Source organism: Salvelinus namaycush, chromosome 14 (assembly GCF_016432855.1).
Source record: "Salvelinus namaycush isolate Seneca chromosome 14, SaNama_1.0, whole genome shotgun sequence".
In the NCBI taxonomy this organism is placed as follows: domain Eukaryota; kingdom Metazoa; phylum Chordata; class Actinopteri; order Salmoniformes; family Salmonidae; genus Salvelinus; species Salvelinus namaycush.
This window is the reverse complement of record NC_052320.1, coordinates 9,615,905-9,687,625: the sequence shown is the minus strand read 5'-3', so window position 1 is coordinate 9,687,625 and position 71,721 is coordinate 9,615,905. Positions and strand designations below refer to the sequence as shown.

Genomic DNA, 71,721 nt, shown 5'->3' with positions numbered 1-71,721 from the left:
CCCAGGACAGTGGTGGACTCTCCAGGTGTGAGGAGCAGGGCCATGAAGGACAGTGGTGGACTCTCCAGGTGTGAGGAGCAGGGCTCTGAAGGACAGTGGTGGACTCTCCAAGTGTGAGGAGCAGGGCTATGAAGGAGAGTGGTGGACTCTCCAGGTGTGAGGAGCAGGGCTATGAAGGAGAGTGGTGGACTCTCCAGGTGTGAGGAGCAGGGCTCTGAAGGACAGTGGTGGACAGTCCAGGTGTGAGGAGCAGGGCCATGAAGGACAGTGGTGGACTCTCCAGGTGTGAGGAGCAGGGCTATGAAGGAGAGTGGTGGACTCTCCAGGTTTGAGGAGCAGGGCTCTGAAGGACAGTGGTGGACTCTCCAGGTGTGAGGAGCAGGGCTCTGAAGGACAGTGGTGGACTCTCCAGGTGTGAGGAGCAGGGCTCTGAAGGACAGTGGTGGACTCTCCCGTTGTGAGGACCAAGGCCATGAAGGACAGTGGTGGACTCTCCAGGTGTGAGGACCAGGGCCTTGAAGGACAGTCAGGGCCAACAGAGAGGAGGTGGGACTGGGCCGGGACTCGTAGGTCAGGGAGGGGGCAGGAATCACTTCATCCACAATGGACTTAGATTCCTGGATAGAAAATCCAAAATACATTGGTACACACACAGATAGAGAGAGAGTGAAAAAAGCATCTGCCCTATATGGGGCTGTCATGCCAAATAATGTCCCCAAGCCAAAATATGCCCCCCCCCCCCCCCCCCCCCCCCCCCCCCCGCGTCACAATGGGATTCGATAAACCATTACGCTTTTGAGCAGGGGGACACTATTTGGCATGACAGGCCTAGTGGTTGAAGAGTGAACTGGCTAGTGAAGTCAAACCTCTGGTAAGGCTAGTGGTAAGTCCCATAGAGAAGGATAGAGGACTCTTTTTTGTATTTGTCCCATTATGGCATCTGTGAGCGTACGGGCAGCGCCATTGAGGCCATCTCCACTTTGAAGTTGTCCATTTTCTTCTTCTACTACTTCTATGAGTTGGTAAACAAACTGAAAGGGTGCACACTGCCACCTGGAGTGTGTTGTTTAAACAGGGATAAGCCAAGGTTGGTGATTTACTGCCCCCTGCAGTTATGGAATATTTTCTCACAATTATAATTAGTTGACTGATGACCTGGATGGAATTATGTGATTCGTCCTTAACCCATAGCAAGTCCCTCCCAGTTGACGACTTCAAAATGGTAAAAGTCCTCAATAGCGATGCCCATGGTAAAACAAGCTTTTGGGCAGTAGAGTCCTCTATCATTCTCTATGATAAGTCTCACTCATTTGTGAAGTGTGACCCCTTGTGGACTACTAGAGGCTGCCATTTGATGATGCTTATTTATCCTTATTGATTTACAGTTGTTCCTATTTCATTATTGTCTTATTCCAGGCAGATTTTTTTGGTGTGCAGGGTTGCAATTTTTTCGTCATTGCATGTAATTCCGATCATGTCTGTCCTGCTCTCAAAGACATTACCAATATGAGCTTTACGTTTTTTTTAAATGTTATTGAAAGGCTAATATGAGTGTAATATTAAAACCTTACAGTTTTGGACTATTCAGAATGTTTTCATTCAGAGTGAATATATTAATAGACCATTTTACAGTTCTACAAGTTCACACTAGTGGGCTGAAGGTAAGCAGCGGTGGAATTCAAATCAAATCAAATTGTGTGGAAATTGCGTAAGGAAGGAGTTTCCAAAATAACAGGGGGAACATTTTTGGCATGCAAAATGTTTTGAGCTGCGTGCCCGGTGGTCCGATGGTGGTTAATTCCCGGAGTGATATTTTTTCACCAATTCCACCCCTGATTGTAAATGGAGTATTGAGACAGAAAGAAATTTCCCTGGTTCTACACATTCAATTAGCATAATGTGTAATAACAATGTAATTGTGACACAATTTTGCACCACATGTTTACACAGGGGGAAAGGTTTTTCCCTGTGTTTCAAGAGGACGCTTTGATGTAAGTCAAAATCACAGGACTATAAAAACTCCACTACGTCAGTCAGAACAGAAGTAAGGTTATCTCATGTAGATCACTCTCAAAAATTGCTGGATAAGAAAGTCAGTTTCTGGGGAGGAGTTTATGAAAACCAGTGCTTCAAGTTATCTGCGAGGGGAGATCTCATTAACATACTCACAAGCTGTAAACACATTTTTTTAATGAGCGCGCATCACTTCAGGTAAGCTACAACTTTTCATTCATTCTTTGATTTTTGATTATTCATTTTTTTGTTGAAGTTCATTGGTGGTTTAATGTGATTGACTTTTTTTAAAACCTTTTTTGACTTAACTTATTTCATGGAGAAAATATTGATTTGTTTTTCAACATTATTTGAACCTGATTGTTGACTTGGATTTGCATTGAACTTGGGGGGAAAAAATTGTACAAGAACTTATAGGTCCAATGCAGCCATTTTGATCTCACCATAAAATCATTTCTGGGTAACAACTAAGTATCTAACTTTGATTGTTTTGAATTAAAATTGTCAAAAAGAAACAAAAATAGCTTCTACCATTCTATCATTTTTATCTCATAGTTCCTCTATGAATTTGAGAGTGGTGACATTTCTCCAGCCCCATCTCTCAGCTGTTTAGCTCAAAAAGTGGCAATCCCAGATTGCACCTTTATTCATTGATATAATACAAACAGGCCTGGGGAAGCCTTGTTACACCAGACTAGAGCAAGGCTGTGTACTCAGCACACACATAAAGTAGGGGATTTCCATTAGCAGGCTGGGACAGAACCAGTGGACTATGGACCTTTAAGTGCAAACAGACAGTTAAACAAACTCCCTCGCCAAGGATGTCTCATCTGAAGGGGATACCCCAAGACTGAAATATCTATCCAATTAATGTATGTATGGTAGCCCTGTAATGACATAAACATCATTTTAATTCTATTTAAATCATTTGCATTATATTCTACTTTTGTGCAAGGGGGATGATGAGGAACCGTATACTGCTGGTTATCTTTGGAGTCTACCTGCAAGTGGTGAAATGCACCCCAAGATGTCCACTATATGGTTCTATAGCAGTTTGCACCAACCTGTCTCTATATCAGGTCCCTGCACTGCCTCCATACATTACCCATGTGTATATGAGGGATAACTACATCAGTGAGATAAACAAGACATCTTTCTCTGGGCTTGAAGGGCTAAAGGAACTGGACCTCAGTTGGCAACGAGTCAATGGGCTTATTATAAGAACTAACGCCTTTCAAAGACTGGCAAACTTGGCAGTGCTCTATTTAGGTCATAATAGAGGTTTACAAATTGAGCCAGATGCATTTGTGGGACTGTCCAACCTGAGAACACTCTCTCTGTATGTGTGTGACCTGACTGAGTCCATATTACAGGGCGACTATCTCAGGCCCCTGGTCTCTTTGAAAACGCTAGATCTGTATGGTAACCAAGTGAAAAGAATCCAACCTGCACCATTCTTTGTGAACATGACAGATTTCCAAGAGTTAAACATTACCCTAAATCAGATGGAAAGCATATGTGAGGAAGATTTGCTTGGCTTTCGTGGCAAACACTTTCGGTTGCTCAACTTGAACAGCGTCTATCTATATGGTATGACTCAAAATGGTTTTGACTGGAAACGATGTGGAAATCCCTTTAGGAACATGTCTATAGAGACACTTGACTTATCTTCCAACGGATTCAACGTGGACAAGGCAAAATTGTTTTTCAATGCAATCCAAGGAACGAAAATTCACCATATTATTCTGGAACACAGCACCATGGGAAAATCATTTGGTTTCAGCAATGTCAAAGACCCAAACAAGAAAACATTCAATGGCCTCAAGAATAGTGGCATCAAGATTCTAGATTTGTCCAAATGCTTTATATTTGCTTTGCAATATGCAGTATTCAGTCCACTAAGAGAGGTAGAGGACATAACATTAGCCCAAAACAAAATTAACCAGATTGACAGGGGGGCGTTTTGGGGTCTTGAAAATTTACAAAGGCTCAACCTGTCACACAATCTTATAGGGGAAATCTATTCTTACACATTTGACAATCTACCCAATATTTTAGAATTAGATTTATCTTACAATCATATTGGTGCATTGGGATATCAGGCATTTACAGGACTTCCAAACCTACAAATCCTGGATCTTACAGGAAACTCTATTCGGCAACTAGGTACATATGGTTACCTTGCACCACTACCAAACCTGCAACTTCTTCATTTGGCTGATAATAAGATCACATCCTTAGAGGGCCTCTTGGGCTTTGCTAACAGTACTATCATACTGAATGTTCAAAACAACAGGTTAACTAATTTAGAGGATGTATACATTGTGTTAGCTAAATTCATGCGCATTGAGCGTATCTGGTATGGTAACAACAACATAAAGTGGTGCATCTTTAGCAGTAATATTTCAGTGCCCGCTGTAAACTCTCTAAAGCTGCTGGAGCTAAGGAACATCGCCCTGCAGATTTTATGGGGACATGGAGTGTGTTTGGATGTATTTGAAAATCTTATCAAGCTTTTTAGTCTGGATTTAAGCTTTAACTCACTGAGGGCTCTCCCAGATGGCATATTCAAAGGTCTCGTCTCTCTGGAAGAGATGGATCTCAGCTTCAACTCTCTCACATACCTCCAACCAGATATTTTCCCAGAGAGTCTCAAAACAGTTGACCTCTCTTACAATTTCCTCTCCTCTCCTGACCCAGCGGCTTTCAGTTCTCTCAGCTGGATCAATTTATATAGGAATCGCTTCCACTGTGACGGCGGCCTGAAGGACTTTCTGACGTGGATGAACATGACTAATGTGACTTTTCCAGACCCTGGCGTGGCTGAATTCAGCTGTGAGTTCCCCTCGGATCTCCATGGTGTCAGCCTGTTGAATTACAGCAAAGTCATAACGGAAAAGTACCCAAAACCATCTTTGACAAAAATGTAAAACAAGACAATTAGAGTTTGGTATTATGTGTGTAATTTTCCATGCTATCTACTCTGTTTACACGTTTGCTATTGGGAATCACATTTTATTTTGTTGCCTACAATATCCTGACTGTCATATGGCATAACGTATGATATAAATACCTCAACACATCTTTAGGTTGTCACACAGCGTAAAACAAATTAGCCAAAAGACAGTAAAAAGGTGTCTTCCAAAAGCATTATTTTCAAATGTTTGTATAAAGGAAAATACATATATATATATTGTCATTCTGTGCGTTTTTCCGTTATCTCACCACAAGACCCAATCCTTTGTGAAGTGTGAGCCCCTGTGGACTATTAAAGAGGCTGCTATTTGATGCTTATTTAAGCAATAAGGCCCAGGGGGTTGTGGTATATGGCCAATATACCACGACAAAGGGCTGTTCTTACACACAACGCAACGCGGAGTGCCTGGATACAGCCATTAGCCGTGGTATATTGGCCATATACCACAAACCCAGAGGTGCCTTATTGCTATTATAAACTGGTTACCAACGTAATAAGAGCAGTAAAAATAAATGTTTTGTCATGCCCGTGTTATATGGTCTGATATACCACCGCTGACAGCCAATCAGCATTCAGGGCTCGAACCACCCAGGTTATAACTATCCTTATATAGCCATTCATTTTTCATGAATTCAATATATTGTCTTATCCCAGACAGATTTCATTTTGCGTGCAGGGTTGCGAATTTATCAACATTACATGTAATTTCAGATCATGTCTGTCCTTCTCCCAAAGACATTACCAATACGAACTTAATTTATTTTTTAATTAAGATAAATGTTATTGTATTCTGAGAGGCTAATATGATTGTAATAACAATGACATTTTGAACTATTCAGAATGTTTTAATTCAGAGTGAATGTATGATTATTATTTTTTTTTTTCAGTTCTACAATTTCACACTAGTGGGCTACAGGTAAGGGCATAGTGGGGAAATTGGGTTAGATAGGAGTGACCAGTGAATTATACAATAATGGGGAATTTCCTGAGTGATATTTCTATTTCTATCTCTATCTCTACCCCCACCCCACCTCACAAGCTCTGACCTTGCTGGATAGCTATTTGTTGAGTAAAAAATGACCGTGAAGTGGTAACTGTAAATCGCTCTGGATAAGAGCGTCTGCTAAATGACTAAAATGTTAATTCCACGCCTGATAGCAGCTAGATAGGTTTAATATCCCACGCCTGGTAGCAGCTAGATAGGTTTAATATCCCACGCCTGGTAGCAGCTAGATAGGTTTAATATCCCACGCCTGGTAGCAGCTAGATAGGTTTAATACCCCACGCCTGGTAGCAGCTAGATAGGTTTAATATCCCACGCCTGGTAGCAGCTAGATAGGTTTAATATCCTACGCCTGGTAGCAGCTAGATAGGTTTAATATCCCACGCCTGGTAGCAGCTAGATAGGTTTAATACCCCACGCCTGGTAGCAGCTAGATAGGTTTAATATTCCTCGTCAAATAGCAGCTAGATAGGTTTAATACCCCACGCCTGGTAGCAGCTAGATAGGTTTAATATCCCTCGTCAAATAGCAGCTAGATAGGTTTAATATCCCACGCCTGATAGCAGCTAGATAGGTTTAATATCCCACGCCTGATAGCAGCTAGATAGGTTTAATATCCCACGCCTGGTAGCAGCTAGATAGGTTTAATATCCCTCGCCTGGTAGCAGCTAGATAGGTTTAATATCCCACGCCTGGTAGCAGCTAGATAGGTTTAATATCCCACGCCTGATAGCAGCTAGATAGGTTTAATATCCCACGCCTGATAGCAGCTAGATAGGTTTAATATCCCACGCCTGATAGCAGCTAGATAGGTTTAATATCCCACGCCTGATAGCAGCTCGATAGGTTTAATACCCCACGCCTGGTAGCAGCTAGATAGGTTTAATATCCCACGCCTGATAGCAGCTAGATAGGTTTAATATCCCACGCCTGGTAGCAGCTAGATAGGTTTAATATCCCACGCCTGGTAGCAGCTAGATAGGTTTAATACCCCACGCCTGGTAGCAGCTAGATAGGTTTAATATCCCTCGTCAAATAGCAGCTAGATAGGTTTAATATCCCACGCCTGGTAGCAGCTAGATAGGTTTAATATCCCTCGTCAAATAGCAGCTAGATAGGTTTAATACCCCACGCCTGATAGCAGCTAGATAGGTTTAATATCCCACGCCTGGTAGCAGCTAGATAGGTTTAATATCCAACGCCTGGTAGCAGCTAGATAGGTTTAATATCCCACGCCTGATAGCAGCTAGATAGGTTTAATATCCAACGCCTGGTAGCAGCTAGATAGGTTTAATATCCCACGCCTGGTAGCAGCTAGATAGGTTTAATATCCCTCGTCAAATAGCAGCTAGATAGGTTTAATACCCCACTCCTGGTAGCAGCTAGATAGGTTTAATATCCAACGCCTGGTAGCAGCTAGATAGGTTTAATATCCCACGCCTGATAGCAGCTAGATAGGTTTAATATCCCACGCCTGATAGCAGCTAGATAGGTTTAATATCCCACGCCTGGTAGCAGCTAGATAGGTTTAATATCCCACGCCTGGTAGCAGCTAGATAGGTTTAATATCCCTCGTCAAATAGCAGCTAGATAGGTTTAATATCCCACGCCTGGTAGCAGCTAGATAGGTTTAATATCCCTCGTCAAATAGCAGCTAGATAGGTTTAATATCCCTCGTCAAATAGCAGCTAGATAGGTTTAATATCCCTCGTCAAATAGCAGCTAGATAGGTTTAATATCCCTCGTCAAATAGCAGCTAGATAGGTTTAATATCCCACGCCTGGTAGCAGCTAGATAGGTTTAATATCCCTCGTCAAATAGCAGCTAGATAGGTTTAATACCCCACTCCTGGTAGCAGCTAGATAGGTTTAATATCCAACGCCTGGTAGCAGCTAGATAGGTTTAATATCCCACGCCTGATAGCAGCTAGATAGGTTTAATATCCCACGCCTGATAGCAGCTAGATAGGTTTAATATCCCACGCCTGGTAGCAGCTAGATAGGTTTAATATCCCACGCCTGGTAGCAGCTAGATAGGTTTAATATCCCTCGTCAAATAGCAGCTAGATAGGTTTAATATCCCATGCCTGGTAGCAGCTAGATAGGTTTAATATCCCTCGTCAAATAGCAGCTAGATAGGTTTAATATCCCTCGTCAAATAGCAGCTAGATAGGTTTAATATCCCTCGTCAAATAGCAGCTAGATAGGTTTAATATCCCTCGTCAAATAGCAGCTAGATAGGTTTAATATCCCTCGTCAAATAGCAGCTAGATAGGTTTAATATCCCTCGTCAAATAGCAGCTAGATAGGTTTAATATCCCTCGTCAAATAGCAGCTAGATAGGTTTAATATCCCTCGTCAAATAGCAGCTAGATAGGTTTAATATCCCACGCCTGGTAGCAGCTAGATAGGTTTAATATCCCACGTCAAATAGCAGCTAGATAGGTTTAATATCCCACGCCTGGTAGCAGCTAGATAGGTTTAATATCCCACGCCTGGTAGCAGCTAGATAGGTTTAATATCCCACGCCTGGTAGCAGCTAGATAGGTTTAATATCCCACGCCTGGTAGCAGCTAGATAGGTTTAATATCCCACGCCTGGTAGCAGCTAGATAGGTTTAATATCCCACGCCTGGTAGCAGCTAGATAGGTTTAATATCCCACGCCTGGTAGCAGCTAGATAGGTTTAATATCCCACGCCTGGTAGCAGCTAGATAGGTTTAATATCCCACGCCTGGTAGCAGCTAGATAGGTTTAATATCCCACGCCTGGTAGCAGCTAGATAGGTTTAATATCCCACGCCTGGTAGCAGCTAGATAGGTTTAATATCCCACGCCTGGTAGCAGCTAGATAGGTTTAATATCCCACGCCTGGTAGCAGCTAGATAGGTTTAATATCCCACGCCTGGTAGCAGCTAGATAGGTTTAATATCCCACGCCTGGTAGCAGCTAGATAGGTTTAATATCCCTCGTCAAATAGCAGCTAGATAGGTTTAATATCCCACGCATGTTCGTTCAATCTTCCAGTACGCCACATTTATTTGTCCCCTCCCTCCTTCATACAGAACACAACCTGCTTCGTCTGTTCATTAGGTTTGGCCTAATCCAGGTGCTATGCAGGGTCCCCAATCAATTTATTAATTACTGCAAACAGCAAAATAACATTATTTTGAAAATAGAGTGTACTCAATCTAGTGTCACGACGCACCCTTTTCTGGGTGAAGATCATAGCCCTCTCTCTCTCTCTCTCCCACCACAGGTTTATGACGGTCATAAATACCTGAAACTCTTTGCCCCACTCGGCCAAAATGAAGGTTCAGAATCCCTTTGTTACCACAGAGAAAGATTGTGCAGTACGGTAACCAGATTGTGCAGTACGGTAACCAGATTGTGCAGTACGGTAACCAGATTGTGCAGTACGGTAACCTCAAAAGACTGAATAATGTAACTATTTCTGTATTCCAACCAGTTGAAATTGTCCGTGGGTACTCAAAGAACAATCATGTTGAATTCCTTACTAATTTGTAATGTAACTACCACAGCTGAACAACATAACTGTTTCTCTGAATGTGTATATTTCCCAGTTACCAGATTTACATTTGAATGTTGTATAAAATCAATGATGGAGTATGGGACTACTTTTGAAAAGATGAAATGTGATGCTAGCCTTCTAAATGAGAGTATAGTTTTTCATGTAAAGTATCAAAGTCAGTGACCACAGAGCACATTTACAAAATGTACATTTAGTCAAGATAACGCCAGGACAGGGTCCCCACGCTGAAATGGCTAAAACTCTAGACCAAAACACGCAGGGTGATGCTGGTGTGTGAAGTGGTTCAAACTACAACTCTACCAAAGGACAAGCCCAGAGAATGTGGAGATCATCCCCACGCTGAAATGGTGAAGAAATCTACAAACTAAAGACCAATTATTCAGGCTGTAGCTTTTTAAGTACTTTAGTCTAGTAAACGCAACCAGTCGAATGACCGAATAGTACTCTGACGTATCTATTATAACAAGCTACAACTGCCAAAGACTTTGATCTATGGTGGACAAACCAGAGACTTTCTGTCGACAATCTATCCAGCAGACAGACTGGCGATCGCAGAGAGGGACAACAAAGGCCCTCTCTGCGAAGGGGTGGGGCCAGCCTTTCCTTTTTCTACCAAGCCGTCATATCAACTTAGCCCACTAGGGACTTTTCAGTGTATCATGTCAGTAACCAATGTACAACTATTGTGTGTGTGTGTTTATGTAATTCTGTGATTGATTAGTTGGTAAATAAATAATTAAGCCAATTTGTATATCGCTGATTCATGATTTGTTAGGATTCGTGTAGATATCCAAAGGTTTGCGATGTTTAGGAATGAGACTGACGAGGTAACAACACATTGATAGAAGACTGTAATCGATAAGATAATAAAATATCTGAAGAGTTATAGTCGGGAAATTGAAACTCTATGAAACATTTTCCCGTGGAACCCCGACTTCCTAGCTAATTACTATTCCGTGATTTGTTTAATTACAGAATAATTACACAGAGAATTGATTTGATAAATATAACAGTCTTCACATTTAATGATTGAATAGACTTGTGTCATAGTTAACGCTATGTGTGTGGCCCACAGACTGCTGCCTTCATTTAATTGAGTGGTGGAGTTCGTTTTGCATGGCTGGTGCCTCGGTTGGATGAGGATTTCACTTAAGGACCAATGGAATGGTCTAAAATGAGAAATCTGCCCACCTGGGGTACCTGGCCATGCAAAACAAACTTCACCATTAATACACTAATCATAATACACATTTCCACACAACTGCTCTGACCCAAACACAACTGTGATGGCTCTGATATCTTTTCACATCGTCTTTCACTGCTTGGTTAGTGGATGCACAATCCGGCTTGATATGGCTCAGTAGTGTGAAAAGCTGTTATACGCTACAGAGATAAGCATTGCCACTTCCTTTGCAAACCTTGGAAGACTTCTAGCACATGTAGGTTATGGACTTGAAGCCACAAAGCACAAAACAGACTATAGACTTAAAAATAACTGTCTTTATTTCTTTATAAACAAAGGCATTATTTATAGTAATAGTTACTCTGCTGTAAAGACTGTTAGATGTCAGTCTTCTATGGGGATTGGCTGAAATAAACAACAGTATCTCTCTCCAGTTGAAATACCACCTCAACAAAGTATAAATATAACTACGCAATTTCCTCATTTCTTTTTGACATCGATTTACATTTTTCTATTTTGCGGCTTTAAGCATGACACGTCAAGCTCCTGTTAAGACATATATTCAAAACACACACGCACAAATGATGAACATGCTGACAATGAAGATTGTTTAAATTCAACAAACCAAAAAAGAAGTCATGAAGATTAAAAAATAAAATATAGAACAGATATTTACATACATTTGAGTTTATTTTGTACCCAAAAATACATATTATTCCTAGTTTACTTAATGCCACGTTGATTGGCACATTCATTGAAAACCCACAGTGGCTCATATCAACTCCATCTGGTTTTAAAGTGTCAATATGGAGTGCAGCATGGTTCAACTAGGCTAGAGTCCTGGGGCTATTCAATGGAGTGCAGCATGGTTCAACTAGGCTAGAGTCCTGGGGCTATTCAATGGAGTGCAGCATGGTTCAACTAGGCTAGAGTCCTGGGGCTATTCAATGGAGCGCAGCATGGTTCAACTAGGCTAGAGTCCTGGGGCTATTCAATGGAGCGCAGCATGGTTCAACTAGGCTAGAGTCCTGGGGCTATCACGGTTATTTATTCTGACTCTGTATTTATTCTGGCTGTATCTCAATATTCTAGTGGCTTCCTTCCATTGTGTCCTTCATCTGCACAGTTCTGTTTTGAAAACAGCAATATGGTTGACCCCTACCAGGCCTTCGCTTTCTCCTGTCCAGTTCCTTTACCTCAGTGCAGATCAATGAGATGAGGACGAGAGGAAGCCACAAAAATTGTCTGAATCTGACAGAATTACATCAGTTGGGTATTCAATTAGCTGAATAATGATTTTACGGTTTGTGAGCACTAAATGTGCGGCAGGTAGCGTAGCGGTTAAAACCGTTGGGCCAGTAACCGAAAGGTTGATAGTTCGAATCCCTGAGCGGTCTAGGTGAAAAATCTGTCGATGTGCCCTTGAGCAAGGCACTTAATCCTAATTGCTCTTGTAAGTCGCTCTGGATAAGAGCGTCTGCTAAATGACTAAAACGTAAAAGGTATGAAACATCCTATGGTCTGGCGCTGGTATTTTAAGTTTAATAGTAGTTTAATACTTGGGGGAGGGGGAATTAATCTGCAACGTGGTATATTGAAACATTTCTCACAGCTAAAACATTTCCACAAAGTTTATAAGCTCATAACAATGTTGAAGAATAGAATGAATCCCTATGTGCATCCCAAATGGCCCCCAATTCACTATATAGTGCACTACTGTTGACCATAACCCTATGGGCCCTGTTCAAAGGAAAGGAACATACCTAGTCAGTTGCACAACTGAATGCATTCAACTGAAATATAGTCTTCCACATTTAGTACTGCAGTATATAGGTAGTAGAGTTCCATTTGGGACACATCCTATGTCATATACCAGATCCATTAAAGCAGATCATCAACGGTTTCTGAAGCGCCTGGGAGTCTTGACACCAGTGCTGTGATTGACAGGAAAACGAAGCTAGGGGAGTCTGACACGAACGCTGTGATTGGTAGATTGGCAGAGCGCGAGTGACAGACAAGCATTATTGCACATTTCAGATGATTCACACCATGAAATGATTCCAATCAGAACACATTTCAGATGATTCACACCGTGAAATGATTCCAATCAGAACACATTTCAGATGATTCACACCATGAAATGATTCCAATCAGAACACATTTCAGATGATTCACACCATGAAATGATTCCAATCAGAACACATTTCAGATGATACAGACCATGAAATGATTCAATCAGAACACATTTTCCGGATGTTTCAATTCAGCATCTAATTTCTTTCGGATATCACAGTGGTGAGCAATAGAATACAGTGGTGAGCAATAGAATACAGTGGTGAGCAATAGAATACAGTGGTGAGCAATAGAATACAGTGGTGAGCAATATTTTCATAATAATAAAACTTCTGAAGGAGGAATACAAAACTAGTTTAAATATAGATTTTATTCCAAATGGCACCCTATTCCCTATATAGTGCCCTGGTCAAAAGTAGAGCACTAAATAGGGAATAGGGTGCCATTTGTGACACAAATATAGACAGAATAATAAAAGAAGCATGACATTTTTCAGAAATGGACCAATAATGGTATTAGTGGTTTTTTTCTGCTTGCCTGTTTCTCCCTTGAAAATACACGGTAGTAGACACAATCAGTATTTGTTAACACCGATTTAACAGCCCTTAAAATGTCGCTCTCCTATCCTCCATTGTAGTTCTAGCCTGGTCCCATATCTGTTTGGGTTGTACAGCCAACTCCCATGGCCATTGTCATGCCACAGCACCAACAAATCTGTGACCAAGCTATTTTTGTAACGTTTCAACGTTGCAACACCTTACGGAGTCAAAATGGTGGGAGAGAGAGCGCGAGCTTAAGAAATATAACTAACAATAGACAAACGTTTGTAGGCACTCTGATAATATTATTCCAAAAGGTCGTCTGATAAGAGGGAACCTCAGTGATAGAGATGTGTGGTGTTGACGGGAGAGGGGCTTGTAGAAGTCACATCGCCCAATCACGATTCCATGTCGTTTCCATCGAAGATGGGTGGCTCAAAATCACATACCGCCTCAAAGGTCAGCCCTGTGAGGAAGGGAGGGAGATAGAAATGTGTTTCGCAGGTGTTTCAGAGCTGTCTGAGGGGTTGTGAGCAGCGCAGAGCAAAATACAATTATTTTGCAAGATGGACAAAAGGTTTGGTCCCACTTTACTTAAAAGCATTCAGGTATAATGGCCCTGTCTATAAATGATCTCATAATGGCACCGTCTATAAATGATCTCATAATGGCGCCGTCTATAAATGATCTCATAATGGCCCCAGTCTATAAATGATCTCATAATGGCCCCAGTCTATAAATGATCTCATAATGGCCCCAGTCTATAAATGATCTCATAATGGCCCCATCTATAAATGATCTCATAATGGCCCCATCTATAAATGATCTCATAATGGCCCCATCTATAAATGATCTCATAATGGCCCCATCTATAAATGATCTCATAATGGCCCCATCTATAAATGATCTCATAATGGCCCCATCTATAAATGATCTCATAAAGGCCCCAGTCTATAAATGATCTCATAAAGGCCCCAGTCTATAAATGATCTCATAAAGGCCCCAGTCTATAAATGATCTCATAAAGGCCCCAGTCTATAAATGATCTCATAAAGGCCCCGTCTATAAATGATCTCATAAAGGCCCCGTCTATAAATGATCTCATAATGGCCCCGTCTATAAATGATCTCATAATGGCCCCGTCTATAAATGATCTCATAATGGCCCCGTCTATAAATGATCTCATAATGGCCCCGTCTATAAATGATCTCATAATGGCCCCGTCTATAAATGATCTCATAATGGCCCCGTCTATAAATGATCTCATAATGGCCCCGTCTATAAATGATCTCATAATGGCCCCGTCTATAAATGATCTCATAATGGCCCCGTCTATAAATGATCTCATAATGGCACCGTCTATAAATGATCTCATAATGGCCCTGTCTATTCCATTCTACATACGTTTCCATTCTTCGATGTCCAGATCGCGGCTCTCAAAGCTCTGGTCGTAGGGGTCAGCCTCAGGCTCATCGTCTGGGTCGTGGTACTGGGAGAAGTAGGGGTGGGCCAGAGCCTGGGCAGCCGTGATCCTCTTATCTGTGTCCAGAACCAACATCTTCTCCAGCAGGTCCACAGCTACAAGCAGATAAACATAATCTATACCAACAGGGTCCATATTCAAAGACTCTCAGTGTAGGAGTGCTGTTATAGGATCAGTTGAGCATTTTTCCATCATAAATTGATAAAGATTGTATGGACAGGGGGAACCTAAATAAGCACCTACTCTAAGATGCTTTTTGAAAATGGCTGTAGCAGGCCATCTTATGACTCCTTCCTCTCATTAGCATCACAAATTATAACATCTTGGGGTCTGATTTTGAGTATAAAATGATTCCAACACTACCTTGTGGGTTGGCTCCAATGAACACGTCAGAAAAATTCCTCTTGGGCATCTGAGGCAAGGAGTTGATGTAGTTCCTTGCCTGTAAACCAATGGGAGTACAGAGATCAGAGGTCAAAGGCCAATAGAACACAAACAAGGCTGGCATCCAAAACAGCACCGTATTATCTACATAATGCCCTGTTTGACCAGGTCCCATAGGGCTCTGTATAGGCACTATGTAGAAAATAGGGTGCCATTTGGAATACACTTCAAAGCCACAAGATGACCACTTTTGGGGTCATAGGGTTGGTTTCCCCGACCCAGATTAAGGCTACTTATTCTGGGCAACAACAACAAAAAAATTCTTTATCTGGGGCTGGGAAAGCGGCCACTAACTTTGTATTCAGAGAGTAAAGATTATGATTAGCACTAATTAGTCCCATATTAGACAAGGACTTGTCCCAAACCACACCATATTCCCCATGTCCCCAATTGTGACTGTGCACTATAAAGGGAATAGGGTGCCATTTGGGATCCCTCATCAGGAGAAATGTGACTAGATTTACTCGTAACCATATTGTCCCAGTCACTTGATCATATGCAGCATTGGCAAGAATTGGATTAATTATCAGCACTGCTAAGAGAGGGTTTCATTGCAGATTTTGTGAATGTGCAAAGAGAGAGAGAAAGCAGAAGGAGAAGAAACAGTATTATAACTGAGTATTGTTTATTTATTTGGTTGCAGTACTTATAATCTAGCACCATGTAATAGAGCTACCATCTACTCAATCAGTTCACACTTCAAGAAGAGGAACTGCAATACTGTGAATTTCAGTTCCTACTTTCCTTAACACACTGTTGTCAGAGGAGGAAGTGTTTCAATTCAAACAAATTCTGGGTTCAGGCAATGTGCCATAGTTTGTTAGTGTGCAATTCTAGACATATTAATACTTTATCCGGCTTCATAATGCTTTACAACACTGCTATGGCAAACCAAACATTAGAAGGCAAGAGAGTAGTTGCTGCTTGACTTGCATTGACGTACAGCAAGCATCAGACGCCACTCAGTGGTTATAGTAGAGCGCTGTGGGTAGTAGAACATAGAAACCTACAGTCGAAAAAAGCAGCAACGTCAAAATGCTACATGTATGTTCGTCTACTTCCTCTTTATGTGGGAGCAAATATCCTCTAAAGAGGTTGTAATAGTGTAGCACTGGGTATGTGGCAGTGCTCTGGGCTAGATGTGACGGCGGTGGCAGTGCTCTGGGCTAGATGTAACGGCGGTGGCACCGCTCTGGGCTAGATGTAACGGCGGTGGCACCGCTCTGGGCTAGATGTAACGGCGGTGGCACCGCTCTGGGCTAGATGTAACGGCGGTGGCACCGCTCTGGGCTAGATGTAACGGCGGTGGCACTGCTCTGGGCTAGATGTAACGGCGGTGGCACTGCTCTGGGCTAGGTGTAACGGCGGTGGCACTGCTCTGGGCTAGGTGTAACGGCGGTGGCACTGCTCTGGGCTAGATGTAACGGCGGTGGCACTGCTCTGGGCTAGATGTAACGGCGGTGGCACTGCTCTGGGCTAGATGTAACGGCGGTGGCACTGCTCTGGGCTAGATGTAACGGCGGTGGCACTGCTCTGGGCTAGATGTAACGGCGGTGGCACTGCTCTGGGCTAGATGTAACGGCAGTGGCAGTGCTCTGGGCTAGATGTGACGGCAGTGGCAGTGCTCTGGGCTAGATGTGACGGCGGTGGCAGTGCTCTGGGCTAGGTGTAACGGCGGTGGCACTGCTCTGGGCTAGGTGTAACGGCGGTGGTTTGGGCTAACCAGGGTTGGGGTCAATTTGGTCAACTCAGGAAGTAAAAATGCAATTTTCAGTTTACTTCCTGAATTGACTTGGAATTTACCCCAACCCTGGGGCTAACAGTCTTGTGGCACGCAGGTTCGAGGACTTGGGTTCAAATCCTTGCTTGGCGCCATATAGAATGCATTGAATTGAGTAATTTGGTCCTGCTCACCTCGTGGCTTGGCATCCTGCTTATTAGAGAGGCTGGGGGCGTTCCTGTCAGACGCATTATCTGTTGAAGCTGGTTTATATCTATCAGGTAAGGGTCAAGGGGTATCAGCAGACAGCAGTATAGCAGAGACGGTAAGTTGACAAGCAGCTAGTCAGTGGGAGACCTGATGACTCGCGTTAGCTCCTCGAGCTTATACCTGGCTTTCTGGCCTTGGCTTTAGCTCAGCGGACTAACAGTCTTCTTTATGAATTTTATGGTAAGGCTCAACTCCTAAGACGCTCTGCAAAAAAAGGGAATAGTCCCATCTTTGGAGGGAAAGGTAAGAAAAGAGAGGGTGAGATTGTAAGGTGTGTGTAAGGCAGACTGGTAGCATGCTTGAGGTAATGGTAGAGAAGAGAAAGTCCAATTAGTCAGGAGAAAGTCAAGTTAATAAATCACAGCAGTGAAACCCAAGCTTTGAACATAGATAGAAGCATGGCTCTATGCTGACCCTTTTTAGTAAAAAGAAAAATGTAGGCACACAGAAATTTAGGAGCACACAGAAAAATATTTTAGGTAATAAAGCTAGAATTTGTAATTTTTCTAGGAGCACTGGTGCTCCTAAATTTAAATTCCAGGTCGCACAGCAAAATATTTAGCAAAATATATGCAAGTAAAATGGTCACACTGTAGAGCCCTGAGAAATGTATGTTAATTTATCCAAGTGAAGAATTAGTTTTCAAATCAAAACAGGTATTGCATTTGACCCCATCTCACAAACAGAGATTTAAGAGGATGCATTTGACCCCATCTCACAAACAGAGATTTAAAAGGATGTAAACATGTAAAATAGTTGTTGCTGAAGAGTATAACACACTTCACAAATTGATGCAAAAACAAATAATTACCGGCCCCTTTAGCAATTTAAGCAAGCAGAGACCTTGCAGCATAATAACTATGTGTACAACTCACAGACAAAGAGGAGATTTTCATCAAGAGCTCAGGCCCTGGCGTCCCAACGAGCATCATTATTAGCTTCAACTGATCAATGTCTAACAGGTACCGTGTGTAAAGGAACAACAGGAGCTGGCAGGGAGAGGAACCAGCAAGAACAGTATTTGTTGTCTTTAAAATAACTGAGCTGTACTTGATTGAGCTTGCCTGGCACAATGGAACCAAGAACAATGACAAATGCAGTCCGGGACATTGATTTGTCAGAGTTTCACACTGACTATAACATATATTATAAACTGGGTGGTGCAAGCCCTAAATGCTGATTGTCTGACAGCCATGGTATATCAGACCGTATACCACGGGTATGACAAAACATTTATTTTTACTGCTCAAATTAGGTTGGTAACAGGTTTATAATAGCAATAAGGCACCTCGGGGGGGGTTGTGATATGTGGACAATATACCACGGCTAAGGGCTGTGTCCAGGCACTCCGCGTTGCATCGTGCCTAAGAACATCCTTTAGCCGTGGTATATTGGCCATATACCACACCCCCTCGGGCCTTATTGCTATTATAAATGAAGTGTAACATACTTGTACAAACTATATCAGAATAGCTACTCTGAATGGTTGAAAATCAACATGACCTCCTATATTGTATCTATGTTTTGCGCAATCATGTGACATACTTGGATTTGAACCTTTATTCAAATCTTGCTATGATGACACATGATTGCGCAAAACACAGGGTCCCAATTGGAATTGCTAGGTGTCATCATTCTGGATAAGAACTATGGAATGTAATGGGTAAACACACTGCAGAGGATGCATCTTTAAATGCCTCGTTAGCATCTCTGAAAACACTGACAGGCAAGGAAATACAAAGATTAGTGCCAGAGTCATTCAGCAGATCCATAGATTAAAACATTCTCATTCAGTCCAGCAGACTATTAGACACGTGTTACAGAAGAGGAGGCACTGTGCATGTGACAGACAAAGGAAGAAGGCTAGGAAACCTGATAAAACAGAGTTTTAGAGACCACGTGTGGAGAGGTAGAAATTAGTGTGGCTACAGAAACTGACAAAGTATGACATCTTCTACAGTGTAATTCAGCCTCATGGCATGCTGTAGAGAGAGACAACAGAGCTGATCGCAAGAGAACAAACATAGATGGCACCATAGCGGGGTTAGTTGAAAAAACCCACCAGTGGGGTTAGTTGAAAAAACCCACCAGTGGGGTTAGTTGAAAAAACCCACCATAGCGGGGTTAGTTGAAAAAACCCACCATAGCGGCGTTAGTTGAAAAAACCCACCATAGCGGGGTTAGTTGAAAAAACCCACCATAGCGGGGTTAGTTGAAAAAACCCACCATAGCGGGGTTAGTTGAAAAAACCCACCATAGCGGGGTTAGTTGAAAAAACCCACCATAGCGGGGTTAGTTGAAAAAAACCACCAGTGGGGTTAGTTGAAAAAAACCACCAGTGGGGTTAGTTGAAAAAAAAACACCAGTGGGGTTAGTTGAAAAAAAACACCAGTGGGGGTTAGTTGAAAAAAAACACCAGTGGGGGTTAGTTGAAAAAAAACACCAGTGGGGTTAGTTGAAAAAAAAACACCAGTGGGGTTAGTTGAAAAAAAACACCAGTGGGGTTAGTTGAAAAAAAAAACACCATAGTGGGATTAGTTGAGAGAAAAAGAAACCCACCATAGTGGGGTTAGTTTGAGAAAAAGAAACCCACCATAGTGGGGTTAGTTTGAGAAAAAAAAGTTGAAGTAGTTGAAGGAAAAAAAACACCATAGTGGGGTTAGTTGAAGAAAGGCACCATAGTGGGGTTAGTTGGGAAAAAAACACCATTGTGGGGTTAGTTGGGGAAAAAACACCATTGTGGGGTTAGTTGGGGAAAAACACCATAGTGGGGTTAGTTGGGAAAAAACACCATAGTGGGGTTAGTTGGGAAAAAAACACCATAGTGGGGTTAGTTGAAGAAAAAAACCACCATAGTGGGGTTAGTTGAAGAAAAAAACCACCATAGTGGGGTTAGTTGAAGAAAAAAACCACCATAGTGGGGTTAGTTGAAGAAAAAAACCACCATAGTGGGGTTAGTTGAAGAAAAAAACCACCATAGTGGGGTTAGTTGAAGAAAAAAACCACCATAGCGGGGTTAGTTGAAGAAAAAAACCACCATAGCGGGGTTAGTTGAAGAAAAAAACCACCATAGCGGGGTTAGTTGAAGAAAAAAACCACCATAGCGGGGTTAGTTGAAGAAAAAAACCACCATAGCGGGGTTAGTTGAAGAAAAAAACCACCATAGCGGGGTTAGTTGAAGAAAAAAACCACCATAGTGGGGTTAGTTGAAGAAAAAAACCACCATAGTGGGGTTAGTTGAAGAAAAAACCACCATAGCGGGGTTAGTTGAAGAAAACACCACCATAGCGGGGTTAGTTGAAGAAAACACCACCATAGTGGGGTTAGTTGAAGAAAAAAACACCATAGCGGGGTTAGTTGAAGAAAAAAACACCATAGCGGGGTTAGTTGAGAGAAAAAGAAACCCACCATAGTGGGGTTAGTTTGAGAAAAAGAAACCCACCATAGTGGGGTTAGTTTGAGAAAAAGAAACCCACTATAGTGGGGCTAGTTTGAGAAAAAGAAACCCACCATAGTGGGGTTAGTTTGAGAAAAAAAAGTTGAAGTAGTTGAAGGAAAAAAAACACCATAGTGGGGTTAGTTGAAGAAAGGCACCATAGTGGGGTTAGTTGGGAAAAAAACACCATTGTGGGGTTAGTTGGGAAAAAAACACCATTGTGGGGTTAGTTGGGAAAAAAACACCATAGTGGGGTTAGTTGGGAAAAAAACACCATAGTGGGGTTAGTTGGGAGAAAAAAACCATAGTGGGGTTAGTTGGGAGAAAAAAACACCATAGTGGGGTTAGTTGAAAAAAAAACATTATAGTGGGGTTAGTTGAAAAAACCACCATAGTGGGGTTAGTTGAAGAAAAAAAACACCATAGTGGGGTTAGTTGAAGAAAAAAAACACCATAGCGGGGTTAGTTGAAGAAACAAACACCATAGCGGGGTTAGTTGAAGAAAAAAACACCATAGCGGGGTTAGTTGAAGAAACAAACACCATAGCAGGGTTAGTTGAAGAAAAAAACACCATAGCGGGGTTAGTTGAAGAAACAAACACCATAGCGGGGTTAGTTGAAGAAAAAAACACCATAGCGGGGTTAGTTGAAGAAAACACCATAGCGGGGTTAGTTAAAGAAAACACCATAGCGGGGTTAGTTGAAGAAAACACCATAGCGGGGTTAGTTGAAGAAAACACCATAGCGGGTTAGTTGAAGAGGTTCGTTTTGCAGAGCAGCAGGTTAGGAACATAGAAGAACATTACCTTAGAACACATTATTTTAGGTCACATGGTCTGGACCTGCAAAAAGCTGTTACCATCACATCAATCAATCACCAGCCGTAGGATTCTGTATGTACACCGGTCTTATCCAATAAGGACATATTGTGTGGGAATCTCACCACCAACCACTCGAAGGTTAGTCACGGAAACAGAGTGGTTTAATGGGTAGGCCAGGCATACTCACAAAGTAGAGGGCATTTCAGCTCCGGTACTCATATCAGACCAATAGTAGGTTAGGGCAATGAAAGGATACGGTCAGTACCGGGAAACAGCGTTCTGCCAGTGAGGAGTTCAGCCATGATACATCCCACAGACCAAATGTCCACTGTAACAAAGAGGAAATCATTATGGCTGTCTGTGTAACACAGAGGAACAACAAATGTCTACCGTAACATAGAGGAACAACAAATGTCTACCGTAACATAGAGGAACAACAAATGTCTACAGTTACATATAGAGGAATAACAAATGTCTACTGTAACAAAGGGATAACAAATGTCTACTGTAAGAGGAATAACAAATGTATACTGCTACATAGTGGAATAACACATGTATACTCTTACATAGTGGAATAACACATATATACTGTTACATCGAGGAATAACACATCTGTTACATATAGAGGAATAACAAATATATACTGTTACATATAGTGGAATAACAAATATATACTGTTAGATATAGAGGAATAACACATCTACTGTTAGATATAGAGGAATAACACATCTACTGTTAGATATAGAGGAATAACACATCTACTGTTAGATATAGAGGAATAACACATCTACTGTTAGATATAGAGGAATAACACATCTACTGTTAGATATAGCGGAATAACACATGTAGACTGTTACATATAGTGGAATAACAAATATCTACTGTTACATATAGAGGAATAACACATCTGTTACATATAGAGGAATAACACATCTACTGTTACATATAGAGGAATAACACATCTACTGTTACATAGAGGAATAACACATCTACTGTTACATAGAGGAATAACACATATACTGTTACATAGAGGAATAACACATCTACTGTTACATAGAGGAATAACACATCTACTGTTACATAGAGGAATAACAAATATCTACTGTTACATAGAGGAATAACAAATATCTACTGTTACAGAGAGTGGAATAACACATATATACTGTTACAGATAGTGGAATAACAAATATATACTGTTACATAGAGGAATAACACATGTATACTGTTACATAGTGGAATAACACATGTATACTGTTACATAGTGGAATAACACATATATACTATTACATATAGTGGAATAACAAATATATACTGTTACATATAGAGGAATAACACATCTGTTACATATAGTGGAATAACAAATGTATACTGTTACATATAGTGGAATAACACATATATACTGTTACATATAGTGGAATAACAAATATCTACTGTTACATATAGTGGAATAACAAATATCTACTGTTACATGTAGAGGAATAACACATGTATACTGTTACATAGTGGAATAACACATGTATACTGTTACATAGTGGAATAACACATATATACTATTACATAGAGGAATAACACATCTGTTACATATAGTGGAATAACAAATGTATACTGTTACATATAGTGGAATAACACATATATACTGTTACATATAGTGGAATAACAAATATCTACTGTTACATATAGTGGAATAACAAATATCTACTGTTACATATAGAGGAATAACAAATATCTACTGTTACATATAGAGGAATAACACATCTGTTACATATAGTGGAATAACAAATATCTACTGTTACATATAGAGGAATAACAAATATCTACTGTTACATAGAGGAATAACACATCTACTGTTACATATAGAGGAATAACACATCTACTGTTACATATAGAGGAATAACACATCTACTGTTACATAGAGGAATAACACATCTACTGTTACATATAGAGGAATAACACATCTACTGTTACATATAGAGGAATAACACATCTACTGTTACATATAGTGGAATAACAAATATCTGTTACATATAGTGGAATATCAAATATCTACTGTTACATATAGAGGAATAACAAATATCTACTGTTACATATAGAGGAATAACACATCTGTTACATATAGTGGAATAACAAATATATACTGTTACATAGAGGAATAACACATGTATACTGTTACATATAGTGGAATAACACATGTATACTGTTACATATAGTGGAATAACATGTATACTGTTACATATAGTGGAATAACACATCTACTGTTACATAGAGGAATAACACATATACTGTTACATATAGAGGAATAACAAATATCTACTGTAACATATAGAGGAATAACAAATATCTACTGTAACATATAGAGGAATAACAAATATCTACTGTTACATAGTGGAATAACAAATATATACTGTTACAGATAGTGGAATAACAAATATCTACTGTTACAGATAGTGGAATAACACATATCTACTGTTACATATAGTGGAATAACACATATCTACTGTTACATATAGTGGAATAACAAACATATACTGTTACATATAGAGGAATAACACATATACTGTTACATAGTGGAATAACACATATATACTGTTACATAGTGGAATAGCACATATATACTGTTACATAGTGGAATAACAAATATCTACTGTGACATATAGAGGAATAACATGTAAACTGTTACATATAGTGGAATAACACATGTCTACTGTTACATATAGTGGAATAACACATGTCTACTGTTACATATAGTGGAATAACAAATACCTACTGTTACATATAGAGGAATAACACATATACTGTTACATATAGTGGAATAACAAATATCTACTGTTACATATAGTGGAATAACAAATATCTACTGTTACATATAGAGGAATAACACATCTACTGTTACACATAGAGGAATAACACATCTACTGTTACACATAGAGGAATAACACATCTACTGTTACACATAGAGGAATAACACATCTACTGTTACACATAGGGTGGAAAACATTGTTCAGCATGTCCATTCAGTGCCCTGCTATTATGACATCCACATGGCAAGAACATCGCCCCAAGATCACAAGTACATCAACAATGTGTAGCCTAAATGTATAGCTCGTATACATGTCTACAGTGAGCAGATGCAGGCTGTCTAAACCACTCAGAGCTCCAACTACTGTCTCTGTCATGATGTAATACATCAGATCTCTAGCTACTGTCTCTGTCATGTTGTAATACATCAGTTCTCTAGCTACTGTCTCTGTCATGATGTAATACATCACATCTCTAGCTACTGTCTCTGTGATGATGTAATACATCAGATCTCTAGCTACTGTCTCTGTCATGATGTAATGCATCAGATCTCTAGCTACTGTCTCTGTCATGATGTAATGCATCAGATCTCTAGCTACTGTACCTGTCATGTTGTAATGCATCCAGTTTAGCATGATCTCTGGGGCCCTGTACCAGCGAGTGGCAACGTAACCAGTCATCTCATCGTCTGTGTGCCGCGCCAGCCCAAAGTCCAGAATCTGAGGAGGACAGACAGAACCAAACAATGTGGTACTTCAAGATAGTCAGATAGTGAACAGAAAAGTCACACCCTGTTCTCTCCTTGCAGTGAACTTTTAATAGCACCATTTCATAAAGGTGTGCTTGGTTTCCCCCTCAGGCAGACTGTCTGATATTCTTGTCCAGACTGTTCAGGATGAACAAAGTTTGAATGAGTGGGCCAATAATAAACACCTTACCTTCAGCTCACAGTCCTCATTCACAGCCACGTTGCTGGGTTTCAGGTCCTGAAGAGCGATGGGAGACAAGACATTATTAGCATTATCATTTCTATATTATTACAGACTACCTACATGAGGCCAGATCTGAATGTGCTTTCTCAATTGGGTCTAGATTCTCTCAAACCAAACCCCCACTATCTGTAGAAGTGCTCCTACAAAACTTCTACAGTACTTCTGCAAGACTAACTCAATCTCGAACCAATCAGATCAGTTCTTTCAAAACAGCAGAACTGAATCATTGACTCGGTCACAGTACAAAACAGGGGTACTGTTTATGGTTTCACTTCCTCTGTGGTTTATAGTGTTTGAATAAGGAGCGAGCCTGGGCCTGAACCTGCCATGTGGAAGTGAACCAAAGAGTCATAAACTAAGACAAGAAACAGGGTTGTCATCTGGGAAGGGCTTTTTCACTGTGGGCTGAGTCAAACAGGAGAGGAAACTTACTCTGTGAATGATATCTGCTGAGTGGATATACTGAGGAGAGAGAGGTGAAGGAGAGCAAAGGCATTACATTAAATCAACATCATGAATCATAAGTTTGTAGTTTTTAGGTACATCACAGATGGCAAAAATTACAAAAATATGACTTCCTTTCTATCAGTTTTGCCTGCGGGGAATGTACACAACACTGGTCAACAACTGCGAATGGCAGTTAGTTGAAGAATGTTTAAAATCTCCACGCATGTTGTTTCACCTTTAACCCCCAGAGTATCTGGTAGATGAGGAACTGTCTGTCTGTGTGTGTGTATGTGTGTTTCACCTTTAACCCCTGGGGGATGTGGTATATGAGGAACTGTCTGTCTGTCCGTATGGGTATGTGTGTTTCACCTTTAACCCCCGGGGGATCTGGTATATGAGGAACTGTCTGTCTGTCTGTGTATGTGTGTTTCACCTTTAACCCCCGGAGGATCTGGTATATGAGGAACTGTCTGTCTGTGTGTGTGTGTGTGTTTCACCTTTAACCCCCGGAGGATTTGGTATATGAGGAAATGTCTGTCTGTGTGTGTGTATGTGTGTTTCACCTTTAACCCCCGGAGGATCTGGTATATGAGGAACTGCACATGGTCATCTGTCAGCTTCTGACACTTGATTATGTTGTTGAGGTCTGCCCCCATCAGGTGGGTCACCAGGTACCTGCCAATCACAACCAGACATAGGCTCAAACTAAACACCTCCCCTGTATTAACAAAGATGGTTTAGTATGAAGATATGTAGAAATTGCTTCTCCAATTGAGGATTTCTATCACGTGTGTCGGCGATGTCATGGCGACGTTGGCCAACTAAGCTCATGCGCAAAACCACGTCATCTGGCCTAACAGTCGACTGGCCCCGAACGGCGCAGGCCTTCAAAATAAAAGGCACTTCTTCGATTTAAAGTTGTTTCTGACGAAAATGAAAACACGTCAGTTTGTCACTTTCACGAGGTTGGAGTTATAACACGTTGGGCTACTGAAGACATTATAACACGTTGAGCTACTGAAGACATTATAACATGATGAGCTACTGAAGACATTATAACATGTTGAGCTACTGAAGACATTATAACATGTTGAGCTACTGAAGACATTATAACATGTTGGGCTACTGAAGACATTATAGCATGTTGAGCTACTGAAGACATGATAGCATGTTGGGCTACTGAAGACATGATAGCATGTTGGGCTACTGAAGACATGATAGCATGTTGGGCTACTGAAGACATGATAGCATGTTGAGCTACTGAAGACATGATAGCATGTTGAGCTACTGAAGACATGATAGCATGTTGAGCTACTGAAGACATGATAGCATGTTGAGCTACTGAAGACATGATAGCATGTTGAGCTACTGAAGACATGATAGCATGTTGAGCTACTGAAGACATGATAGCATGTTGAGCTACTGAAGACATGATAGCATGTTGAGCTACTGAAGACATGATAGCATGTTGAGCTACTGAAGACATGATAGCATGTTGAGCTACTGAAGACATGATAGCATGTTGAGCTACTGAAGACATGATAGCATGTTGAGCTACTGAAGACATGATAGCATGTTGGGCTACTGAAGACATGATAACATGTTGAGCTACTGAAGACATGATAACATGTTGGGCTACTGAAGACATGATAGCATGTTGGGCTACTGAAGACATGATAGCATGTTGGGCTACTGAAGACATGATAGCATGTTGGGCTACTGAAGACATGATAGCATGTTGAGCTACTGAAGACATGATAGCATGTTGAGCTACTGAAGACATGATAGCATGTTGAGCTACTGAAGACATGATAGCATGTTGGGCTACTGAAGACATGATAGCATGTTGAGCTACTGAAGACATGATAGCATGTTGAGCTACTGAAGACATGATAGCATGTTGAGCTACTGAAGACATGATAACATGTTGAGCTACTGAAGACATGATAACATGTTGAGCTACTGAAGACATGATAACATGTTGAGCTACTGAAGACATGATAACATGTTCAGCTACTGAAGACATTATAACATGTTCAGCTACTGAAGACATTATAGCATGTTCAACTACTAAATACATGATAACATGTTGAGCTACTGAAGACATTGGCTCCAATCTATGTTGTGCATTCAGATTTCGGAAAACTATTGGGAAAAAATTGCAAGCATCCCCGGTAGTCTGGCGTTGTTGCGCCTCTGGGTTTAGAAACTCTGTGGTATTAAGACATGGACAACCATCTGTTTCTCACTGTTACATAGTCCACTAGTGTGATATATGTTTAGGTTATCGGCTTTAAAAATATATATTTTACCTTTATTTAATTAGGCAAGTCAGTTAAGAACAAATTCTTATTTTCAATGACGGCCTAGGAACAGTGGGTTAACTGCCTTGTTCAGGGGCAGAACGACAGATTTTTACCTTGTCAGCTCGGGGATTCGATCTTGCAACCTTCCGGTTACTAGTCCAATGTTCTAACCACTAGGCTACCTGCCGCCATTTCGGCTAATGGTTTATTATCTGGTTAATGTAACCAGTGAACCCATAATGCTCACCAACGCCACAGTATTACAATGTGCCATCTGTTTCCCACCCGCCTCTAAAAACATCCTTGGATAGACCAAAATATATATATTTTCCCAAAAACTCATTATATTTATTTTCCCCACAGACACATACATTCAGGTGTTTCTATAGACGGGTGGGTTGACGATGTCACCATAATAACACGTGTGCAAAGAGTTAAAAGGCTGTATGTTGCCTGAACGGTCAGATAGATGGCAACAATGACAAGAAAGTGCTGTGCTGGGAATTGTAGATGTCTCGTTTCAGCTAGTTCTATCTTGTTCTTGATACCATCTCTTGTTTTGACTGATGTCATGTCTATGCTAATATGGCTCAAATTTGCTAGCTGGCTAACCTACAAACTTAACAATGTATTTGAGACAACACGTGCTTGTGGACAAATGCATTTAAGTTTTCACAATAAATATTTGTTACTGAAATATAGCTCACAAGTTCTCAATAACCCTTTGATTGTAAACCAACTGTGTCCGTTTTTTGCCAGCTGAAACCGGTTGAGCGGCTGCTCCCCAGACACACATTCCTCCTCCTCTCTAGAAGCCACAGCAAGGCGAGCCCTCCACCAATAGAATGGCATTAAACAAAATACAGGTCCATTAAACCCACTTATTTTTGCAATTCAAATCTAATCCCATAGTGTATTAAAACAGCCCCAAACAGTGGTGAAGCACTTCTGGAGGGAAGGAGGAAGACGAGCCAAAACATACAGGAGGAGCACATGGAGGTTTCACTCAGAGTGAGGGAGGGCGAGAGAGAGATGGCATGAGAGAGAGAGACAGGGGGGTATAAATAAGGTATATAAATACTGAGCCCTCGTCTGTGTTGATCCATTCCCTCCCTCTCAGGGGTAGAGGAGGCGATATGGACAGTCTTGTGAGTCACATGTTTTAGAAGCTGTTTGGGCGAACCACTGATACAGCACCTCTGCATAACATATCCCATCTTTTTCCTGGACAGCAGTTTGTGCTCCTCCGTCCTGCTGCTCCTCCGTGTATGTTGAACACAGATTATAAGCATGAGCTGAAAATAGCCTCGACTCCCTTTTGATCATTCTGTGTGCAGCAGATTCTCCCACTGCAGCCGTTTCACATCTCACTCTCTCTCCACCCTCCCGCTCTCCCTAGACCCCTCTCTCTCTCTCTCTCCACCCTCCCGCTCTCCCTAGACCCCTCTCTCTCTCTCTCTCTCTACCCTCCCGCTCTCCCTAGTCCCCTCTCTCTCTCTCTCTCTCCACCCTCCCTAGACCCCTCTCGCTCTCCACCCTCCCGCTCTCCCTAGACCCCTCTCTCTCTCCACCCTCCCACTCTCCCTAGACCCCTCTCTCTCCACCCTCCCGCTCTCCCTAGACCCCTCTCTCTCCACCCTCCCGCTCTCCCTAGACCCCTCTCTCACTCTCTCTCCACCCTCCCTAGACCCCTCTCTCCACCCTCCCGCTCTCCCTAGACCCCTCTCTCACCACCCTCCTGCTCTCCCTAGACCCCTCTCTCACCACCCTCCCGCTCTCCCTAGACCCCTCTCTCACTCTCTCTCCACCCTCCCGCTCTCCCTAGATCCCTCTCTCACTCTCTCTCCACCCTCCCGCTCTCCCTAGACCCCTCTCTCTCTCTCCACCCTCCCGCTCTCCCTAGTCCCCTCTCTCTCTCTCTCTCCACCCTCCCTAGACCCCTCTCGCTCTCCACCCTCCCGCTCTCCCTAGACCCCTCTCTCTCTCCACCCTCCCGCTCTCCCTAGACCCCTCTCTCACTCTCTCTCCACCCTCCCGCTCTCCCTAGACCCCTCTCTCACTCTCTCTCCACCCTCCCGCTCTCCCTAGACCCCTCTCTCCACCCTCCCGCTCTCCCTAGACCCCTCTCTCACTCTCTCTCCACCCTCCCGCTCTCCCTAGACCCCTCTCTCTCCACCCTCCCGCTCTCCCTAGACCCCTCTCTCACTCTCTCTCCAACCTCCCGCTCTCCCTAGACCCCTCTCTCCACCCTCCCGCTCTCCCTAGACCCCTCTCTCCACCCTCCCGCTCTCCCTAGACCCCTCTCTCACCACCCTCCTGCTCTCCCTAGACCCCTCTCTCACCACCCTCCCGCTCTCCCTAGACCCCTCTCTCACTCTCTCTCCACCCTCCCGCTCTCCCTAGACCCCTCTCTCACTCTCTCTCCGCCCTCCCGCTCTCCCTAGACCCCTCTCTTGCTCCTTCTCTACCCTCCCTCTCTTCCCTCTCTTATCCTCTACCCTCTCTTATCCTCTACCCTCTCTCCTCCCTGTGTGACCTATGCCCCCCCCCCCCCCCCCCAATTCCTCTGTGGTACAGGGTGTTCATATATCTGGGACAAGGGGGCAGCTGAGAGTCTGAGAGAATACCCCTGCCCATCTGCCTGCGGGTGGTGGAGCTGCCAGAGAGCTAGCCTGGTACCAGATCAGTTCGTGCTCTTCATTGCTGTCATTGTCAAGACAAACATGGCAAATAGCACTAACAGACACACACCCACCAGAGGGAGAAGGCAGTCTGCAGCACAGCACTGACTCACTAGCTGAACAATGTCCTTTTCTCACTGACTTTCAACATCAACAAACCATAACTGCCTGAAGCCAAGGCAGTCAATGCGGAACTATTAGCAAGGTAAGGGAGATAGTCACCAGGCAGTACTACCGACAATAGTCACCAGGCAGTACTACCGACAATAGTCGAGGGGCAATGTTCCTTCAAATAAATGTCAGCACTGAGCAAATTTCAGGCCTTGTTAAGCACAAAATTCTGTGCAACTTCCAGCACCTGTTTACTGTGAACACTGAGGCTGTACCCGCTTTAAGTTTCAGTTTTAACAATGTAGGCTACTGTGGCTATTTTATCATAATGTAGGCCTACCATCAAAAACAACAGAGAAAATGCATCCCATCACATTTTAACATGGAAATAGGTGTTCTATCATTCAGCCTACAGTAGAAGCCAATGTGAGGTGTTCAATGTAGGACTACATTCCATGAGACTTTAGAGAAAAACACACGCAGGGCTGGACATGAACCTGTTCATCTACATGAACCTGTTTATAAAGACAAGGATGTGGCTGAAAATGTGTTTGTGTTGAACGATGCAAGAAACCACTTTACAAAATCAAATGCATTATTATTCCCATACCATTATTACAGAGAATTAGACAAATGATGCTACACTCTGCCTATTGGCTACTTAGCTTAATCAAGCCTGTCTCAAAATACAACACTGCCCCTTTAAGGGCTCCCAAGTGACGCAGCAGTCTAAGGCCCTGCATCTCAGCGATAGAGGCGTCACTACAGACGCTGGTTCGATTCCAGGCTGTATCACAACCGGCCGTGATTGGGAGTCCCATAGGGCGGAGCACAATTTGCCCAGCGTCATCCGCCGTAGGCCATCATTGTAAATAAGAATTTGTTATTTTAACTGACTTGCCTATTTAAATCAAGTTAAAATAAAAACATATGGCAATGGTCTATTTGCATATAGTCCAACTGCAGCTCTGATTGTTTATGCCGCACTGATCTGTGCAGAGTACGGGCCGAGTAGCGCAGTCTGTGTAGAGCACGGGCCGAGTAGAGCAGTCTGTGTAGAGCATGGGCTGAGTAGAGCAGTCTGTGTAGAGCACGGGCTGAGTGGTGCAGTCTGTGTAGAGTACAGTCTGTGTAGAGTACAGGCTGAGTAGTGCAGTCTGTGTAGAGTACGGGCTGAGTAATGCAGTCTGTGTAGAGTACAGTCTGTGTAGAGTACAGGCTGAGTAGTGCAGTCTGTGTAGAGTACGGGCTGAGTAGTGCAGTCTGTGTAGAGTACGGGCTGAGTAGAGCAGTCTGTGTAGAGTACGGGCTGAGTAGTGCAGTCTGTGTAGAGTACAGTCTGTGTAGAGCTGTCTGTGCAGAGCACGGGCCGAGTAGAGTAGTCTGTGCAGAGCACGGGCCAAGTAGAGCAGTCTGTATAGAGTACAGGCCGAGTAGAGCAGTCTGTGCAGAGTGCAGGCACTCACGCAGCTTAGAAGGAACATTGGTAACAGGTAGTACTACTGATAATAGTCACAGGCAGTACTACTGATAATAGTCACAGGTAGTACTACTGATAATAGTCACAGGCAGTACTACTGATAATAGTCACAGGCAGTACTACTGATAATAGTCACAGGTAGTACTACTGATAATAGTCACAGGCAGTACTACTGATAATAGTCACAGGCAGTACTACTGATAATAGTCACAGGTAGTACTACTGATAATAGTCACAGGCAGTACTACTGATAATAGTCACAGGCAGTACTACTGATAATAGTCACAGGCAGTACTACTGATAATAGTCACAGGTAGTACTACTGATAATAGTCACAGGCAGTACTACTGATAATAGTCACAGGTAGTACTACTGATAATAGTCACAGGCAGTACTACTGATAATAGTCACAGGTAGTACTACTGATAATAGTCACAGGCAGTACTACTGATAATAGTCACAGGTAGTACTACTGATAATAGTCACAGGCAGTACTACTGATAATAGTCACAGGCAGTACTACTGATAATAGTCACAGGCAGTACTACTGATAATAGTCACAGGCAGTACTACTGATAATAGTCACAGGCAGTACTACTGATAATAGTCACAGGTAGTACTACTGATAATAGTCACAGGCAGTACTACTGATAATAGTCACAGGCAGTACTACTGATAATAGTCACATTGATCCACTGTCAATAGGCATTGGCTGAGAGAACGATCCACTGCCAATAGGCATTGGCTGAGAGAACGATCCACTGCCAATAGGCATTGGCTGAGAGAACGATCCACTGCCAATAGGCATTGGCTGAGAGAACGATCCACTGCCAATAGGCATTGGCTGAGAGAACGATCCACTGCCAATAGGCATTGGCTGAGAGAACGATCCACTGTCAATAGGCATTGGCTGAGAGAACGATCCACTGTCAATAGGCATTGGCTGAGAGAACGATCCACTGTCAATAGGCATTGGCTGAGAGAACGATCCACTGCCAATAGGCATTGGCTGAGAGAAGAAAACAGCCAACGACAGACCTAAGAGTTAACTCAACATTCAGTACATAAAGAAAACAGCCAACGACAGACCTAAGAGTTAACTCAACTCACACATCATTGAACTCCTCCAGACTAGTAGCAGGTGTGAAAACATCTAGAAGGCCGATCACCTGAAATACAGAAAGGCCAATGGTCAAGTTAATAATGCAACAAGGAACGAGGACTGTATCAGCTCTCCCAATGACTTCATGACCTCACAAGGAGTTGGTTTCAGCAGAGAGGAGCATTGGAGAGCATTGGAACTAGAACAATAGAATACTTCAACCAACATCTTCATACAGTTGATATCTCAGTCAGCAGCACAGTTGTATTCAGTAATATGATTAATGTAGCCAACATAGTTCTGCTGCTTTTAAAAGAGAGGAGAGAGCGAGACGGACAAGAGAGAGCGAACGAGACGGACAAGAGAGAGCGCGAGCGAGACGGAGAGACGGATAAGAGAGCGAGACAGACAGCGAGACAGACAACCAGACAGACAGAGACAGCGAGGGCAATAGAAGACTTAAGCCAACATCATCCTAGAGATGATATTCAAGCACTTACATAATGATTCATGCAGCAAACAACTTTGTGCAGCTTTTGAGACAAAACTCACATTCTCATGCTTCATGTGCTTGAGCAGCCGTAGCTCTCTGTAGGTTCTCTTGGCGTGGATAAAGGACTGGAAAGGCCGGGAGAGCTTCTTCACAGCGATCTTCAGACCCGTCTTCTGATCGTACGACGAGCTGGAGGAGAAAACAGAAATGGATTACTTTATTTCAACTACAAGAGGTGGATATAAGTCAACAATATCTAACAGAGCTGCACCCATTCTTCTTCAATACAAGTACTGATAGGAAAGTTCAAAGTACTGATCTAATAGAAATCAGCAGTGACAAAATGTTACGCACACGATCTTCACAAACAGTAGGCTCTCTCAATGATCCACTGTCAATAGGCATTGTCCGAGAGAATGATCCACTGTCAATAGGCATTGTCCGAGAGAATGATCCACTGTCAATAGGCATTGTCCGAGAGAATGATCCACTGTCAATAGGCATTGGCCGAGAGAATGATCTACTCTCAATAGGCATTGGCAGAGAAAATGATCCACTCTCGATAGGCATTGGCCGAGAGAATGATCTACTCTCAATAGGCATTGGCAGAGAAAATGATCCACTCTCAATAGGCATTGGCTGACAGGAAAATATGAAGGGGTAATAAAGAGACATTCAGTATATAAAGAAAACAGCTAATGATAGACCTGAGAGTTAACTTAACTCACAAATAGGTGTCGTCCTGAAGCAAGTTGCTGCAGCCAGGCTGTCATTTTACAAGACACAGCGGGAAAAAACATCTAAAAGGGCCCGATATTTGCATGAAACCAGATGAAGTGAAGCAAGAGGTGCTGAAGTGAGAAGGAAAACGAGACGTCAGCAGAAGTGAAAATGTAATCTCTCAGCAGACTGAGGCTGTCCCCCAAACGACACCTTATTCCCTTTAAAAGTCCACTTCATATCCATGTCCACATTTCAATGTAAGGTGTTGTATTCGGCCCATTTTTTTTGCTGATAGCGTATTGAGAGGGTGTCAGGTAAGAGGACAAGAGGAAACCCTCTCAATACGCTATCAGCAAATAAAATGGGTCGAATACAACACCTTACATTGAAATGCTAGGAAAAGACTATTGAGCATTCCCTAGCGATGCTCCTCTTCCCCTAGCCTGTCAGTCAGACTAGCAGCAGCAGTCACTTCCTGCTCTGGGGAGAACAACACCGCTCCTAGGCCGTCATTGAAAATAAGAATGTGTTCTTAACAGCCTTCCATAGTTAAATAAAGATTAAATAAAGGTGTAAAAATAATAATAATAATATTTTTAAAAATCTGCCAAATCGGTATCCAAAAATACAGATTTCCGATTGTTATGAAAACTTGAAATCCGCTCTAATTAATCGGCCATTCCGATTAATCAGTCGACCTCTAGTATATAGTATGCTTACTTAGTTTATCATGCATTTCATATTTCTTAATTCTCGTGTGCTTTTTTCTAGTAATACATTGTTATTGATTATTGCATTGTTGGGTTTTGAGTTTGCAAGAAAGGCATTTCTGTACTTGTGCATGTGACATTAATAAAGTTGAACCAATGCTCTCCTCTATTCCTGACGTATTGAGAAGATGGCAAGGAGAGGGAGGACTTGAGGAATCGAGGATAATACCTTTGAGATTCACCCTGGCTGACTGACAGACCGCGAGGGAAGTCTCCCGCTCACTTCCTCTCTCTTTGAATCTCTCCTAACCACAGTCATGAGCAGTCAGCTGCCAGCCTGGATCGGTTTGGTCTCTCTTGTCAAATCTATTGCGGTCATTGACAATTCCACAGGGAGTTGGCAAGAGAGACAAAACTGTTGTACGTACACACTCACAGAGCAGAGGTGAATAATTGTTTGTGATGAAATAGTTGCAAGACCAAGGAGGTCAGGAGTCCCCGGGCAACACCAAACAAACATTTAGATAAAGTTGTATGTATGTGAGCTGCGGTGTACACATTAAGGAGGTAATCCTTCTGAATATAAAGCAAATGTTTTATGTACTATAAAATGTCCCTTGGCCTGATATCCAGTTCCCTTTTTAACCCAACAGTAATCCTGCCATCAAAAAATGAGCCCACTGCCTAGCAGCAGCAGTCACTTCCTGCTCTGGGGAGAACAACAACAACTATATGTTTACTCAGACACCAACCCAGCAGATGATACTAATAACATAGTCGGTATTAGGTAATACAGGGTACTACTCGGGTAATACAGGGTACTACTAGGCCCATTTTCATTAACGAAAGGTTAAGGAAACCTCTGAATATATGATCCTTGAAGGATTACCCTGTCCTGTTGTTGCCTAGCAGCAGAAGTATTACAGGAGCCTGTATTGGTGCAAAACAATCTAGGCTAACATGACAATGGAGTCGGCAAAAACACTAACAGATGTGGGACCAGGCAAGCACTTCACTAAAAGTGGATTCAAACGAGAAAACATAGATGTCAGAAGTTTTAAAATTGGCAAGAGGTTAATAACTTGCAGTTAATGTCCTTCATACAGAAACACACACCATATCTTGTTTCCTCAACTAAGGAACACGTAAAGACAGACAGACCCTATCCCCTTTCTTCAACATCTAAGGAGCAAGTCCAGACAGTAAACCAATGAGCTATGTATCCTGGTTAGAATAATTAGTCCTATTCTGGGCCGATGAGTCATCATAACATCATCATGGCATCACTCTGAGGAGGTTTAACAACAGATGTAATTAGCTACTTCAGTTGCGGCAGTTCCACTAAAGAACTGCCAACTTTGGGTTGAAAATGCATCCGTTGCCCAACCCGCTGGATAAAGTATTAAATAACATAACAGAAAGTACACGAAACCAATAACCGATACGACCACACGGAGTACTTTGCAACTCTCTTTGTGGCTATCAATTTGCATAATATTTCCATAGCTTTAATACGTTTAAATGTAATGTTGCTATTCGGATAAGCTATAAAAGTGCCTGGCTACATTTAAATCGTGCACGTACTCTAGCCAACTTTGTAGCTGGGACATCGCAGCATTTCACATGGCAACATTTTCTCAAATGTTGAGTCTAGTTAATGTTATTCGACTGTGCGAGGACAGACTGGTTCAGGCACGAAGGGTTCGCTCTCGCTGGCACAGTTGGAGAATCGAGAGGGCCTTATGGCCGGGCATCGGTCTATTCTGAATACACTAACTGGGAAAGCTAACTTTAGCGTCTATCTCTACAGGCCTTATAGAAATTAATGGCTACATTGGTTAGCTCTACGTAGACATAATAGGACAAAAAAACGTGATTTACCAAACTGATCCGTAGGCCCCGGAACCGACTGGAGACAGGGTCTGGTAGCGTTCTGGTACCTCCCAAATCGTCTTGGTCACCTCCTGCCGATAAAACGTAGGTCGTTCTTTCTGCGACATTCCTGCAGAACAACCCTCAAACTGCAAGTTGTGACTTCTCCTTTTTCTTGGTCAAAGCTGGCAGCAGCTAGACTCGTGCAACTAAAGTAAGTTCGCTAACTAGTTTAAGAAAATGCTGTAACCTCTAGCTAGCTAGTTCGTTGTGAGCGAGGTGCAAAATTCTTGAAATTCTGCATGTTTTAGGACGGAAAGAGTTTGTTGAGAAAGATTTTCTAACTACTCCATTTGCACTTAAGCTCCCGGGATTTCACAATGTCATTTACCCAGCGCGCCCGTTTTCCTCTGCTGCAACAACAAAATGTCGCGAGATAAACTCCAAACCTCGAGCAACTCAAAGGACAAACCAGATATGCCAGATATTTTTTCACAGAACCATTTTAATAAATGTATTTAAAAGCTTAGACAAACAGTGATTTTAATGTAAATAAAAATGATTTCAAGAGTCAATAAAAGCACGTATCAAACATTTAGTAAATGGCCCCATTTCCAAATTAAATAAAACTATACCTCAGTATGAGTAGAAATAAGAACAAAGTCATGTTTTTCACAAAATATTTTGGGAAACAGGCATCAGTTGGAAATGTTTTTATATAAGGCAGACCCATAATGGCTGATAATAATGAAAAAAACGGAAAAAACACGTTATTAATTAATTACACCAAAAACACAGGTTCACATGTTTCGTGAAAATATACCGAAAATATTGTGGGAAATCACCCATTGAGATTTTTACATGGCTGCAAACTATATTACTATTGGGAGAGCATCAAATCGGTCCATCTTCGCTTCTAAACACCAACACAATTTGGTGAAAAAAGCATTCTCCCAATGCCTGGAAACATGAATTTGTTTTGATATGATCAAATACATAAAAACTTGAGGTAAAAAACATATTCCCATTATCTCTAACAGAGGTGTAAAGTAACTAAGTAAAACTACTTTGAGGTTTTACTGGATATCTGTACTTTACTATTTATATATTTTTTAACTTTTACTTTACTACATTGGTCCTGTGTGGCTCAGTTGGTAGAGCATGGTGCTTGCAACTTTGGGATTGTAGGTTCGATTCCCAAGGGGGATCAGTATGAAAATGTATGCACTCACTACTGTCACTCTGGATAAGAGTGTCTGCTAAATGACTAAAATTTATAATTACAACATTTTGAGCAGGAGCTGTCCTCCCACCCATACAGGAGAGAGTCCCTGCCCATCTTCTGAAAGCACCTGAAACCCTGCCTCTTTAAATAATTCCCCTTGAATCCCCCCACAAAAAAAAAAGAAATCCTGAACCAACACTTGCACTTGACTTCCCGTTCTAGCTCAGATATTGCTGACAGCTGCTTGATGAAAAGTGTACTAACTATGCCTGTGATGTGTGGTTGTCCCACCTAACTATCTTAAGATGACTGCACTAACTGCAAGTCGCTCTGGATAAAAGTGTCTGCTAAATTACTAAAATGTCAATGTAAAATGTACATTCCTAAAGAAAATCTGTACTTTTTAATCCCAACATTTTCCCTGACACCCAAAAGTACTTGTTACGTTTTGAATGCTCAGGCAGGACAGTGTGTTGTCATCCCTACTGCCTCTGATCTGGTGCACTAACTAAACACAAATACTGCATTTGTGATGTCTGAGTGTTGTTGGAATATGCCCCTGGCTGTACATAAAAAATAAATAAAAAATCATGCCATCTGATTTGTGTAATATAAGGATTTTGATGTATAGTATTTACTTTTACTTAAGTATGACAATTGAGAACTTTTCCCACAACTGTACTTAAATATATATATTCTACTGTATTATTGATTGTATGTTTGTTTATTCCATGTGTAACTCTGTGTTGTTGTATGTGTCAAACTGCTTTGCTTTATCTTGGCCAGGTTGCAGTTGCAAATGAGAACTTGTTCTCAACTTGCCTACCTGGTTAAATAAAGGTGAAATAAAATAAAAATATTTATAACCAGATACTTTTATACACGTAGTATATTACTGGGTGACATTCACGTTTACTTGAGTCCTTTTCTATTAAATTAGCTTTACTTTTAATCAAGTATGACAATACATTTTACACCACTAATCTCTAACATAGTTCTTGCAACAACCCAGAGATGTTGAGAGTTTAAACAGAAAGTGTTTCTGAACAAAATGTTTACTCTCTTCACCTCTCTGTAAACTTATAAAGACATCCATCATGTTCCGGCCATTCCATTGTTTGGTTTAGAATATATGCTTCTTGTCTGGTGCAAAGCAGTGAAGGGAGCAATATTCATACTGTTCACCAGGTGCAACATTACAGAATGTTCCCATAGATTTGTATTGTGTAGAACAAATATGACTTGTCTGTCAGGTAGAATAGAGTCCAGGAATCGTGTCAACACTATTTAATAAATTTCTATATGCAACGTTCTTAAAATTTCAACACACTGAATAATAAATACATCCCATATGTGTTCCTCCATCCAGAGGTTGAAGGAGGTTCCAGGTGCTCTTCTAGTTAGAGAAGGGATTCCCAAACTGGGGTCTACCAGAGGAGTTTCGGGGCTGCGACATTAACAAGTTTGGGAATCCCTTCTCTAACTAATTTCCATCTCTAAACCTGATGATGACTTCATGGCTTGGTTTTTGCTCTGACATGCATTATCAACTGTGGGACCTTATATAGACAGGTGTGTGCCTTTCCAAATATTGGTACTTTGCTCTTTTTCAGGTTGAGAGTTAACATGCTGTAGTAGTCTCACACTACCAGACGTCACACAGCAGAACTTATTCAGGTTGGGAGAGAACAGCTGGGGTCGATAAAGAGAGGCTATATAGTATTAAGTTAGGATAGTACTGGTTTATAAAGACAGGTTATATTGAATTAAGTTAGGATAGTACTGGTTTATAAAGACAGGTTATATTGAATTAAGTTAGGATAGTACTGGTAGATAAATAGAGGTCATATAGTATTAAGTTGGGATAGTAATGGTAGATAAAGACAGGTTATATAGTATTAAGTTGGGATAGTACTGGTACTCAGAACAACAATAACCACCACTAGTACATCTGGTTATATCTCTGCCTTTAAGTTTCAAAACTACTGTAACGCATCTTTAACACTAAAATATGTATTTTATTTGGAATACAGATTGATGATGATGATGATACATCATTCTATACAAAAGTATGTGCACACCCCTTCAAATGAGTGGATTTGTCTATTTCAGCCACACCAATTACTGACAGGTGTATACAATCGGGCACACAGCCATTTAATCTCAATAGACAAACATTGGCAGTAGAATGGCTTTACTGAAGAGCTCAGAGACTTTCAACGCGGCACCGTCATAGAATGCCACCGTTCCAACAAGTCAGTTTCTGCCCTCCTAGAGCTGTCCTGGTCAACTGTAAGTGCTGTTACTGTGAAGTGGAAATGTCTAGGAGCAACAACGGCTCAGCCGCGACGTGGTAGGCCACACAAGCTCACAGAATGGGACCGCCGAGTGCTGATGCACGTAGCGTGTAGAAATTGTCTGTCCTCGTTTGCAACACTCACTATGGATGCATCAATTTGGACAAAAAAGAGCCAAAGAAGGTGAAGAAAACTGTGTGAAGTATCATCGTTGTTGAGCAGTAGGTAGACTACAAAAAACAGCTTGCAGGTCCGCTCCACGCTGGAGATGATACTCATTTGGGGTGGAGAGTTGAACTTATTCCACGACTGCTGATACAGTATCTAGCCTGCCTATGAGGCACAGGCTTCTCTCTAGGGCCCCGAAAATAACTAAATAAATATAGGGTTTTAATTTAATTAAATGAATGGACAGCAACATTTTGTCTATTTTACTAAAAGAGTATTATTTTTTGCATTAGAGAATGCTGTTTTAGCAGGCATTGCTGCACTTGACAGGTGCCCGATCTCATCAGCTGTAAGAATGAAATGAGACCGTGTGCATTTTTATAAGGCCCAATTTGTTGATGAACAGAGATTCAACAACACAATTTCAGATTATAAATTTAACGGTCACATGTACAGTGCCTTCGGAAAGTATTCAGACCCCTTGACTTTTACCCCATTTTGTTACGTTACAGCCTTATTCTAAAATGTATTAAATGAAGAAAAAAATCCTCAGCAATCTACACACAATACCACAATGACAAAGCGAAAACTCAGGACCTCCGATGGGGCGAAGGTTCACCTTCCAACAGGACAACGATCCTAAGCACACAGCCAAGACAACGCAGGAGTGGTTTCGGGACAAGTCTCTGAATGTCTTTGAGTGGCCCAGCCAGAGCCCGGACTTGAACCCGATCGAACATCTCTGGAGACCTGAAAATAGATGTGCAGCAATGCTTCCCATCCAACCTGACATAGCTTGAGAGGATCTGCAGAGAAGAATGGCAGAAACTCCCCAAATACAGGTGTGCCAAGCTTGTAGCGTCATGCCCAAGAAGACTCGATGCTGTAATCGCTGCCAAAGGTGCTTCAACAAAGTACTGAGTAAAGGGTCTGATTACTTATGTAAATTTGATATTTCCATTTTTTTAAATAAATTAGCAAAAGATTTCTCAACCTGTTTTTGCTTTGTCATTATGGGCTATTGTGTGTAGATTGATGAGGGGGGAAATGTACATTAATGTAAATTGTCCGGTGGCAATTTTTATGAATTGTTCAGCAGTCTAATGGCTTGGGGGTAGAAGCTGTTGAGCCTTTTGGTCCTAGACTTGGCGCTCTGGTACCGCTTGCCGTGCGTTAGCAGAGAAAACAGTCAGGTGACTGGAGTCTCTGACAATTTTATGGGCATTCCTCTGACACCGCCTATTATATAGGTCCTGGATGGCAGGGAGCTTGGCCCCAGTGATGTACTGGGCCGCTCGCACTACCCTCTGTAGCGCCTTACGGTCAGATGCCGAGCAGTTTCCATATCAGGCGGTGATGCAACCGGTCAGGATGCTCTCGATGGTGCAGCTGTAGAACCTTTTGAGGATCTGGGGGCCCATGCCAAATCTTTTCAGTCTCCTGAGGGGGAAAAGGTTTTGTTGTGCCCTCTTCACGACTGTCTTGGTATGTTTGGTATGCATGGCCCGTAGCATGTGATGGCATTACAAGCCTACAGTGTGGCTACCAAGAGCCTCCTCCAGCAGCTATGAGTTTCCCTCAGTCCCGGCGCTCACTCCACCTGTCAGGAGGCTACTCCTCCACCAGTGGTCCAGCTAAGAGACATACCTATCTGTCAGCTTCTAGACACTCCCAGTGTGGAGTACCAGCCCACTGACGGTGCCAGGGTATGTCTACCCGTCACTGCCATTGATTCTCAGTTTTCCCTCAGCATGGGTATCCAGCCTGTTCCTAACCAGGTGTTTCAGTCTGCTGCCACAAAGGACCTATCAGTCAACAGTAGCCTGCAGCCAGCTGCTGTTCCAGAGTTGCCACCCGCTCCTGCTACAGAGCCGAAGTTAATCAACGAGGTGGACTCTTCAGCTGCTCCGGCTACAGAGAATCAGCCAGTAGTAGCCACCGTGGTGCTCCAGGCAAACATGGTGCTACAGCCCTCTCCAGCCACAGGTGCTCTGCCTACCCCTTTCCTGGAGCCCAGACCAGCTACCACAGATGGGGCCCAGTCTGCCCCTTCCCCAGGGTTACTGCTGATCCCTACAAAGCTAACCCATTCTTCCCTCAAGTTCCTGTATGCCACTGAATATGGGGCCGAGCCTACCTTGTGCACCAGTCTTCTGTCTGTTCCTGCTATAGGAGCTCAGCCTACCCCTGTCAAGTCAGACTCCCTGTCTGCCAGGCATGAGAAGCAGCCTTCTCCACCTACAAGAGCCCAGTCTGCTTCCGTCATCGTAGACCCGCTGCCTCCTACCCGGGCAGCCCAGCTGGACCTGAAGGTACAACCTGGCCCAGTCTTCAGGTCACCAGCTCCTGTAACAGAGAGCCATCGTGTTGCAGCCACTAGCCCACAGACCGTCGTTGATGCAGCTCATCAGCCAGCATCTCCCTGGTTGCCACCAGCTGCAGCCCAGGGATCCTCAGCCGCTGTCACAGTATCTCTGCCATCACCTGCAGCCCATGGATCCTCAGCCCGTCCCAGTATCTCTGCCACCAGCTGCAGCCCAGGGATCTTCAGACCCTGTCCCAGTATCTCTGCCACCAGCTGCAGCCCAGGGGCCACCACTTGGCTTTACACTAGGAGTCATCCCTGTTCCATTTAGGGGGGCCAACGACAAGCCCCCACCTGCTCCTGATGAGGAGCCAAGTTCATCTCCAGCCACGGGTCCTCCACTTAGCCCTGGGTTCCAGACACCGGCTGCCCATGCATTGCGGTTCCCAGCACAGAGACCAGCCCAGCTCCTTTGGGGAGCCCCCACCTGGTCTTGAGTGGGAGCCCACCATGGCTTCCTCCACGGGGGCCGCTTCATCCTCCGCCCTGAGGTCCCATCCTCGCCAGCAAGGTCCTCTTTGACTCTGTGGGGTAGCCTCCGCTTGGTCCTCATCGGAGACCTTCAGCGACGCCTCCTGAGGCCAGAGCTCGACCCTGACTTCTGGGCCCTTCAGTCCTCTGCCCTACAACCTCTGCTAGTCCCTGCCTGTGAGGTCCACCCTGGCTCCGTCGGGGAGCCCCAACCTGCCAGTTGTGAAGAACCCTCTGCAGTTCTAGCCCAGGGTCTACAGTCACACCCTGCCTGGGGAGCTATGCTGTCTTCTCTGGAGAACACGTCTGTTCCAGCTGTGAGACCTCAGCTCAGCCCGATTATCAGCTCAGATCTGGCTGCTGACCCTTTTGGCTAAATGCTAATCACGGATGTTGTGTATCACATTCGGACAATCAGGTTGAAACTGAATGCAACACACAGCATCTGGTATTAGCCAATAGCATGGTGTTGGTAATGTTTTTTTTTAATAAGGAAGGTATGCACATTTCCCCCGTTCCCCCGCCTTTTCGCCATTAAATAAAGTTAAGGAGGAAATCGAAGCCTATGCAGCCTGAACGGATGGTGCATTTGGACGGTAAGGTGAAACTACTCAATATTGCCATCTACCAGCTTTTGGGCTACCATTGTGAGTTAGTAAACATTCTAGAGCGCGACCAACACAAGGGGACACAATTTGGCGGCAAAAACATTTATCTTCGGGCCTCCCGGGTGGCGCAGTGGTCTAGGGCACTGCATCGCAGATCTAGCTGCGCCACCAGAGTCTCTGGGTTCGCGCCCAGGCTCTGTCGCAGCCGGCCGCGACCGGGAGGTCCGTGGGGCGACGCACAATTGGCCTAGCGTCGTCCGGGTTAGGGAGGGTTTGGCCGGTAGGGATATCCTTGTCTCATCGCGCTCCAGCGACTCCTGTGGCGGTCCGGGCGCAGTGCGTGCTAACCAAGGGGGCCAGGTGCACGGTGTTTCCTCCGACACATTGGTGCGGCTGGCTTCCGGGTTGGAGGCGCGCTGTGTTAAGAAGCAGTGCGGCTTGGTTGGGTTGTGCTTCGGAGGACGCATGGCTTTCGACCTTCGTCTCTCCCGAGCCCGTACGGGAGTTGTAGCGATGAGACAAGATAGTAATTACTAGCGATTGGATACCATGAAAATTGGGGAGAAAAGGGGGTAAATTATTTAAAAAATATATATACACTGCTCAAAAAAATAAAGGGAACACTTAAACAACACAATGTAACTCCAAGTCAATCACACTTCTGTGAAATCAAACTGTCCACTTAGGAAGCAACACTGATTGACAATACATTTCACATGCTGTTGTGCAAATGGAATAGACAAAAGGTGGAAATTATAGGCAATTAGCAAGACACCCTCAATAAAGGAGTGGTTCTGCAGGTGGTGACCACAGACCACTTCTCAGTTCCTATGCTTCCTGGCTGATGTTTTGGTCACTTTTGAATGCTGGCGGTGCTTTCACACTAGTGGTAGCATGAGACGGAGTCTACAACCCACACAAGTGGCTCAGGTAGTGCAGCTCATCCAGGATGGCACATCAATGCGAGCTGTGGCAAGAAGGTTTGCTGTGTCTGTCAGCGTAGTGTCCAGAGCATGGAGGCGCTACCAGGAGACAGGCCAGTACATCAGGAGACGTGGAGGAGGCCGTAGGAGGGCAACAACCCAGCAGCAGGACCGCTACCTCCGCCTTTGTGCAAGGAGGAGCACTGCCAGAGCCCTGCAAAATGACCTCCAGCAGGCCACAAATGTGCATGTGTCTGCATATGGTCTCACAAGGGGTCTGAGGATCTCATCACGGTACCTAATGGCCGTCAGGCTACCTCTGGTGAGCACATGTCGGGCTGTGCATTCCCACAAAGAAATGCCACCCCACATCATGACTGACCCACCGCCAAACCGGTCATGCTGGAGGATGTTGCAGGCAGCAGAACGTTCTCCACGGCGTCTCCAGACTCTGTCACGTCTGTCACATGTGCTCATGTGCTCAGTGTGAACCTGCTTTCATCTGTGAAGAGCACAGGGCGCCAGTGGCGAATTTGCCAATCTTGGTGTTCTCTGGCAAATGCCAAACGTCCTGCACGGTGTTGGGCTGTAAGCACAACCCCCACCTGTGGACGTCGGGCCCTCATACCACCCTCATGGAGTCTGTTTCTGACCGTTTGAGCAGACACATGCACATTTGTGGCCTGCTGGAGGTTATTTTGCAGGGCTCTGGCAGTGCTCCTCCATGCACAAAGGCGGAGGTAGCGGTCCTGCTGCTGGGTTGTTGCCCTCCTACGGCCTCCTCCACGTCTCCTGATGTACTGGCCTGTCTCCTGGTAGCGCCTCCATGCTCTGGACACTACGCTGACAGACACAGCAAACCTTTTTGCCACAGCTCGCATTGATGTTATCCTGGATGAGCTGCACTACCTGAGCCACTTGTGTGGGTTGTAGACTCCGTCTCATGCTACCACTAGAGTGAAAGCACCGCCAGCATTCAAAAGTGACCAAAACATCAGCCAGGAAGCATAGGAACTGAGAAGTGGTCTGTGGTCACCACCTGCAGAACCACTCCTTTATTGGGGGTGTCTTGCTAATTGCCTATAATTTCCACCTTTTGTCTATTCCATTTGCACAACAGCATGTGACATTTATTGTCAATCAGTGTTGCTTCCTAAATGGACAGTTTGATTTCACAGAAGTGTGATTGACTTGGAGTTACATTGTGTTGTTTAAGTGTTCCCTTTATTTTTTTGAGCAGTGTATATAAAAATTTAAAAAAAGAACATTTATCTTCATCCACAACATAGTAACATTTGTAGCTGTTATAACGCCACGAACGAGAGATCTCTTTCCTTTTCCTAAACATGAGAACGACAGCAAAAGCGCTGATGATATTTGAGTAATATGTTGGCTCAAATATTTAAAAACCTTATGAAGTAGATCTAACGTGAAATGATTTCTGTTCTTTTATCACTTAGCCTATGCATTCTTCTTTCCAACTGAACAGAAAGAGCCGTTTGATAAACCAACTCACCTAATTAAAAATGGCAAACCGTGGAGTCATCTGATTGACATTGCTACTCTGGTCATTATCAGAAGGAATGTCCTGTACCATTACCGGCAGGTAGGCTAATATTCAAGCTCTACAAGGCCTATTATCAACTTGACACAAAGGGCAACATGGGAGGGAAAAGTAGGCCTACTAGCTAAATGCAGCTAGCACAATATAAACTTTGACTTGATTGATTCATACGCACATTTTACAGAAACTGAAAACATGCATAATTTACATCATAAAATGACATAAATTAACGATCATCTATACCATCCATGGCACCTAAAGACAACCTACACTTCCATCTGAAATCAACATATGAACACCACCAAGACTTCCTCAGTAGTAAGAACTTTATGCCAGAGGGAGACTGCTACTGACAACCATGGGTGACAAAACCAGGAGGCTAGGGGTCAAAAGTCACGAAACATGGGCATAAAACTGGAGGAAACACTCTCAACTGTGGTGCTGCTGTTGTCTAGATCTGGGTTTCCCAAACTCGGTCCTGATGACTTGTTCAATAAATAATAACTAATGGGGTGTATTAGCAAATACTTTGATGGGCAGACAAGGGGAGGATGAGCATAATCAAGTAGTCTGAAAGGAATATCTATGGTCATCTACTTTGTGACTGGTATATGAACAGCTTTTTGACCGTGTCCATAACTACTGGGACAATTAACAAACAGTCATAGTTCCGATCTAATGGTAAGGGTCCTAGTTCTGACATAATGGTAAGGGTCCTAGTTCTGACCTAATGGTAAGGGTCCTAGTTCTGACCTAATGGTAAGGGTCCTAGTTCTGACCTAATGGTAAGGGTCCTAGTTCTGACCTAATGGTAAAGGTCCTAGTTCAGACATAATGGTAAGGGTCCTAGGTCTGACAAAATGGTAAGGGTCCTAGGTCTGACATAATGGTAAGGGTCGTAGTTCTGACATAATGGTAAGGGTCGTAGTTCTGACATAATGGTAAGGGTCCTAGTTCAGACATAATGGTAAGGGTCCTAGGTCTGACATAATGGTAAGGGTTGTAGTTCTGACATAATGGTAAGGGTCCTAGTTCTGACATAATGGTAAGGGTCGTAGTTCTGACATAAGGGTCCTAGTTCTGACCTAATGGTAAGGGTTGTAGTTCTGACATAATGGTAAGGGTCCTAGGTCTGACATAATGGTAAGGGTCCTAGTTCTGACATAAGGGTCCTAGTTCTGACATAAGGGTCCTAGTTCAGACATAATGGTAAGGGTCCTAGTTCTGACATAATGGTAAGGGTCGTAGTTCTGACCTAATGGTAAGGGTCCTAGTTCAGACATAATGGTAAGGGTCCTAGGTCTGACATAAGGGTCCTAGTTCTGACCTAATGGTAAGGGTCGTAGTTCTGACATAATGGTAAGGGTCCTAGGTCTGACATAATGGTAAGGGTCCTAGTTCTGACATAAGGGTACTAGTTCTGACATAAGGGTCCTAGTTCAGACATAATGGTAAGGGTCCTAGTTCTGACATAATGGTAAAGGTCGTAGTTCTGACATAAGGGTAAGGGTCCTAGTTCTGACCTAATGGTAAGGGTCCTAGTTCTGACCTAATGGTAAGGGTCCTAGTTCTGACCTAATGGTAAGGGTCGTAGTTCTGACCTAATGGTAAGGGTCCTAGTTCTGACATAAGGGCCGTAGTTCTGACCTAATGGTAAGGGTCCTAATTCAGACAAAATGGTAAGGGTCATAGTTCTGACCTAATGGTAAGGGTCCTAGTTCAGACAAAATGGTAAGGGTCGTAGTTCTGACCTAATGGTAAGGGTCCTAGTTCAGACAAAATGGTAAGGGTCGTAGTTCTGACCTAATGCTAAGGGTCTAGTTCAGACATAATGGTAAGGGTCCTAGTGTAACCGATGTGAAGCAATACTATTACACTAGTTCTGACCTATTGGTAAGGGTCCTAGTTCTGACCTAATGGTAAGAGCTCTGGGCTTGGCCAAGTATGAGGGACACCAGTTATCAAAGAAAAAGGCAGTTGGTAGTAATTCCAATCCACAGGACTACTGGCCTAGGCAGGGCATGTTCCCAAACAATGTCTGATAAGATCCCATCTTTCTTTTGTCTCCACAGAAATTCCTCACAATACCTCTACCAAAAGGAGATAGTCCTGGAAGCACTATTGTGGATTCTACTCCATTTAATAATACCAACATACTCAGTGGAAATCCCACTCAACGTCCAGTAAACTAACCCCTACACAAGATCATTACTATTACTGTATTCAAGTCTACAGAAACATCTTTAAATAAAATCCCTATTTTGACAGCACATCTTTTAAGTTGCTTTCACGACATTACTAAACAAGTATGTGAAAAGAAAACTAGCTATGTGAAGGCCAAATTACAGAGCAGGAACTGCTTGATGCAATTAAAGCCTTTAAGTCTGGGAAATATCCAGGGCTGGTTGGCATACCAGTGGAGGTATACCAAACCTTTTTGTTGATATACTCAGAGGACCGTTATTAGCATATTTTAACCACTCCTATATAAATGGTAGATTAACAGACACTCAGCAAGAAGGTCTGATTTCATTACTGAAACAGGACCCAGGCGGTAATTATAAAGATCCAGTCCATAAAAAAAAATGTATGCTGGCCTTCTAGGCAGATTTGCAAAGAAAAGGCCATATCTCAGACTGGCCAATAAAAATAAAATATTAAGATGGGCAAAAGAACAGACACTGGACAGAGGAACTCTGCCTAGAAGGCCAGCATCCAGGAGTCGCCTCTTCACTGTTGATGTTGAGACTGGTGTTTTGCGGGTACTATTTCATGAAGCTGCCAGTTGAGGACTTGTGAGGCGTCTTTCTCAAACTAGACACTAATGTACTTGTCCTCTTGCTCGGTTGTGCACCGGGCCTCCCACTCTTTCTATTCTGGTTAGGGCCAGTTTGCACTGTTCTGTGAAGGGAGTAGTACACAGCGTTGTATGAGATTTTCAGTTTCTTGGCAATATCTTGTATGGAATAGCCTTCATTTCTCAGAACAAGAATAGCCGGATGAGTTTCAGAAGAAAATACTTTGTTGCTGGCCATTTTGAGGCTGTAATCGAACCCACAAATGCTGATGCTCCAGATACTCAACTAGTCTAAAGGACAGTTTTATTGCTTCTTTAATCAGAACAACGGTTTTCAGCTGTGTTAACATAATTGCAAAAAGGTTTTCTAATGATCAATTAGCCTTTTAAAATAATAAACTTGGATTAGCTAACACAATGTGCCATTGGAACACAGGAGTGAAGGTTGCTGATAATGGGCCTCTGTAGGCCTATGTAGATATTCCATTTAAAAAATCAGCCCTTTCCAGCTACAATAGTCATTTACAACAAAAACAATGTCTACACTGTGTTTCTGATCAATTTGATGTTATTTTAATGGACAAAAAATGTGCTTTTCTTCCAAAAACAAGGAAATGTCTAAGTGACCCCAAACTTTTGAACGGTACTGCATATATGGGGATACAACCTTCCCAGCTCTGCAGATTTTGCTGCGAAGTGACAGTGTCATTAGACAATTTATTTTGGTACTGTCCATATGTAACTTGTTTTTGGTCACTGGTCCAGGAATGGCTGAAGAATTGAAACATTTACCTGGAGCTAACACTGCAGATAGCAATACTGGGTGATCTGAAAAGTCATAGTCAATCGATCAATAATATAATACTTTTAGGGAAAAAAAATAACTTTTGTGAAACAGCAGTTAAAAATATACGTCAGATAGAAATCAAACTAGACGGACATCAGAAATAGATGGGAGAGGTTGAGGAAGGACAGGACTAAAAACAAACAGAATATAACTATTGTAAAATAGATTGTGTCTGTAAAATGTATATAGTGTGTATAAACTGGAAGTAAAAGCCTAAGTGTTGTTGTTCATTAGTTTACTCCAATTAGGGGAGGTATCGTTAGCAGAAAATGATAAAGGAAATGTATATACACACAACAAAAATACATGGGAGAATGAAAATTATGCAGACAATTAAGCTACATTGACGGAAGCCACTAGCCACCCCCAAGAAAAACGAACCATGTCAAATGACATGTTAGACTGGATGCACATTGACCAGAAAGTGTTTAACTAGCATGGTTTCTTTTTAAGTGACCAGCAGCAGGTCCACAAACCGAATATCTATGAAACTACAAATGTGCCCACTTCTCTCCAAAACTACTTTACTTCCATTGTCATTGGCTCATTACCTGGCTGTTTGTTAGCTTTGCTGTTCGCATGGGCCACAAGGAGTTACCTCGTTAGCTTAGTAGCTAGCCAGCCAAATAGAGGCAGCTTCTTACACCTGGGCACAATTATCGAATTTATGGCAGATCAGAATCGCTGTTATACTCATTGGCCGGTGTGGAGAATGAGGTAAAACCACAAATCTCCTCGGCACTAGTATATCTGATCGAGTCATCACTTCTGACCACAATTTCTTGTGGAGGCCCTGAAGTTAGTGGAAGCTTCATGCTCATGGCCTCAGGGGCTCGCATGTCGGGTACTATCATTTCCGAATCGGAGCAGGGCCAAACCCCGACCAGATCAAATAAGATCACTGTGTAGTTTTTTTTGGTTGCTAGACTAAGACATAAAACATTACAGACATAAAACAATCACACTCTCTCGCATTCATTCGCTCACACAAACACACGCCACCACTCAAACAAAACAAGAATGGCTCCGTTTCCGAGTTAGTGAATTTATAGAGCGCAGGGAATCATGGGACATTTCGGGGGGGAAAGGCTGGCGTAAAATAATAGCGTGCCCTCATGTGGCCATAGATGGTAACCTGTGGTTGCCTTGTATTGAGCAGGAGGCTTACATGTGCCTTTTTATAATTAATCACACAACATTCTTAACATATAAATAACATATAAATGGTTCAACTTGATTACTTTACTTCAATATATTTTATAAACTTTATTTTCCATTTCCACCCTCTATTCTACCTTCATCCACATAATAGAAAATCACACTTAAAAAAATGAATGTGAAATGAATGGCTGTGTTATACATTGGTCCTGTGTAGCTTCCTTGGTCCAAACTCCTGAACCCCAAAAGCACTAGATTCACAGTAAAATTCCCAAAAGTCCCCTTTTGAATATACAGAAAGAGATACATCACCCAACCGGTTTTCGCCACTGACTGCACACAGAGGGGCACTCTCTCATGTTGTTGATCTCTGTGTCAGTCAGTGTCTTGACCTTTTTTCATCACCGCTCTAACTCAAATAACATCTCAGTTCAGAAAGTGTGGCATGTTGACAGAGAGAAGCCCACTTTTGGAAAGTTTGTATCCCCATCGTTCATTGGTTCCAAGCTCATAGCCAGTGTCCATGTAGCCTGGTCACAGATCTATTTGTGTTTGTACTGTCTTGAAAATTCCATTGCTGCCATTGTCAAAGAAACCTGGGACCAGGCTAATGTCCATGAGGTGCCGACTAGACAGTCCAGTCCCCTAGTTGGTCACTTTAGAAAGACATAGAACGCCATGGTCACACAGGATAGAGCCACTGTCAGGTGAAGTCTGGTCCCAATCACAGATGCTGTTGAGACAAGAACAAAGACAATCACTGGGTATATCAAGTTTTAAACATCACATTTCAAACTCATTAGAAAAGCAAGTGGGAGGTGTGTGTACAAATGCACAAGTGATGTGCATGAACTTTTATTGAAATCATGTTAAACTTTCCATTTTAAATAGCACATTAATAAGAAGACCCTTTACTATGTTTTAGGGATGCCTGATTTAATCCTGTTGACTAATTATCAATCTCTGGCATGTTAACTAGGAGGCACAGTCTTATTCCCATCTAATACCATTGTAGAACACTCCCCCAGACCCCTCTCATCTCAGCCAGCCCTTCATGCGAGACACACGTGCAGATGAACAGCAAGCCGAACACCAGTACACCATCGAACGAATACGTTGCTCGGAGATAGGCATTAGCAAACTGATGTAACAATTTCATAGATTTGTTTGTAGACCGTTTGTGTACTAACTTGCTGAAGTTGAACGAATAGTTCAAGTGTGGCGTTAATTTAGGGTTTTATTGTGCTTTTGAAGTGAATGGCTATTGACTGAGTCAGAGCCACGTCTTCACATTAGCTAGCAAAATTACCTGCTGGCGAGATGGCGAACGACACCTGAAAACTTGCTGGTGGCTAACGTTAGCTTGCTAGCTAATAAGCAACTGTACTTAAACACTTTTATAACGATACAGAAATAAGCGTCGCATTCTCAAAGCAAAGTCATGCTGCTACTCTATTTACATTTGTTTGACCGGAAAAACATGTTATGGTTAATGTATCACAGTAGAAGGGCAACGTAAACCAGTTGCAAGATCACTTCTAGTCCATATCTGGTACAATGAGGGTGCGTCTCTTAGTGAAATAAATGAGGGTCCATCTCTTAGTGAGATCGATGAGGGTGCATCACTTAGTGAAATCAATGAGGGTGCATCTCTTAGTGAAATCAATGAGGGTCCATCTCTTAGTGAGGTCAATGAAGGTGCATCTCTTTGTGAAATCAATGAGGGTGCATCTCTTAGTGAAGTCAATGAGGGTGCATCTCTTAGTGAAGTCAATGAGGGTGCATCTCTTAGTGAAATATTTTTCTTTTTAACTTACTTAATCCCTACATTTGTATTCTGCACTGAGCTAAACTGGACCAAGCTGATCTTAACAGATCTGTTTTGAAAGGAGACTATGAGAGAAACCCACGTTAGACTATTGAAATGTTAAAGACAATGGTTGATGGGAAATTTTATCACGCAATCCAGTCTCTTTACAAAGTACCAATTGCTTGTGTGTGTGTTAGTTCTTAATACATTTTTATTGAACCTTTATTTAATCTAGGCAAGCCAGTTAAGAACAAATTCTTATTTACAATGACAGCCTACCAAAAGACAAAAGGCTGCCTGTGGGGACGGGGGCTGGGATTAAAAATAAAACAAAAGTATAGGACAAAACACACATAACGACAAGAGAGACACCACAGCACTACATAAAGAGATACCTAAGACAACAACATAGCATGGCAGCAACATATGAAAACACAGCATGGTAGCAACACAACATGACAACAACAAGGTAGCAACACAACATGGCAGCAGCACAAAGCATTGTACACACAACTGGGCACAGACAACAGCACAAAGGGCAAGAAGGTAGAGACAAAAATGCATCACGCAAAGCAACCACAACTGTCAGTAAGCGTATCCATTATTGAGTCTTTGAATGAAGAGATGGAGATAAAAAGGTCCAGTTTAAGTGTTTTCTGCAGCTCGTTCCAGTAGCAAACTGAAAAGAGGAGTGACCCAGGGATGTGTGTGCTTTGGGGACCTTTAACAGAATTTGACTGGCAGAACGGGTGTTGTATGTGGAGGATGAGGGCTGCAGTAGGTATCTCAGATAGGGGGGAGTGAGGCCTAAGAGGGTTTGATAAATAAACATCAACCAGTGGGTCTTGCGACGAGTATACAGAGATGCACCCTTACCTGCCGATCTATAAATTACGTCTCCGTAATCTAGCATGGGTAGGATGGTCATCTGAATTAGGGTTAATTTGGCAGCTGGGGTGAAAGAGGAGTGATTACGATAGAGGAAACCAAGTCCTAGATTTAATGAATATCATACAGATTGGTTTTCCACACTTTTGGGTGTAAAACAAGGAGATGCCTTATCACTGACTTTGTTTGCTATGTTTATAAATTATTTGGCAAAATAAATTAAACAGTTAAATATTGGAGTAAGATGATGAAATGCTAAGTATCATTTTATATGCTGATGATGTTATTTTGATGAAAGAAACGGGACATGACCTACAGAACATGTTATGTGCAGTCAATTAGGGTAAAAGATGGAGACTCATGATCAACCAGACAAAAACACAGATAACACATTTTAGAAAACCACCGCATTTAACCATGGCAAGGTGACTTGGAATATGGTCCAATGGAAACAGTGTAGTTATTCCTTCCCTAAGGCAATCAAACAGGCTAAACATCAGTACAGAGACAAAGTGGAGTCGCAATTCAACGGCTCAGACACCAGACGTATGTGGCAGTGTCTCCAGACAATCACGGATTACAAAGGGGAAACCAGCCATGTCGCGGACACCGACGTCTTGCTCCCAGACAAGCTAAACACCTTCTTTGCCCGCTTTGAGGATAACACAGTGCCACCAACGCGGCCCGCTCCCAAGGACTGTGGGCTCTCATTCTCCGTGGCCAACGTGAGTAAGACATTTAAGCATGTTAACCCTCGCAAGGCTGCCGGTCCAGACGGCATCCCTAGCCGCGTCCTCAGAGCGTGCGCAGACCAGCTGGCTGGAGTGTTTACGGACATATTCAACCTCTCCCTATCCCAGTCTGCTGTCTCCACATGCTTCAAGATGTCCACCATTGTTCCTGTTCCCAAGACAGCAAAGGTAATTGGACTAAATGACTATCGCCCCGTAGCACTCACTTCTGTCATCAGGAAGTGCTTTGAGAGGCTAGTTAAGGATCATATCAACTCTACCTTACCTGACACCCTAGACCCACTTCAATTTGCTTACCGCCCCAATAGATCTACAGATGATGCAATCGCCATCGCACTGCACACTGCCCTAACCCAACTGAACAAGAGGAATACCTTCGTCAGAATGCTGTTCATTGACTATAGCTCAGCATTCAACACCATAGTACCCTCCAAGCTCATCATTAAGCTCGGGGCCCTGGGTCTGAACCCCGCCCCGCAACTGGGTCCTGGACTTCCTGAAGGGCCGCCTCCAGGTGGTTAAGGTAGGAAACAACACCTCCACTTCGCTGATCCTCATCACAAGGGTGCGTGCTGAGCCCCCTTCTGTACTCCCTGTTCAGCCATGACTGCGCGGCCACGCACACCTCCAACTCAATCATCACGTTTGCAGAGGACACAACAGTAGTAGGCCTGATTACCAACAATGACGGGCCCTGGCGGAGTGGTGCCAGAAAAATAACCTCTCCATCAACGTCAACAAAATGAAGGAGCTGATCGTGGACTTCAGGAAACAGCAGAGGGAGCACGCCCCTATCCACATCAACGGGACCGCAGTGGAGAAGGTGGAAAGTTTCAAGATCCTCTGCGTACACATCACTGGCGATCTGAAATGGTCCACCCACACAGACAGTGTAGTGAAGACGGCGCAACAGCCCCTCTTCAACCTCAGAAGGCTGAAGAAATTCGGCTTGGACCCTAAGACCCTCAGAAACATTTACAGATGCGCAATTGAGAGCATCCGGTCGGGGTGTATCACCGCCTGGTACGGCAACCGCATCGCACGCAACCGCAGAGCTCTCCAGAGGGTGGTACGGTCTGCTCAACACATCACTGGGAGCACCCTGCCTGCCCTCCAAGACACCTACAGCACCTGATGTCACAGGAAGGCTAAAAAGATCATCAAGGACATCAACCACCTGAGCCACGGCCTGTTCACCCCACTGTCATCCAGAAGGCGAGGTCAGTACAGGTGCATCAAAGCCGGGACAGAGAGACTGAAAAACAGCTTCTATCTCAAGGCCATCAGACTGTTAAATAGCCATCGCTAGCAGCCTACCACCCGGTTACTCAACCCTGCACCTTAGAGGCTGCCGCCCTATATACGTAGACATGGAATCACTGGCCGCTTTAATAATGGAACACTAGTCACTTTAATAATGTTTACATACTGCTTTACTCATCTCATATGTACAGTATATACTGTATTCTATTCTACTGTATTTAGTCAATGCCACTCCGACATTGCTCGTCCTAATATTTATATATTTATTAATTACATTCTTTTACTTTTAGATTTGTGTATTGTTGTGAATTGTTAGGTACTAATGCAACGTTGGAGCTAGGAACACAAGCATTTTGCTACACCTACACATGACATCTTCTAAATATATGTATGAGATTTACTAAGAGAAGTGATTTTCACTTTTTGTTTTGGTGATGATATTCTTGAGTTGACTAGCAATTATAAATAGTTGGGTATTTTTATTTATGAACTTATGACCTTTCTGTACGGAACATCTGCTCTATAGGCGACTCAGGAAGTAGAGCTCTTGGTGAAGTTAAAGGAAAAACAAAAGCACTGGAACATCTTGGTTTTGCTACGTATTCCAAACTGTGTCAGACATGCGTGTGTCCTGTTCTGGACTATTCAACAGGAGTGTGGGGTGCTAAGAGGTATCTTAATAAAAATGAACATGCCCATAACAGAGCAGCATGTTACTTTTTAGGTGTCCACAAGTTTGCACCTATTCTTGCAATAACTGGGGACATGGGTTGGGAACCCTGTGAGGTGAGACAGAATAGCTGGTAAAGATTTGCACAGGTAAGATCAGGGATATTGTCTCTGTGTATTGAAACAGGTAAGATCGGGGATATTGCCTCTGCGTATTGAAACAGGTCAGATCAGGGATATTGCCTCTATGTATTGAAACAGGTAAGATCGGGGATATTGTCTCTGCGTATTGAAACAGGTAAGATCGGGGATATTGCCTCTGCGTATTGAAACAGGTAAGATCAGGGATATTGCCTCTGCGTATTGAAACAGGTAAGGTCGGGGATATTGCCTCTGCGTATTGAAACAGGTAAGATCGGGGATATTGCCTCTGCGTATTGAAACAGGTAAGATCAGGGATATTGCCTCTATGTATTGAAACAGGTAAGATCAGGGATATTGCCTCTGCATATTGAAACAGGTAAGATCAGGGATATTGCCTCTGCATATTGAAACAGGTAAGATCAGGGATATTGTCTCTGCGTATTGAAACAGGTAAGATCGGGGATATTGTCTCTGCGTATTGAAACCGGTAAGATCAGGGATATTGTCTCTGCGTATTGAAACAGGTATTGTATTGAAATGGAAGAGGAAAAACTATTGTGACCTTGAAGAAATAGAGAATGAAACAAATTTGATCATCTATTGCCCTTTTCTACCACGCTATACGCTTGCTTTTATTCCAGAAAGCACACCAGATGAATTTAGGTGTCCATGTATCTATGCATAGTCACTTTAGTCACCTGTCACGATCGTCGTATAGAATGGACCAAGGTGCAGCGTGGTAAGCGTACATTTCTTTTTATTTATGAATGTCGCCAACAAAAAACAAGAAACAACCAAACGAACGTGAAGCTGACTAGGGCTATACAGGCCACTAACACAGACAACTACCCACAACTAAGGTGGAAAAACAGGCTGCCTAAGTATGATTCCCAATCAGAGACAACGATAGACAGCTGTCCCTGATTGAGAACCATACCAGGCCAAAACATAGAAACAGAAAACATAGAAATAAAGAAACTAGAATGCCCACCCTAGTCACACCCTGGCCTAACCAAAATAGAGAATAAAAGCCTCTCTATGGCCAGGGCGTGACAGTACCCCCCCCAAAGGTGCAGACTCCGGCCGCAAAACCTGACTCTATAGGGGAGGGTCCGGGTGGGCATCTACTTTGGTGGCAGCTCCGGTGCAGGACGCAGACCCCGCTACACCTCTGGCTCCCCACACTTTGGTGGCGTCTCTGGACTGGGGACCCTCGCTGCAGGCCCCGGACTGGGGACCCTCGCTGCAGACCCCGGACTGGGGACCCTCGCTGCAGGCCCCGGACTGGGGACCCTCGCTGCAGGCCCCGGGCTGGGGACCCTCGTTGCAAGCCCCGGACTGGGGGCCCTCGTTGCAGGCCCCGGACTGGGGATCTTCGCTGCAGGCCCCGGACTGGGGACCCTCGCTGCAGGCCCCAGACTGGGGACCCTCCCTGGCGGCTCCGGACTGGGGACTGTCGCTGGAGGCTCCGGACTGGAGGCCGTCGCTGGAGGCTCCTGACTGGAGGCCGTCGTTGGAGGCTCCGGACTGGAGACTGTCGTTGGAGGCTCTGGACTGGAGGCCGTCGCTGGAGGCTCCGGACTGGGGACCGTCGCTGGAGGCTCCGGACTGGAGACCGTCGTTGGAGGCTCCGGACCGCAGATCAATGCTGGAGGCTTCGTGCCATGGATCCTCATTGCAGGCTCCGGGCCATGGACCATCACTGGAGCCTTCGTGCCATGAATCATCACTGGAGGCTTTGTGCCATGGACCATCACTGGAGGCTTCTTGCCATGGATCATCACTGGAGGCTTCGTGCCATGGATCATCACTGGAGGCTCCGGACTGGGGACCGTCGCTGGAGGCTCCGGACTGGAGGCCGTCGCTGGAGGCTCCGGACTGGAGACCGTCGCTGGAGGCTCCGGACTGGAGACCGTCGTTGGAGGCTCCGGACCGGAGACCGTCGCTGCAGGCTCCGGACCGCAGATCAATGTTGGAGGCTTCGTGCCATGGATCCTCATTGCAGGCTCCGGGCCATGGACCATCACTGGAGCCTTCGTGCCATGAATCATCACTGGAGGCTTCGTGCCATGGACCATCACTGGAGGCTTCGTGCCATGAATCATCACTGGAGGCTCCGGGCCATGGACCATCACTGGAGCCTTCGTGCCATGAATCATCACTGGAGGCTTCGTGCCATGGACCATCACTGGAGGCTTCTTGCCATGGATCATCACTGGAGGCTTCGTGCCATGGATCATCACTGGAGGCTTCGTGCTATGGATCACCACTGGAGGCTTCTTGCCATGGGTCATCACTGGAGGCTTCGTGCCATGGATCATCACTGGAGGCTTCGTGCCATGGATCATCACTGGAGTGAGAAGAGGAGACATACAGGAGGCCTGGGGAGACATACAGGAGGCCTGGTTCTGGGAGCAGGCACAGGACTCACCAGGCTGGGGAGACATACTGGAGGCCTGGTTCTTGGAGCAGGCACCGGATACACTGGGCCGTGGAGGCGCACTGGAGGTCTCGAGCGTAGAGCCTGCACAACCCGTCCTGGCTGGATGGTTACCTTCGCCCGGCAAAGGTGGACGCACTGGGCTGTGCAGACGCACCGGAGACACAGTGCGCAGAGCCGGCGCAGGATATCCTGGGCCGTAGAGACGCACTGGCGGCCAGATACGCTGAGCCGGCACCATCCGTCCTGGCTGGATGCCCACTCTAGCCCGGCCGATGCGGGGAGCTGGAATGTAGCGCACCGGGCTGTGAACGTGCACTGGAGACACCGTACGCTCCACCACATAACACGGTGCCTGACCAGTACCACACTCCCTACGGTAAGCACGAGGAGTTTGCTCAGTGTGTCTCCACAGTCCAGAGCTTCCGGCGACAGTTCCCAGTCCAGAGCTTCCGGCGACAGTTCCCAGTCCAGAGCTTCCGGCGACAGTTCCCAGTCCAGAGCTTCCGGCGACAGTTCCCAGTCCAGAGCTTCCGGCGACTGTTCCCAGTCCAGAGCTTCCGGCGACAGTTCCCAGTCCAGAGCTTCCGGCGACGTTTCACAGTCCGGAACCTCCAACGACGGGCCACAGTCCGGAGCCTCCAGCGACGGTCCCCAGTCCGGGGCCTGCAACGAGGGTCCCCAGTCCGGGGTCGGCGACGAGGGTCCCCGCACCAGAGGCGCCACCAAAGTGGGGGGAGCCAGAGGTGGAGCGGGGTCTGCGTCCCGCACCGGAGCCGCCACCGAAGTAGATGCCCACCCGGACCCTCCCCTATAGTGTCAGGTTTGCGGCCAGAGTCCGCACCTTTGGGGGGGGGGGGTACTGTCACGCCCTGACCGTAGAGATCTTTTTATTCTCTATGTTTGGTTGGTCAGGGTGTGACTCGGGTGGGAAACTCTATGTTCTTTGTTTCTATGTTTTGGCTGGGTATGGTTCTCAATCAGGGACAGCTGTCTATTGTTGTCTCTGATTGGGAATCATACTTAGGCAGCCTTTTTTCCTTTGGTATTTGTGGGTCTTTGTTAGTGGCATTATAGCCTAAGTAAGCTTCACGGTCGTTTCTTTGTTTTGTTGGCGACATTTATCAATAGAATAAATGTATGCTCACCTTGCTGCACCTTGGTCCGGTCATTTCCACGACGACAGCGATCGTGACAGTATGTAAACTTCTGACCCACTGGGAATGTGATGAAAGAAATAAAAGCTGAAATAAATCATTCTCTCTACTATTATTCTGACATTTCACATTCTTAAAATAAAGTGGTGATCCTAACTGACCTAAGAAAGGGAATTTTTACTAGGATTAAATGTCAGGAATTGTGAAAACTGAGTTTAAATGCATTTGGCTAAAGTGTATGTAAACTTCTGACTTCAACTGTATGTATGTATGTATGTATATATATTTATATATATATATATATACACACACATATGTATATATATATATACACACTCACTACTGTTCAAAAGTTTGGTGTCACTTAGAAATGTCCTTGTTTTTGAAAGAAAAGCAAAGAAAATTGTCAATTAAAATAACATGAAATTGATCAGAAATACAGTGTAGACATTGTTAATGTTGTAAATGACTATTGTAGCTGGAAACAGCAGATTTTTTTATGAAATATCTACATAGGCGTACAGAGGCCCATTATCAGCAACCATCACTCCTGTGTTAAATTTTTATTTATTTTTTTATTTCACCTTTATTTAACCAGGTAGGCAAGTTGAGAACAAGTTCTCATTTACAACTGCGACCTGGCCAAGATAAAGCAAAGCAGTTCGACACATATAACAACACAGAGTTACACATGAAGTAAAACAAACATATGGTCAATAATACAGTAGAAAAATAAGTCTATATACAATGTGAGCAAATGAGATGAGATAAGGGAGGTAAAGGCAATAAAGAGGCCATGGTGGCGAAGTAAATACAATATACCAATTAAAACACTGGAATGGTAGATTTGACAGGAGATGAGTGTGCAAAGTAGAAATACTGGGGTGCAAAGGAGCAAAATAAATAAATAAATAAATACAGTTGGGGAAGAGGTAGTTGTTTGGGCTAATTATAGATGGGCTATGTACAGGTGCAGTGATCTATGAGTTGCTCTGAAAGCTGGTGCTTAAAGCTAGTGAGGGAGATAAGTGTTTCCAGTTTCAGAGATTTTTGTAGTTCGTTCCAGTCATTGGCAGCAGAGAACTGGAAGGAGAAGCGGCCAAAGGAGGAATTGGCTTTGGGGGTGACAAGTGAGATATACCTGCTGGAACGCATGCTACGGGTGGGTGCAGCTATGGTGACCATAAAATGGCACGTTGTACAATGGCACATTGTGTTAGCTAATCCAAGTTTATCATTTTAAAAGGCTAATTGATCATTAGAAAACACTTTTGCAATTATGTTAGCACAGCTGAAAACTGGTGGGCTGATTAAAGAAGCAATTAAACTGGCCTTCTTCAGACTAGTTGAGTATCTGGAGCATCAGCATTTGTGAGTTCGATTACAGGCTCAAAATGGCCAGAAGCAAAGTATTTTTTTCTGAAACTTGTCAGTCTATTCTTGTTCTGAGAAATGAAGGCTATTCCATCCGAGAAATTGCCAAGGAACTGAACATTTGATACAACGCTGTGTACTAATCCCTTCATAGAACAGCGCAAACTGGCTCTAACCAGAATAGAAAGAGGAGTGGGAGGCCCCCAGAATAGACAGACGGGCAAAAGAACACAGACACTGGACAGAGGAACTCTGCCAAGAAGGCCATCATCCTGGAGTCGCCTCTTCACTGTTGATCATTTACAACATTAAAAATGTCTACACTGTATTTCTGATTAATTTTATGTTATTTAATGGATGGAGAATTTGCTTTTCTTTCAAAAACCAAGGACATTTCTATGTGACCCCAAACTTTTGAACGGTAGTGTATGTATTGATTTACTTGAAAGCATACAAGCCACAGGAGGTTGGTGGCACCTTTGGACTCCAGCGGTCTAAGGCACTGCATCTCAGTGTTAGAAGCGTCACTACAGGCCCTGGTTCGATCCCGAGCTGTATCACAACTGGCCGTGATCAGGGAGTCCATAGGGCGGTGCACAGTTGGCCCACATTGTCCGGGTTAGGAGAGGGTTTGGCCGGGGTAGGCCGTCATTGTAAAATAATAATTTGTTCTTGACTGACTTGCCTGCTTAAATAAAGGTTAAATAAAAAATAAATACAATTGGGAGGACAGGCTCGTGGTAATGGCTGGAGCGGATTAAGCGGAATGGTATCAAATACATCAAACACGTGGTTTCCATGGTTTCCATGTGTTTTGGCGCCATTCTATTCACTCCGTTCCAGCCATTATTATGACCCGTCCTCCACTCAGCAGCCTCCACTGATAAAGGCCTTTGTCCTTAGACCATGTTGTCTTATTTACTTGACAGCAGTAAAGGGCTCAGCCGTCAAGGGGTAGACTCCCAAAGCTGCCAAGGGGACTGCCATCACTGCCATGTTATTTCGGTTTAATAAAAGCAGCATAGCAACTCTACTCGTTCATTTTGCATTACGTTACCTTTGTAATTTGGAGTGGTTAAAAGCAGCATTGATGTCCAAGGCAATTAGCTAATCCCACGTCCTTATCTAGGGGGGAGTGAATCCCAAATGGCACCCTAGTCTCTATGTAGTAGATTACTTTTGACCAGTGCTCTGGTTAAACATAGTGTTCTATATAAGAAATAGGGTTCCATTTGGGATGTACCCTTAATCTTGAATGGCGTAATGGGATTATCGGGGTTGTCTACTGCCACTGTGTGTCAACGACTGGTAGTTTAAATCATTCAACTGTAACAGTACAGTCTTCTCCTCAGCGACAGCACTAGTATGTTGGATTTGGGAGCTGCAAAGAAGCAGACGCCTGTCTGTGTAGAGGGGTGTGGCATTTGACAATGGACTATTGAATAAGAGAGAGAGAGAGAGAGGGGAGAGACCTTGTAGCTTGATAGAAACGGGGGACCGTAGCGACCGTGCCATGGAAGGGTCATACAACGCAAAGAAAGTGAGTCTGTTTATTATGGTCTGAACTCCTTTCTGAATTGGTGGCTCAACTGTCACGCCTGGTTTTCTGTTGGAAACCTGTCATAGGTGGTGGGTGCTGGCCATAGAGATACATTAAATTAGTGTTATATTCAATTCTATGGTGTTGACTGACAGTGACAGGTGATTCTGATCAACACATTAGAGAAACTGATCTGTGACCTTCTAGGAATGGATACCTAAGCTGACTATGCATTGATGCTATGGATGCTGTTGCTTCTTTCTGCATAGTCAAAATGTTATGGGGTTATATTGTAGAGAAACAACTCTACTGTGCCTATACTTAATCAGTAGTACAGCATTACAGACAGTTTGTGGATTGATCCAAACAATCAAAAGATTTGAGCAATCTAAAAGATTTCAGACAGACATATGTGGATTTCTTTGCAGTAGACTGGAGGTGTATGTTGGTGTTTTTTTGGCAAAGGATAAGAGATCAATCAATCAATCAAATGTATTTATAAAGCCCTTCTTACGTCAGCTGATGTCACAAAGTGCTATACAGAAACCCAGCCTAAAACCCCAAACAGCAAGCAATGCAGGTGTAGAAGTACGGTGGCTAGGAAAAACTCCTTAGAAAGGCCAGAAACTAGGAAGAAACCTAGAGAGGAACCAGGCTATGAGGGATAATCACTCAATATAATCAAGTTTATATAACATGTTTCATTTTGAGTTAGGAAAATTTTACATTGTTTAATCCAATTTTACTTTGGATTTATCTATGTTATATCACTTGTGTGTTGTCTATCCCTCTGTCATAACCAAGCAATGGGCTTTGAGTTAATTATAGCCTACAGACCATGATCAAAATCACTTCAGGTCCGACCACGGATGTTACCACTGGTGGCCACGAGGTGGCCAAGTGGGTTTTAAAATGGGTCAGGGAGGGAGGGAGGGGGCAATAGGACAGTACAGCTTATAACACTGGTTCCAGAGATAGCAGATAGTCCCTGACAGTCTTTAGAGTGACGTGTTCTAAACAGACATACATGCACAGCGTGGCACAGCACAGAGCATGCTGGGTAGTTGATAGGCTGGAGGACCAATAGCGGTCTTTTCCCAACGCCTCAGTGCCGCCGACACATTATGGGTGCAGTATAATCAGTCCAGCATGAAAAACTATCTAGAGACCTGTAGTAGACCTGCAGGGTTCATAGTGTTTGTGGCCTGGAGCAAGATGCTAGTTTTTGTCTTTGACTTTGCCTGTCTGTGAGTCAAAGGCCAGTCACAGAACAGTCACGACAACTGCAGTCTGCCATCTGTCCTCTGGTTAATATGATACTGTTCATGAGACCTGCTTCCAAAGGAGAGTGTGACTATATATCTGAGAGTCGGGTTATCTGATTTCAACTACTGGGTGTGGCTGACAGTGGAATCTGCTGTGTGTCGGGACTAGTAGGGACAGTCTTGTGATGAGTTGATTCTCTCTACCAGCTGTGGTAGCTATTTATATACTTCCAATAGTTACACTTTACAATAAAGTCCCCTTTCATAAAGGTTTTATAATTAGGCTGTTACATGGCTGTTACGTGGTTCAGTTCGAATAGTTTGGTGCTTGTTTTCACATGCATACTACGATTTCTCCTTATATTTGTTGATTTTGTCATCAGATGGTTGCCATGGCATTATTATCATGATGACATTGAAGCTCCTTAGTTGAAGCTCCTGTGATGATGATGATGATGAGCTTGAGAATGGACTGGACTGGGAAAGCTTGGTAACCTTGAGTCTAGAGCCAAACCGTTAATAAGACCTGGCGCTCTGACAGGAGCTCCCTCCGTGTGACAGCACATTGACTAAATAGAGACGGCATGCATTAGTAACACAGCAGGCAGCCTAGCCGGGGATGGCTCTTCTTCTTCACACGTTAGTAACACAGCAGGCAGCCTAGCCGGGGATGGCTCTTCTTCTTCACGCGTTAGTAACACAGCAGGCAGCCTAGCCGGGGATGGCTCTTCTTCTTCACGCGTTAGTAACACAGCAGGCAGCCTAGCCGGGGATGGCTCTTCTTCTTCACGCGTTAGTAACACAGCAGGCAGCCTAGCCGGGGATGGCTCTTCTTCACGCGTTAGTAACCTAGCAGGCAGCCTAGCCGGGGATGGCTCTTCTTCTTCACGCGTTAGTAACAGAGCAGGCAGCCTAGCCGGGGATGGCTCTTCTTCTTCACGCATTAGTAACACAGCAGGCAGCCTAGCCGGGGGATGGCTCTTCTTCACGCGTTAGTAACCTAGCAGGCAGCCTAGCCCGGGGATGGCTCTTCTTCTTCTTCACGCGTTAGTAACAGAGCAGGCAGCCTAGCCGGGGATGGCTCTTCTTCTTCACGCGTTAATAACACAGCAGGCAGCCTAGCCGGGGATGGCTATTCTTCTTCTTCACGCGTTAGTAACAGAGCAGGCAGCCTAGCCGGGGATGGCTCTTCTTCTTCACGCGTTAGTAACACAGCAGGCAGCCTAGCCGGGGATGGCTCTTCTTCTTCACGCGTTAGTAACACAGCAGGCAGCCTAGCCGGGGATGGCTCTTCTTCTTCACGCGTTAGTAACAGAGCAGGCAGCCTAGCCGGGGATGGCTATTCTTCTTCACGCGTTAGTAACACAGCAGGCAGCCTAGCCGGGGATGGCTCTTCTTCACGCGTTAGTAAAACAGCAGGCAGCCTAGCCGGGGATGGCTCTTCTTCTTCTTCACGCGTTAGTAACAGAGCAGGCAGCCTAGCCGGGGATGGCTATTCTTCTTCACACGTTAGTAACAGAGCAGGCAGCCTAGCCGGGGATGGCTCTTCCTCTTCACGCGTTAGTAACAGAGCAGGCAGCCTAGCCGGGGATGGCTCTTCTTCTTCACGCGTTAGTAACACAGCAGGCAGCCTAGCCGGGGATGGCTATTCTTCTTCACGCGTTAGTAACAGAGCAGGCAGCCTAGCCGGGGATGGCTCTTCTTCTTCACGCGTTAGTAACACAGCAGGCAGCCTAGCCGGGGATGGCTCTTATTCTTCACGCGTTAGTAACAGAGCAGGCAGCCTAGCCGGGGATGGCTCTTCTTCTTCACGCGTTAGTAACAGAGCAGGCAGCCTAGCCGGGGATGGCTCTTCTTCTTCTTCACGCGTTAGTAACAGAGCAGGCAGCCTAGCCGGGGATGGCTCTTCTTCTTCACGCGTTAGTAACACAGCAGGCAGCCTAGCCGGGGATGGCTCTTCTTCTTCACGCGTTAGTAACACAGCAGGCAGCCTAGCCGGGGATGGCTATTCTTCTTCACACGTTAGTAACACAGCAGGCAGCCTAGCCGGGGATGGCTCTTCTTCTTCAGCGTTAGTAACACAGCAGGCAGCCTAGCCGGGGATGGCTATTCTTCTTCACGCGTTAGTAACACAGCAGGCAGCCTAGCCGGGGATGGCTCTTCTTCTTCAGCGTTAGTAACACAGCAGGCAGCCTAGCCGGGGATGGCTCTTCTTCTTCACGCGTTAGTAACAGAGCAGGCAGCCTAGCCGGGGATGGCTCTTCTTCTTCAGCGTTAGTAACACAGCAGGCAGCCTAGCCGGGGATGGCTCTTCTTCTTCACGCGTTAGTAACAGAGCAGGCAGCCTAGCCGGGGATGGCTATTCTCCTTCACACGTTAGTAACACAGCAGGCAGCCTAGCCGGGGATGGCTCTTCTTCTTCACGCGTTAGTAACACAGCAGGCAGCCTAGCCGGGGATGGCTCTTCTTCTTCACGCGTTAGTAACAGAGCAGGCAGCCTAGCCGGGGATGGCTATTCTTCTTCACACGTTAGTAACACAGCAGGCAGCCTAGCCGGGGATGGCTCTTCTTCTTCACGCGTTAGTAACACAGCAGGCAGCCTAGCCGGGGATTGCTCTTCTTCTATCCCTTATTACACAACCTAGATCCCACGGGGTGAATCAACAAGCAGCTTGATTAAGACGGGGAAGACATGATTACATGATTACATAGCACATTGTTTGATTAAAATGTGCTGTGACGGAAGATGTTTTACACTATAGGAAAATATTACCCACACATCCAGTGTTTCTGAGCAAATGCTTGAGTTGGTGATGAGATAGGATGTTCAGACTCCACTCCACAAAATGCACCTATGTGGTTCATTGTCAGTGGTTCAATACTTATTTCTCCGTTAGCTCTCTGATGTTTTACACCATGCCCTTGGTACTGTGTGGTGCGGATGTGTGGTTCCCTACTGTATCATATTACTAGACTCCATGCAGTACAATGTTTGTTATACTCTGCTGGAGTTAATTTTAATGGCCGATTTCCTTTCTTTTCTCTCTCACCTTTCAGGTGCTTCCTCAGCGGCCAGGATTTCGGCACCATAGAAAAGGTACATCTATAGTAACAGCTAAGACTGATTCAATTCAGAAATGATGTGATCTCAGATTTGATGGTACAAGTTGACTTGTGGTAGCCTGAGTTGTAAGTAAGCTGGACCCTTCACTGTAAGGTCTAGGATGTTCGACGCATGTGACAAATAAAATTAGATTTGATTTGTCTGTTTTTTTGCTCTCTTGACAACTTATGGAATTATCTGACAATGACAGCATTGGAGTTGGCAAGCGCATAAACAGATCTGGAAAAACGCTCGACTTGCCAAATTCTCAGATATATATTTTACCCTTTTCTCTCCTGTAGAGAACTATGTGTGCCGCGACGTCCTGTCCCGGCAGTCTACAGAGTGTAGTGAGGTCCAGGAAGTGAGCCAGTCCCAGCTGCAGCAGCCCAGGGTGAAGCTGAACGGCTCCACGGTGGAGACACCCAGTCACCACGACCTGCACCGTGAACTGTTGGTCAGCACCAAACGGTGGGGTTGAAATAAAACACTTGCATACAACTTACAATATACACAGAAATCAACAAAAGGCTCTATTATACGTCTCCAAAGTTTTAAGAAAGATCTCATCTGCTGAAGCATAGACAAAATGAAAGGTGCAGAGATAATAGTGTCTGAGTGTAGGTCTAGTATTATTAAACTATGCTGCATTTATTCCCAGCACCACAAGGACAGACCGAGTGGTAGTGTTTGTGTGTGTGTGTGTGTGTTCATTTGAACTTTTTTTTGTGCCTCTGTACACATGCAGTACATAGTGTAACGGCATGCCAGGATTTACACTGAGTACTGTGGACGACGCTATAGACATATTGTGTGTGTGTGTGTGTGTGTGTGTGTGTGTGTGTGTGTGTGTGTGTGTGTGTGTGTGTGTGTGTGTGTGTGTGTGTGTGTGTGTGTGTGTGTGTGTGAGAGAGAGAGAGAGAGAGAGAGAGAGAGAGAGAGAGAGAGAGACTGAGCCCCCTGCATGTAATACTCTTTTCACCCAAATCATGCCAACCTGAACCGTTCTTCTGGCTTAGATATTTAGTTTCACATTGTCCTTTCCAGCAACTATGATGGATCCAGGCCAGGTCAGCTCAGCTTGGCGCAGTAGTGTAAATATGTCTGAATATGTTGTCTGTTGTGCCCACTTAGAGGTCTGTTGCCAGGAGAGAAGCCTGAGCTGAAGCGAGTCCTGGAACAGAGGAGGCTGGAGCAGCACAGAGAGCAGGAACTGGCTCTACAGCCTCCTCTGGAACTGGAGACTGAGCTACGCAAGAGACAGCAGATACTACTGGAGGTAACACACACCACACACACACACACCACACACACACCAGACACACACACACACACACACACCAGACACACACTCACACACCAGACACACACGCACACACCAGACACACACACAAACACACCAGACACACACACACACACAACAGACACACACACACACACACACACACACACCAGACACACACACACACACCAGACACACACACACACACACACACCAGACACACACACACACACCAGACACACACACACACACACACACCAGACACACACACACACCAGACACACACACACACACACATACCAGACACACACCAGACACACACACAAACACGCCAAACACACACTCCAAACACACACACCAGACACACACACATCCACACACTATGTAATAAAACACCAATAAGTGGGCGAAAAACAAATTGTGTATTTACTATTTACAAAAACAGCAGAAAGCTATGACCATGTTTGAAATGAATCTACTGTCATGTTTCAGTATGAGCAGGAGGAGATCAGGCGCCGGGAGGAGCAGGAGAGAGAAGTCCCTGAGTTTGTACGCGTGAAGGACAACCTGAGGCGCACACAGATGTCTGGGCAGTGACGACCACTTGACGTTCCGTCCCTTCCCATCAGCCCCCGCCTCTCACCACGGAGGCCCTGGCTGCGGCCCGTTTCTTCACCCAAGAGTCCAAAGAGTGCACTTGTTCACCTCCCTCACCACAATGGTTCTGCCATTGCAATGAATCCATCCTCCTGTTTCTCCCTCCACCAGCCTCCACTGCGATCCATATCCTACAGCTATATGATGAGGACCAACTTCACTGCAGCAAGTTATTGAAAAGACTACTCCTAGGACTGATATGCATCTCTTGCTGGACTGTTATACTGTGTGGAAAAAGGCAAATAAGCAATGTAGGAAAACCAGTCAGTAGGTTTGATATAAAGAATGTGAGTGAAAATACATAAACTCAGCAAAAAAAGAAACATCCTCACACTGTCAACTGCGTTTATTTACAGCAAACTTAACATGTGTAAATATTTGTATGAGCATAACAAGATTCAACAACTGAGACATAAACTGAACAAGTTCCACAGACATGTGACTAACAGAAATGGAATATGTGTCCCTGAACAAAGGGGGGTCAAAATCAAAAGTAACAGTCAGTATCTGGTGTGGCCACCAGCTGCATTAAGTACTGCAGTGCATCTCCTCCTCATGGACTGCACCAGATTTGCCAGTTCTTGCTGTGAGATGTTACCCCACTCTTCCACCAAGGCACTTGCAAGTTCCCGGACATTTCTGGGGGGAATGGCCCTAGCACTCACCTTCCGATCCAACAGGTCCCAGACGTGCTCAATGGGATTGAGATCCGGGCTCTTCGCTGGCCATGGCAGAACACTGACATTCCTGTATTGCAGAAAATCACGCACAAAACGAGCAGTATGGCTGGTGGCATTGTCATCCTGGAGGATCATGTCAGGATGAGCCTGCAGGAAGGGTACCACATGAGGGAGGAGGATGTCTTCCCTGTAACGCACAGCGTTGAGATTGCCTGCAATGACAACAAGCTCAGTCCGATGATGCTGTGACACACCGCCCCAGACCATGACGGACCCTCCACCTCCAAGTCGATCCCGCTCCAGAGTACAGGCCTCAGTGTAACTCTCATTCTTTCGACGATAAACGCGAATCCGACCATCACCCCTGGTGAGACAAAACCGCGACTCGTCAGTGAAGAGCACTTTTTGCCAGTTCTGTCTGGTCCAGCGACGGTGGGTTTGTGCCCATAGGCGACGTTGTTGACGGTGATGTCTGGTGAGGACCTTCCTTACAACAGGCCTACAAGCCCTCAGTCAAGCCTCTCTCAGCCTATTGCGGACAGTCTGAGCACTGATGGAGGGATTGTGCGTTCCTGGTGTAACTCGGACAGTTGTTGTTGCCATCCTGTACCTGTCCCGCAGGTGTGATGTTCGGATGTACCGATCCTGTGCAGATGTTGTTACACGTGGTCTGCCACTGCGAGGACGATCAGCTGTCCGTCCTGTCTCCCTGTAGCGCTGTCTTAGGCGTCTCACAGGACGGACATTGCAATTTATTGCCCTGGCCACATCTGCAGTCCTCATGCCTCCTTGCAGCATGCCTAAGGCACGTTCACGCAGATGGGCAGGGACCCTGGGCATCTTTCTTTTGGTGTTTTTCAGAGTCAGTTGAAAGGCCTCTTTAGTGTCCTAAGTTTTCATAACTGTGACCTTAATTGCCTACTGTCTGTAGGCTGTTAGTGTCTTAACGACGTTCCACATGTGCATGTTCATTAATTGTTTATGGTCCATTGAACAAGCATGGGAAACAGTGTTTAAACCCTTTACAATGAAGATCTGTGAAGTTATTT

The 71,721-nt window shown here is 44.0% G+C and overlaps 4 protein-coding genes, 1 long non-coding RNA gene and 1 other non-coding gene across 24 annotated transcripts; 4 read left to right on the top strand and 2 right to left on the bottom strand.

Annotated features, from left to right (window-relative positions):
- The first annotated feature begins 2,019 nt into the window (after nt 1–2,019).
- LOC120059110 (toll-like receptor 5) lies at nt 2,020–5,200 on the top strand. The gene is made up of 2 exons (XM_039007921.1): nt 2,020–2,211; nt 2,969–5,200. The coding sequence occupies exons 1-2, from the start codon at nt 2,192–2,194 to the stop codon at nt 4,941–4,943; spliced, it is 1,995 nt and encodes a 664-aa protein (XP_038863849.1). The 5' UTR covers nt 2,020–2,191; the 3' UTR covers nt 4,944–5,200.
- A 310-nt stretch (nt 5,201–5,510) lies between these two features.
- On the top strand, nt 5,511–10,250 carry LOC120059109. 18 transcript variants are annotated; one of them, XR_005478118.1, is made up of 4 exons: nt 5,511–6,193; nt 6,466–6,635; nt 7,044–7,077; nt 7,146–10,250. It is a non-coding gene; the product is annotated as an uncharacterized LOC120059109 (long non-coding RNA). The 18 variants fall into 18 exon arrangements; XR_005478115.1 differs by having other exon boundaries at nt 7,044–10,250; XR_005478112.1 differs by having other exon boundaries at nt 6,466–6,669; nt 7,044–10,250.
- A 778-nt stretch (nt 10,251–11,028) lies between these two features.
- Nucleotides 11,029–37,656, bottom strand: LOC120059107 (mitogen-activated protein kinase 14A-like). 2 transcript variants are annotated; one of them, XM_039007918.1, is made up of 12 exons: nt 37,235–37,656; nt 33,980–34,109; nt 33,436–33,494; nt 26,311–26,422; nt 25,733–25,762; nt 25,247–25,294; nt 24,913–25,027; nt 21,769–21,840; nt 18,131–18,210; nt 15,185–15,263; nt 14,743–14,916; nt 11,029–13,804 (listed from the first exon to the last, which is right to left on the bottom strand). In XM_039007918.1, the coding sequence occupies exons 1-12, from the start codon at nt 37,351–37,353 to the stop codon at nt 13,737–13,739; spliced, it is 1,086 nt and encodes a 361-aa protein (XP_038863846.1). In that variant the 5' UTR covers nt 37,354–37,656; the 3' UTR covers nt 11,029–13,736. The 2 variants fall into 2 exon arrangements, with proteins under 2 accessions (XP_038863846.1, XP_038863847.1); XM_039007919.1 differs by lacking the exon at nt 18,131–18,210 and adding an exon at nt 17,180–17,259.
- A 4,677-nt stretch (nt 37,657–42,333) lies between these two features.
- Nucleotides 42,334–49,116, top strand: LOC120059106 (proteoglycan 4-like). The gene is made up of 3 exons (XM_039007917.1): nt 42,334–44,347; nt 46,772–46,888; nt 48,919–49,116. Exon 1 carries the CDS (start codon nt 42,667–42,669, stop codon nt 43,549–43,551), a length of 885 nt encoding a protein of 294 aa, XP_038863845.1. The 5' UTR covers nt 42,334–42,666; the 3' UTR covers nt 43,552–44,347; nt 46,772–46,888; nt 48,919–49,116.
- On the top strand, nt 43,584–70,363 carry LOC120059597. Its single transcript, XM_039008726.1, has 6 exons — nt 43,584–43,791; nt 43,920–44,068; nt 68,008–68,047; nt 68,356–68,524; nt 69,188–69,332; nt 69,828–70,363. Exons 1-6 carry the CDS (start codon nt 43,584–43,586, stop codon nt 69,930–69,932), a joined length of 816 nt encoding a protein of 271 aa, XP_038864654.1. The 3' UTR covers nt 69,933–70,363.
- On the bottom strand, nt 51,161–51,536 carry LOC120059645. Its single transcript, XR_005478169.1, has one exon.
- Nucleotides 70,364–71,721: the final 1,358 nt, after the last annotated feature.

What these genes read in the sequence shown, in the direction of transcription:
- LOC120059110 (XM_039007921.1), top strand. Translation starts at nt 2,192, where the DNA reads ATGAGCGCGCATCACTTCAG. An exon ending in ATGAGCGCGCATCACTTCAG is followed by an intron (nt 2,212 to 2,968) that starts GTAAGCTACAAC and finishes CTTTTGTGCAAG; the next exon opens with GGGGATGATGAGGAACCGTA.
- LOC120059107 (XM_039007918.1), bottom strand. Translation starts at nt 37,353, where the DNA reads ATGTCGCAGAAAGAACGACCTACGTTTTATCGGCAGGAGGTGACCAAG. An exon ending in AGCACATGAAGCATGAGAAT is followed by an intron (nt 33,495 to 33,979) that starts GTGAGTTTTGTC and finishes TCTGTATTTCAG; the next exon opens with GTGATCGGCCTTCTAGATGT. An exon ending in CTGGAGGAGTTCAATGATGT is followed by an intron (nt 26,423 to 33,435) that starts GTGAGTTGAGTT and finishes TGTGATTGGCAG; the next exon opens with GTACCTGGTGACCCACCTGA.
- LOC120059106 (XM_039007917.1), top strand. Translation starts at nt 42,667, where the DNA reads ATGGGTATCCAGCCTGTTCCTAACCAGGTGTTTCAGTCTGCTGCCACA.
- LOC120059597 (XM_039008726.1), top strand. Translation starts at nt 43,584, where the DNA reads ATGAGGAGCCAAGTTCATCTCCAGCCACGGGTCCTCCACTTAGCCCTG. An exon ending in GTCCCATCCTCGCCAGCAAG is followed by an intron (nt 43,792 to 43,919) that starts GTCCTCTTTGAC and finishes AACCTCTGCTAG; the next exon opens with TCCCTGCCTGTGAGGTCCAC. An exon ending in AGAACACGTCTGTTCCAGCT is followed by an intron (nt 44,069 to 68,007) that starts GTGAGACCTCAG and finishes CTCACCTTTCAG; the next exon opens with GTGCTTCCTCAGCGGCCAGG.